General features: G+C 43.9%; 1 protein-coding gene across 4 annotated transcripts; it reads right to left on the bottom strand.

Annotated features, from left to right (window-relative positions):
• Positions 1-15,972: 15,972 nt before the first annotated feature.
• LOC147432258 (TOM1-like protein 3) lies at positions 15,973-67,089 on the bottom strand. 4 transcript variants are annotated; one of them, XM_086492214.1, is made up of 10 exons: positions 66,108-66,387; positions 65,910-66,017; positions 32,464-32,542; positions 32,208-32,306; positions 32,013-32,126; positions 31,560-31,777; positions 31,395-31,476; positions 17,621-17,706; positions 17,351-17,539; positions 15,973-17,283 (listed from the first exon to the last, which is right to left on the bottom strand). In XM_086492214.1, the coding sequence occupies exons 4-10, from the start codon at positions 32,289-32,291 to the stop codon at positions 16,350-16,352; spliced, it is 1,707 nt and encodes a 568-aa protein (XP_086348340.1). In that variant the 5' UTR covers positions 32,292-32,306; positions 32,464-32,542; positions 65,910-66,017; positions 66,108-66,387; the 3' UTR covers positions 15,973-16,349. The 4 variants fall into 4 exon arrangements, with proteins under 4 accessions (XP_086348340.1, XP_086348337.1, XP_086348339.1 ...); XM_086492211.1 differs by lacking the exons at positions 65,910-66,017; positions 66,108-66,387 and adding an exon at positions 66,659-67,087; XM_086492213.1 differs by having other exon boundaries at positions 65,910-66,387.
• Between the last annotated feature and the right edge of the window lie 5,000 nt (positions 67,090-72,089).

Here is a 72,089-nt window from a genome sequence, read left to right as displayed (position 1 = left end):
GAACTATCACTTCTCGGTTTCTCATCCGTGGATGGTTCTTCTAGAGGTTTAACCATCTGTGTAAGAGAAGGTGCCTCCTCTTCCTCATGTTGTTTTATCTTCTCCTCAGCTTCGGTAAGCTTCTCAGCTAGGGATTTTTGCTCTCATTCCCTGCGTGCTTTCATCCTAGTCTTTCTAGCTTTCCAACTATTTCGTTTGCTCTTGGTTTTCTGACTAGGTGCGTCTGTCTTTGGTCCATCATCTGGCTTTGGACTCATGTCACTTTCCGTGTTCTTTGTCTCTGGATTCTCATCAGCTTTCTTTTGAGCTTGTGATCTCGTAACCACTTGAACTGGTACAACATTTTCATTTTCTGAGCTACTAGGTAGCTGAACAATCCCTAATACATTTGTCGTGATTTTCCTGATTTGGTTTGGTTTTTTCGGGCAATCGGGGATCAAGTGAGTGATACCACACTCAAGACAATACGCATTTACTTCAGTGATCTCCGTATGAGGACATTGTTTGACCAAGTGGTTGTCACGACTGGTGTGACAATCTGTCTCTGGTTGAGGAGATTCTTTTGGCATTTCCTCTTGGCTATAAGCAAGCTTTGACCTAGATAAGTCGTTATTTTCAATGAATCGCAACGTCCTTTCGTCCATTTCATACCTTCTTTCTTTCGACTGAAACCCAGGAGGTGGAGGTTGTACCGGCCTCACCACTCCATGTGTTTCTCTCACATTTTGTTGCTCCGAAGGGTAGTACTCACTTTGGTTGCTATACCACATTGTAGCTGGTACTGGCATTGGTTTATTTGATGCTTCCATCATTGGCATGTATCTCATGTCTACCGGCATTCTAGCACCTGGCAGTGGAGGTTGTTGTCCTAAGACCAAGCTGTGGCCTTAAAACTCCTACTGGTCCTGGCGCATTCCCCGTAATGTATCTAGGTGGAGTAGGTGCTTCTGGAACAGGTTGTACATACCTCTCCCTAGCATTTTCCATGCTATAATAGCACTCTTCCCCCGTATGTTTCGTCCATTTTCTCTCAATTTCACACCACTTCGGCTCTCCCGAATCAGACCTTACAAGAGGAATCAACCTCTTGACCAAGTCGTCGATAAGCTTTTCTTGATCAATAGGTGCCGTTGGCTTGGCAATGGACTCACTTATCTGTGAAACACTGTGTTGAGAGGATGTGTCATCTCCTTGACTCTTTAAGTCCTTTTCTTTGTATGCCTCACAGTTATGCACTAGATAAAGAGATTCTTTGATCAACTCGTTTAGCGTCATCCTCCTTATCATATGCAGATCCTTCTAAAGGCCTGCATGTCTCATTCCCTGGATAAAAATCAGCATCAGTCGTGCTTGTGTAGGTAATTCCGCTCTCAGACAGACCTTAACATATCTCTTGAGCCGTAATGATGCTTTGCGTACTGATTCATTCTCTTTCTGTTTGAATCTATGGATTTGCGAGACCGTGTTGTAAGCAATGCCTTTTGGCGAGAATTCTTCAATAAACTCCTCAAACAGCTCATCTAGGGTCTCAAAATCCCATTTTTCCACCGAGTCGAACCATGTAGCTGCATCATCTTCTAGAGTCAATCCAAATCCCGCAAACTATGTCGCAAAATCTGAAACTTCCTCTGCTCTAATCACTCTTCTAAAAGTCGTTACGTGATCTCTCGGATCTTTATCTCCGTAGTATTTTTTGTTTACCCATTTCTGGACTTGGGATGGTCTAACTCGTCAATTGTCTACAAGTCTAACTAGAGACTCTCCCAATCCTTCTCTCGTTATCGCTCTTGAAGGGAATCCTGGTGGCTCTCTTCTTGGAATTCCTATACGAATTCTCGTGTTTGGTGAAGGCATTTGTGGTCCTTCATTGACCAAATATCCACCTCTTTCTAGTACAGTCTGTGGATTTGTGCTTTCTACAACTCTGTATTCTCGTCCATACTTGTCGACAACTATAGATCTCCATTGACAGTCGACTCAGTATGTGTAGACATATAAGAGCTTGTAATCCGTTAGCTCTCCTAGGTATGGATCTGAGCACCTATAAAGATTGACCTCATTGTCGTCAATGTATCTATATAGTCCTTCACTCTCATGACCAATCATCCAAACTCTCTCAACAAGATGGATCTTTATCAATTGCAAGTTTGGAAGATCCATTGTGGGAGGATATTCCTCTATCGTCGGGATCTCCAAGCTTGTGTAAGCTGCGTTTGAATCTAGCGTAGACATGATTTCTAGGCTTAAGATCTTTTTCTTGGTTCAAGTAAACTTAGTCCACTGTGTTCAATTGCTTTGGTTAGGGAAAAGTCGAAACTATGTCCAAAACCGCAATCGTTTCGCGCAAATTGTCGCTTTTAGACACCCCTAACTTGCGGATGTATTTTGAGGCCTCAAACGAATTTTTTTTTTAATTTGAACTAAATGATTGCTTTAGGCATGCATTTAGTTCATTTTTTGCTCTAAGATCTGTAGAGTCGCTCTCAGGCTACATTTTGATATAAAAACTTTTCCGATCCGATACCGTTTGTGAAAGTTATGGCCAAAACAGTGAAATGCAGTTTAGAATGGTCAAAATGAGTCCAAATTCAATTTTAAAAGAAGATTTGGGATCTCTGTGACACTGTGAACACTTCTGTATGGTCAAAAGTACAGTTGGACCCTAAAACTGGCCTAGAGACATCCTACGCGTAGGATATCTATATGCTCAAAATTTAACAAAATTTGGTCCAGAGACTCCCCTTAAGTCCAACAACACAATGGTATGCTCAGAATTTCATTTGGACCTAAAAATGGCCTTGAGATATCTTATGCGTAGGATGTCTTTTTGCTCAGAATGACTTGAAATTTTCACCCCAGCTTCTCATTGATGTGCTGATCACAGTGGTGTGCTCATAGGTTGGTTTGGAGTCCTAAATCAAGCTGGAGACATCCTATGCGTAAAATGTCTAACTGCTCATATTTTGTCCAAACTTGATCCCAAGATTCTCCTAGTGCTCAGCAACCCAATGGTATGCTTAGAATTGAATTTGGATGCCAATAGGTCAAGATTTGGGCTGCATAAGCTTCTAGTGCACTCCAAGAGTAGGATGTCTTACAGTTCTTGTCTTTGCTTGGTGAATAGGCCAAACAAGGTCCAAATTTACTTTTTTTTTTAAAGTTTATGAATCCTTGAGACGTTACTAGGATAAAACCTACCCTCTGAACCCACTGGTGCAGTCAAAATTTTCAAATTTGGTCTCCAGAACCCCCTTGAGACATCCTACGTGTAGGATGTCTATGTTTACAGAATTGTAGGTTTTCTTCACAGAACCCTTGCAAATGCTCTTTTATATGCACAGCATTAGTCAGTCATACAAAAATATCCACAAAAGCTTGTTTAATGCATTTTTACCCTCAAAAGCACACTTTTCCGTGATTTCAAATGCAATCAAGCACTTTAGCAAATAATTCAGTGCTGAATAGCTCTAGATCAGAATCGGAACACTTATCTAAAGCTACTCCTACAAATCATATGGGGTTTTGCATCTATGAGTAGAAAAACGCTTCACTGCCACACACGGACTAGTAAACGCTTTTATCACTTCACAAATCACTCGACCACCAACAACTACTCTAATCCACAAATCCTAACTAAACCTATCTAGTCGCAGACCCTCGGCAAGACACACGCTTCCTGGCTATCCACTTGATCGCGGAATATCCTCTTTCGGATCCACTTAAGAAAAACGCTTTCTTTAGCCGAAACTAAATCAAGCAACCATCACACGAGTGTTAGTAGGAAACCTACTTAGGTCCTTGTGTCCCCGGCAACGGCACCAATGTTGCGGGAGCGACTCACACACCCATGAAGTGCATGCAAACACTACCTAGATCAACATAATGTCAATCGAGGACATAGATGACACTATAGGCACACGGAGGAAATCTCTTTAGCTTGTCAGGCTGAGACCATCCTACACATACAACACTCTGGAAGGCCAACTAAACAACAATCAAGAACCTCACTGCTCTCAACTACACCACCTAGCCACATACACACATACGGAAGGTAACTCACCTAATCATGCCAGATTCGTACGAAACTTAAGGAACACCATCCCCTCACTAGGATACACCTGTCTCTAAGCTTCTACACTCAAAACCCTCACTCTAAACCCATCTGCGGAAAACGCGTAGGATGACAGAGCAAAATTTTGAAAGTGCCCGAAACTAAAATTTATGAGTACCTATGTGTAGCTTATGTCGCCACGATTCTATAGACTACTAGCACGCAGAAAACAAACATCGTTTGATACACTTACGGCCACAAATAGCTCGTAGATGCATCGGCGTGTGCGCTTCGTCTCATGTGGAATGCTTAGCGTTGTCGCGTAGCTCTCCTCGAGCCTACAGCAATGGTGCAGTTGGATCTCCAATGTGTTGAGCGATCCGGGCATAGAGAGAGGATAAAGCTCACGCTCACTCTCTTTCTCTCTCACACACAGTAGAAGGCAGCGCTAAAGTTTTGATTATGATTAAAAGTCTCCTCCTTTACAAAATGACATAGGTACCTTATATACTAAGGCTACCTTAGGTTTAACCAAAAATGGGGTTGAAAGGGCCAAATGGCTTTGTATTTACAATCTGGAAGTGCCATTGCACCCCGGCTTCTGAAACTAGAATAACTACTCATTACAAATGACGTTTATAGCCATAATCCGCAGCATTTCATAACTCGCAAAAGATAAGACTTTGGTACGAAACTTGAGTTATGTTGTGTTGTTGACCCAGCGGTCAACAGCATGTAGCAAGCAGTATCCCTCATCATTCCAAGCGTTAAGCCAGGTGCCATTTTCACTAGGGAAACAAAAGCTGTCGCCTATAATGAGGCTCGGTTCTGTAGAACATAGTAAGCCCTGTTTATTGCTGCCAACTTAACTGCCCACGTTTTTGGTTCTTCCATTATAACCCATTAGGGGTACCATCCCACGATGGATTCTATTCCAATGTATCCCAGAAAATAGGCAACATTTTTAAACCATAGCTTAAGTCGAAATATATAGAAAAAGTGAAAGCAGTACGGGGGGGTGTTTTTATAGAGCAAGGCAATATGTGTGAAAAAAACTAGGGTGTGATTTAGAACATAGTTGTTTTAGGTAATATACAGAGAGATAATTACTAATGTGTGTGTGTGTGTGTACGCGTATGCGTGCACGCGTGCATGTGCATGTGCGTCTGCGTCTGCGTGCATGCATGTGTGTGTATCTCTAGAAATGTCAACCCAAATGGATCTTTGGTTGCATGCTTTCATGAAAATGACATTGGCAAGGGGTGTGTGTAAGATCAGGTGTACCAAGTTTTGGCAGTTAGGTGGAAAGTGTGACACTCAAGGTGTTCAACACATTTGTCTACACCTCGTATGCTAGCATGGCCAACTAAGACTAAGATGCTATAATATACCCTTGGAGAATGAAAAAATGTCAATTTTTTGAACTTTGTTAAAATGTTGACCCTAAGATGTACACTAAGGATAATCCAAAGGTTGCACATAAGTAAAATGGATAACAGAGAAGCTTATAGAGCCTAACTACACACAAAAAAAATTATATGGGCTCCTTGTACCAAAAACTATAAAATATATCAAATCCATGAGAAAATAATAATTAGTTTATTTATTATAATTTTTAGAAGAGTTGAATTTCATTTATTGATATTCTATGTAAATTTTCCGAGGGAGATCTGTCAAAATTCAACCGTTAAAGTATGTTTTTTTTCTCTCACCACATTCCGCATAACTATATCTATCAAATGACCGTAGGATCTTGAGAAATTAACCCTGCATCTATAGATATCTTGTGTAGAAATAGTGATGTAAAAATTACTGAAATTATCACAAAGATAATTACTAATAATTTAAATAAATTAACAAAAAAACTCTAATAATTCCAAATATTCTCTTTAAGCATATCCAAGATTCATGTGCAGTTTATTTCAAAATTAAGTAAGTGATAAGAGACTTATATAAGAATCTATGTTAAGAGCATAATGCTATGAGAGGGCATTATAGGTCAAACCAAGAGATTCCTTTTTTCTTAAGTCCTTACACTGAAACTACATGTTGGAAGTTGATGAATAACCCCTTTTATCTTTAAGTACACTGATGACACATGAGTACATTGTAATAATAATAATAAAAATGTGTTGGTGCATTTGACCACATTCCAAGGACACATTGAAGTGTCAACAACCTTTGTAGATGGGTGGCAAGGATTGTCTTTAAGACTTGTGAGCTTACCTTTTGTCTCCATCAAGAGAGGTAAGGTGTTTTAAAAAGGATCTAAGATGCCTATTATCTTTTGTTCTCACATACTAGCTTGGTTATATCATAGTTCTCATTGAAGCCTTATAACCATTGATATCAATGAGAAGATGTGCTGACTATTGAATTGTATTGATGGACCCATGGAATGGCAAGGTTGTAAGTGTCCTTTTCTCCTCCTACTATTCAACTACAGTCATTCAAAAATTTGTAGCTTAATATAAATTTCTTCCTTGAAATAGAGTTGTCTCAAGGCTTGTGAAAATGTTGGAGCATTTTGACTAGTCCAAATCTCATGGTTTCCATGAGATTTCTAAGAGTGAAGCTATAATTTTTTGGTTTCTTAGAGTCAAGTTACTAATGTTGTGAAGGAATGTGAGCATAATTTCACTTTCCACTTTCTTCTACATCCCCCCCCTCTAGGTATAGTCCTTGTCCTAAGGGTGGAGGGTTGTAACCAATGCAAAATTTTCTAGTTGACTATATCTACAGTAAACCAAATAAGGAGATTTGGATAAGATGTTACCCTTGCTGAAGGGTTGTGTACTAGTCTCTAATGGTACTCATCTGCTTATAATCAAATCACAAGGGACTGTTACACGTGGGTAGCAACAAAATTCCTCATGTTCATCCTTAAGGCAAAAAAGCATTCACAAAGGATAGCTATAAGAAGACCAAAGAGGCATGCACATCAAGGAAAAAGGATGGAGAAAGACACCCAAAGATGAGACCCAAAAAGGAAGAGGGATCCAAAGAAAGAGATAAAGGTAGAGGCAAAGGGGGAGCAAGAGAGGGAAACAAAGGAAGAGAAGAAGAAATGTTGTCACCCCAACAAAGAGTCTAAGAGAGACACAACCAAATTCTAGACGGAACCCTAGGGAACCATAAGAATCCAAGAAAGATCCCTAGGACACCAATAGATGTATTTTTAAATAGTGCCAAGACTAATGACACAAAAACCTTAAAAAATTTGAAACATGTGACTCATAAACCAAAGACTTAAAGAATTGAAAGTCCTACAAAGTACTTCCAAGAAATCATTTTCACCTAAAAACGTAACTTACTTTCATATGAAGAGATTTTGTGAAAGATGCCACTCGTAGAGAGTAGATAGTGGGAAAGAACGTGGATAGATCTAGCTTGGGACCAAACGAGCTTCTTTTCATTTCTTCTAGGGACTTGCAAGACATAAAAGGAGTAAAAAGCTTGAATATAACACAAACCCAAAAAATGAAACACAAATAAGACCATAATTTACACACCTCCTTGCCACATATGTAAAATAAAATATGTAGGCAATTGAACCTCTTTATTTTTTGTAGATCTAGCATCAACTCATGCAATGTGCACATGGTTCTTATCTTCTTAATTTCCAGTACATGTTGATTATGCAACCATACATCAATGTCTTGAATGGGGTTCTCTACAAAATCATATAAACCTTGATCTAGCGGGATCCACCCACATAATACCATCTATTGTGGAAAAAATCGTGATGAAACTTTGGGTATGGATTATGTAATCGCAACCAATGGATCTAAGTTGCACTCTGCAAATGAATCCAATCATTGTTTTTCACCTAATTTTCATCAACAAACTCCAAAACATCTTGTGTGTTTAAAGACTTAACTAAGAGCATGGTTCTTGAGACTTTAACTTATGCCTTGGAGAAAAGGTTCCACTTGTGTTTGAACTTGGAATGACCACTCTCCTCCTAAAACTAGGTATGGAGAGCTTGGGTACAGTTTCCCATTCCTCCCTGGAGGAGCAAGGTGGAACATAGAAATGCTTTTAAAAAAAGACCCATACTCTACAAGAGACCTAGTGGTGCTCCCTTTGTAGAGCTCCTCCTCAATGGAGCCCTGCAAAACATCTAGAATTTCTATCACACATTCCCCAGGCTACCATTCTCCTATGCTTGTGAGATAGAAGTCTATAATTCTTCTATGCTGGTGAGATATAAGTCTATTAAGAGCATTATATTAAAACATTTTCTTACATGCGAAAAAGAAACCAATTACAAGTGCAAGAAATGAGGCATTTGAATTGTGGAGAGGAAGATTGAAGCTCTGTGTTTTTGTACCAAATCAAAATCTATTTTGTGTCACTATACAGGAATATATATATTGTATATTTGTTTTTGTAAATTTTTTAATCCATGTCTACTTTCATCCAAGTATGAAGTTTTGGAATGATAAACAATGTCAAGAACTTCTGAGAAACTCAAATGGACTTGCGTATCTACTGCCCGAGAGAGAGAGAGAGAGAGAGAGAGAGAGAGAGAGAGAGAGAGAGGCTGATTTGGTTCGAAAGCCCTCAAGGGCACCCCTAAACTTTTGAAAACTTCACCTACAAACCTTGTCATGGTGCCATTTTTGACCTACAATATCTCTCTTCTCCCGTGCTCAATGCTCAAGCCATAAAGGCTGGATGGGAGTTCACCCCACTGACTTCAATCTTAGTAAACCTCGCCATTTTTTTTATTTCTCCAAGCCTACTAGCTGAGGCCGTGAAAAAACATGAAAATACATATGCAACCATCCTTAAGAAATTGTTCTCAACTTCATCGGACCCTCACTTGGCAAACGTGGACCCGTTTGGCAAGCCGTCAAATCCTACTGGCTCCACATGGTGTGCACTATCTTTTCGAACCCCGTTGAGCCCAAAAAAATGCCAAGTGGCACACCTTCCAAAGCAGTCAAAGTGAGACATACCCGACCCCCGACAAACTTTAAGTTGGCCATAACTTTGCCTCTGGAGCCCCAATCAGTGAATCGAGAAGACCGGCATGCTCTACAATTTGAGCTCTATAGCCCTATCCACTCGCACTAGCTCTGACCTCCTACCCATACCTGCCCTGCCCGTCGGGGATCTGCAAGACCTTCTAACTTTAGATAGCTCTAATTTCACATCGTGGCTCTGTTTGACGAGCCGTCTGGACGGGCTTTTAGAGCATCTCAAGCACCAGATTCTTGGCACTATCCCTACACTTAAGACACTTAGACCTGCCATTCCAATTGGCCCACTTTGGAGCCTTTCTGATATAAAAGAATGCATATACCATACATTTCCGTTGGCCCTATCTTGCCTAGGTCCTCCATACTTGCTTAAGTCCTTTACCTAGCACTTGTATGCACCCATAGCACGGCTCGATACTATTTCTAGCTTCGAACAACTTTGCATGTACCATCATTGCCCACCCCCTCGTCGAACATTTATATTCGCCCAAAAGAATATTTACAAAAATTTGAAAGCTACGACATTGAATAAACAACCAAAAGCACTCACATAGCCACAACCATATGTATAGGCTATGTACAAATCTCCAACTCCTCCGCACACTACATGCTTTTAGATGTGCAAGCACTGGCAGCATTGCCTCCTTACCATAGACCAACTCGAATGGAGTGAAGTTGATCGCCACTTTGTAAGACATCCTGTACGCTTGCAGACACTTCTCTAGATTGACCTCCCATTCTGTCTCTTGCTTATACAGATACTTTGTCATCATCTTGATGATTTGTCCATTAGCACTCTCCACAAGGTCATTGCATTGGGGACGATAAGGCGAGCAAAACCGTTGCTGAATGTTTAGCTTCTCCACCAATGCTCGCATAAACTTGCTTCTAAATCCTTGGCCTCTACCAAAAATGAGTACCCAGGGCACTCCAGAACGACAACACATGTTATCAAAGACAAATTGGGCTACGACTTGTGCATTTACCTCTTTCACAACTTTGGCCTCGACACACGTGGTGAGGTAGTCGATGGCTACCACAACATACTTCTTACCACTTGTAGACTTAGGGAATGGACCGATGGAATCCAAACCCCATTTTTCAAGATCATTCTGAGCAATGATGGCCCCCTGCGACTCATCTACCAAACGCCTCTCTCCCATAGTCTGGTACTCGTGGCAGGTCTTGCACCAATAGTGCACATCCCTCACTAGTGAAGGCCACTGAAAGCCTACTCTCAACACTCGAAATAGCACCTCATCTCTCCCTTGGTGTGCACTCTCCTCATGGCATTGCTCCAGCACCAAGCTAATCTCCTCCTTGTAAAGCACTCTCCTCAGCACGTCGTCTCTACCATAGGTCATTAGGTCCTTACCTACTAGTGTAAACTTGCGAGCTTTCTGCAATATCCTCCTCCTTTGCTGCTTGGAAAAACCTTCGAGACATTGCCTTGTACTCAAAAAATCGTATATCCCCTTTAATGACTCCCTACGTGTGTAAGTGGTTGGGGCCACATATATACCTGCAACATGTACCTGCACCTTACTGCTTGCTAGTTGGTCTGCCTCTTGGTTTTGCTCTCTCTTCACATGCTTAAACTAGATCTCCTTAAAGAACTTAGCAGTTTCTTGATAGAAAATAACCAATGCTTTAAGAAATCACGCTTTACCTGATATTGGCCCAACAATTGCTTGATAACGTATCACCTTTTACCACCAACCTGGAAATGCCGAACTCGACGCATTGCTTCAAGCCTAGATGGAGGGTGAGATACTCTACTTCATTGTTGGTGTGGACATCCTCCATATCATAGAGCTTTGAGAAGATTACCTTGCCATGCGAGTCTTGTATCACTACACCTCCACCTTCTTTTTGCATCACCCTCCTATACGTGCCATCAAACCACATGGTAAAATCCCCCACCAAGACTCGCTCCTCCTTGGCTTTATATTATACCACCCTTGGGTAAAGTGGTAGATCAACAACCTTACTAACCAAAATGTCCGCCAAATGGGATCGACGAGTGTGGTCGATTTTAAACTTGAATTCGAATCTCTGTAACTCTATCACCTACTTCATGATCCGCTTTCCTTGTTTTAAGTGTAACACCACTTTAGGCAACAAATTGTTAGCCGTCAACACATGAGGTGCACTTTGAACTTCCTGCAAGCAAAATCCAATGCCACGACCCACTACTCCGCTTCGGTGTAGGTCACCTCTCTAGGTGTTATCACCCTTCTTTCAAAGTAGATAGGTTTATAGCTCCTCCTATCTTTTCCAGCAATAGTGCTCCAATATCCACGGTACCTACCATCATAGCCACATAGAAATCGCCCTCTCAGTTGGGAGGACACACCGTCGGCAATTGACACAAGATCTCTTTTACCCTGTTAAAAGCTTCTTGAGCTTCTTCATCCGCTCAAAGTCATGCACCTTCTGAGCCCTCTTTTGATAAGGATACACGTATTGTGACACCATCCAGAAAAAACGTGATAGATACTTTAACTTATGCACAAACGAGGCCAAACCTTGGGCACTAGAGGGAGGCTCCATCAGGACTAGAGCCTTGAACTTTTCTGGATCTGCTTCAATCCCATTTTGTGACACCACATGATCTAGCAACTACACTCAATGTTGTGCTAGCTTGCATTTCTTAGAGTTCAACTGACCTCCTTCTTCGTTTTGAAAACATAGCCGTAGCTTCGACAAATGATCCTCGCTTGAGCTATAACACCCAATGTCATCCATGAAAACCCTAATGAACTTGCCCAAGTAGGGATCAGACACCCTATTCATCCAATCCTGGAAGGTGGCATAGGCATTTACCAAACCAAATGGCATCATGCGGTAGGCAATACATCCCCATGGAGAGATAAATGTCATATTTAGCTGGTCTTCAAATGCAATACCTAAAGTACCTTGAAAATCCATCCATGGTAGAATACCTCTCATGGCCAGCTACGTGATTTAAGATCTCATCTTAAAACGACAGCAGCAGGTAGTGGTTTCTCTTAAGTCGCCGCAATCAATGGCTTGTAGTCGACACACACCCATCATTTCCATTCTTCTTAAGGGTGATAATCACCAAGGAAACCCATTCTGACTCCTTTACAAGATATATGATACCTGCATCCAACAATTGGTTAATTTCTTGCCAAAGGGATTCCTTTTGAATCTCCCCTAACGTCCTTAGCTATTGTGCTTTTGGCTTGTACCCTTCTTTAAGGACTCTGCACCCTTTGCTCCTCGCAGATCCTTATACTTCGTTGCAAACAAATTTGAAAAAGAGGCACACAGCTGGACATAGCCCTCTTTCTCTTGCTTGGTCAAATCCTCACTCAACATATTGGCCACTTCTTCCGCACCTATGCCATGAACCTGTGGTTACATCTCTTCTTTTGCATGAGAGCCTTCTATAGTGACCCCAAACAAATCGACATCTATCTTTAACATTTCATCCTCGCTCTCCTCCTTCTCCGTATCTGTATAACCTTCATCATAGGCCGTCTCGGTCTCGTACTCTTAGCTTGTTGCATCATCTTCATCTCTTGTCGCCATAGGGTGGAAACGGCTCTCTTTGGACTTCAAATCAAGCACCACATGTCTCCCTCTCTCCTTCTCGGGCAAGGTGAACACCCTGCTTTTCCAATCTTGTTAAGCACATATTGCCAATCGCCACAGCCTACCCAAGATGATAGGGTACGCATTATCACCTTCTTTCATCACAAAGAAAAGAATCAGGCACTCAATGTCCATCACCTTCACTTTCACATCTCGAGCCACGGCCAAACACCTAGCTTTGGCATGGTTAACCATCCTCGTGTGCACATTTGATTTAGCCACTGCTTTAATACTTGTTTTCCTATAGCAAGCTCCGTCATGACACAAACATGTGCTCCACCGTGTATATAGGCCTACACCTGCATCCTCTTTTCAATGACTGCATCCACCAGAGGAAGGACATCCGCTAGACTACCCACTCTTAACACTAGGTTGGTAATGTAATACTTTTATGTCCTGCTAAGTGACCAATTTCCTTGGATTATTTGAAGAGTTTGAAACTGAATTTCTAGGTGCTATATATCCACAAAGTTGCTTTATGAGCTGAACAAAACTTGAAAATTTTTTGAAATATTAATCTCACCATTAACCTTACTTTTACACAATACTTTTGAACCTGAACTCTGTGGAAAAACGGGTTTTGTTTTTTGTTTTTTTCTCAAAGTCTTGCAATTAGACCACTCTAAAATTCATGTTTGTGAGGTTTAAATTGCAGAGGATTAGCCTTAGTAGTCCTCAACATGTTTTGATTCTTCTAGAAAGTTTAAGTGTTAAAGTTGAAAGTTATGACCAAATTACAAGAACTGCCTAATCCTGTTTTTTGGCCAAATTTAGCACTTTTATGATTTTTTTGGTGGCTTTCTTGATATCCAAATGCAATTTTGATTGTGTACATGGAATGTGTAACATATAACTAATATTCCTTGAGTTTTGGGGCACCTAATATGCTATATAGCATAGTATATGACAATGGTTGAGTTTTTCAATTGCAAAAGAATATGAGACATTCTAGTGTAGCAAGTATAGCTTTCTAAATATTGCCGACCAACGCCAATAAACTGCTTCTTTTTGTCTAACTGGGACCAATCAACGTGCCCCTCCATGGACGCACCAGAAGATGGAGAAGGGGAATGGGTAACACACCTGAAACACACGTAGTTGTCTCGCTATAGCTCAAGGCATTCACAACACCCCTATCCTCTCAAAAAACACCTTCAAAACATACGATTCACACTCACAGGCCACCGCATGCACACTTTTCAACACACGCACGCCAACAAGATTGCCATTTAACTCACACACACGCCGCCAATGTTCGTTTCAACACACCCGCCGATGCACACCACCGCACAAATTTTCACTCCCTTTGCACCAAGAAATGCGCGACGGGCACACACTTCCGCCGGCGCCGACACACGCAAAGAGCAAGAGAAAAGAGAGGGAAAGGGAGAAACGATGCCAAAAACGGGGGGCAATGGCTTCAAATTGCTTAGCAAAAGAGTAAACCAGCTTCCATACGCCACAAACGACAAGCTTACCAAAAAATCGCCTCCAAGGCTCACACTTGGCTCTTTTGCACTCTACTGTTCAGAGCAAGGGAAAAACGCCCCTCAAAATGATTAAAAAAGGGGAGCCCCTCCCTTTTTTAGTAACTCAGATCCTATTGGACCCCTTAGGCTTCAAATTAAGCATCTCAAACAAGGTTTGAAGCTCCTGGCCGCCTGACTCTTCTTCCCACTTCCTCTCACATCCACGCTTGAGCTCGAGGAGGGGGTGCCTCATTGAATTTACTTTCAAGATTCTAGTTGGGATCAGCGGCCCGTGTGAAACCATCCCTCATCAGGTGCCCTTTGTGCCACATTAGCACCGCAAGTCATCACCGTCAACGGCATTGTTCAACACCTGCCGTCATCGGCTGTTGCGTCGTACTACTGTTTTGGCCAAAACTGCCGCCAACGCCTGGCCACGCACGCAGCGCTCACATGCCACCGCCATGGCTATGAACTCCAAGGAGCACCACTTCCCTTTGAGATACCCAAGAGTGGCGCACGGTATAGCCCATACACCCCGGTACCCAAGCCTTTGCGTCTGCATGTGGATTCACTCCCACAGCCACGTGGCACCCGCTTGTGAATAGCCCTCAAGGGCACCACTATACTTTCGAAAAGTTCATCTACAAACCTTCTCATGGTGCCATTTTTTGCCTGCAACATCTCTTTGCTCCCGTGCTCAATGCTCAAGCCGTAAAGGCCGGATGGAAGTTCACCCCACCGACTTCAATCTTGGTAAGCCTCGCCATTTTTTAAATTTCTCCGAGCCTGCTAACCAAGGCCGCGAAAAAACATGGAATTCAAATGCAACCATCCTTAAGCAATTGTTCTCAACTTCACTCGAGCATAACTTGGCAATCGTGGATCCGTTTGGCAAGCCGTCAAATCCTACTCGCTCCACATGGTGTGCATTGTCTTTCAGAACCGCTTCGAGCCCAAAAAAGCACCAAGTGGCACACCTTCCAAAGCAATTAAAGTGGCACATACCCGACCCCTGACAAACTTTCAATTGCCCATAACTTCCTCCGGAGCTCTAATCAGTGAACCGAGAAGATCGGCATGCTCCACAATTTGGGCTCTACAGCCCTATCCCCAGCTCTGACCACCTACCCATACGTGCCCTATCCGCTGGGGATCTGCAAGACCTTCTAACTTTGGATAGCTCTATCTTTCACACCGTGGCTCCATTTGACGAGCCGTCTGGACGGCCCTTCTAGAGCATCGCCAGCACCACATTCCCGAGCACTATCCTTGCACATCGGACACTCGGACCTTCCATTCCAATTGACCCACTTTGGAGCCTTTCTGATCTTCAAAACCACATATACCATACATTTCCATCAGTCGTGTCCTGCCTAGGTCCTTGATACCTGCTTAAGCCCTTTGCCCAGCACCTGTATACACCCATAGCACGGCTTGGTACCATTTCTAGCTTCGACCAACTTTGCATGTACCACCGGGGCTAATGGTGCTACTCCCAAGTAAGACAGTTTCAAGAGCAACATCCATTCTAGCATGTGTGTGTGTGTGTGTGTGTGTGTGTGTGTGAGAGAGAGAGAGAGAGAGAGAGAGAGAGAGACTTGAGGAGAAAAACATTGAAAAGGAGTCATGAAGCCATTTACAAACTGAAAATTTGGATTCAAAAATTGTACACCTCGCTCTGTAGTCATTAAGGCATGTTTTAACATGCTAAACACCAAGCGAGAGAAGTGATCATCCTTAACCACACAATAAAAAGGCCTGGCAGACAAAAAAGCAGAGAAGTATCAGCTAAGTTAGACGGGAAAAAATCATTAATACACAAATGGTCTTTCACCAAGGAAGCAGAAACTACCAACTAAAATTCAAAAACACCATCACAAATAGCTGGTTCCGCTGTTCCACACAAAATCTAAGTACAAGAAGCAACTATGACACCATTTTGCAGCATAATCTGTAAGCTGGCCAGCCAATACATTGGATTATTCAGAACAAATAAGCACCATCTACAAGGCCAGTCCATCTATGAAAGAGGGGGAAAAAGGGTCCAAAGGGCGGTCATCTATCAGAAATTACATCAATTAGAATCATACAAATATCCTGTGTTATAAGGAAAAGACCTTTCCTTGAGAATCTGTTCTGAGAAAAATATATGACAGGGGCTAGCAAGATCGCAAGCAATATGCGTATGTGGCAGTGACCTAGCATAAACACATGTAGCTAAGTGCCGCTTGCCTTGCTGGTGTTGGGTCTCGTCAAGCTGCTTGTCAAACCCGCCTTCTTGAAGTTCGCACTCACGCTGCTGAAATCCACCAGGTCTCCAAACCATTTATCAGAGTCTTCAGAAGAGCCACTGGCTGCTTTGGAAGGAGTTTGGCTGGTTGGAAGACTGGATGCGTGGGCGAGCTTGCCAATAGACGCATTTTGTGCTTGCCGACTGCTACTCTCTTGAAGGCTCAGATTCATTGTCTGCTGCTCCAACCCTGTACCAGCAGCTAGAGGCCGTTGCCCGGATGGGTTTATTTGCTCTTGGAGAAATCGATTCCTCTCCGTGTATTGCATCAGAGGTGGAGGTATGCTTGAAGAAGTGTTGGTTCCATAAGAGCTCCAAGCTGATGAACCTTGCCCCCCTTCCAATTGCTGCCCTTCTGGCTGCCAGCTGTATGGATTTGGGTTTTTTTGCTGTTGAATAACAGAAGACTTATCTTTCTGTTGCAAGTCGTGTGGCTGTGGACTCGCCGAGGCCCATGGAACGACATAACCACCAGGACTGGATTGCTGTGAGAACGGCGATGAGGACTGATGTTGATTGTGGGGCGAAGCACCTGCTGCCAGAGACTGCATTTGCTGTTGAGCATGCGGTGAAGGGGTCGCAACAAAACTGGGACTATCCGCAAATGGGTTGACAAAATCCTGGGGCTCAGAAAGAGGAGGAGACGTCTGCTGGCTCATCGGGCTTGTTAAGGTACCTGGTGTTACCGGCGACGCATCCTTAATCAGCTCACCACTGAGGAGATCAACTTGCCGACCTTGTGCATCCAAGCGAGAATTGATCTTCCTGATAGGCTGGGGTGGTGGAGGAAGTGCAAACTGCGTCGCATTTGGTGAACGAGTTTCCTGAGTACCAGATGCACGACCAGGCCTTGAACTCTGCCTGCAGATAAACTTAAGTTAGCCATAACTTTCTAGAGAAAGGACATTGCTTCCACTCCAATTCCCACCTGTGCGCCAATTGGGCGAATTCATCCTCCACATCCTCATCTTCATGATCATAAGATGCAAACTTTTTTGGAGAACCCCTGCTGGATTCACGAGGCAGTGGAGATCCAGATGAAATGGCATCATGTTTTGCCAGTGCTCGCTGCAACTCATCATTCAAAGCAAGGCCTAGGCAAAGTAGACCCTCATCCCTACATCAAAGAGAAGAAATTGAGCAACCCAGTGTAGCAGAAAACATATCAGTAGTACGATATCAGCACAAATTGTCTTACGATGTAGTATTCACCAGCTGCAAGATGCTTTTTTGATAGGACCGGCACTGGTCCACAAGCTGGACGATCACATCATCTTTCACAGCCTGCAGAAGGTAAGAGCACAACCTCACATCATCACTCCATGAGGACTTGACAACACAAGATGGTTGATTACACTTAAAAAATCCTACTTTTGAAATCCATGACGTAAAAATGAGCATATTCTAGAGGGTGTGAATTTGTCAAGAGAGACAAGGCCCGTTGAGAAATGCTGCCTTATGAGGTCCAAAAGAAAGCCGAGAGATGAAATGAAATGATATATTAAGGTCTTCAAAAGGCCAAAGTGACCTATGAGACCAAAAAGTTACGAAATGGTGAATCTGATACAATGTCAAAGTACCAAAAAAGACCGGGTACTCAGAGGTACTAAAACTGCTGTAATATCCTAAACTGCAGGGAGAGAAGGACTACACAAACGTGCTTAGACTTAAGTCTTAGTTTTGGCATCCACACCTCAGAGCAGCTGAAACCACAATAATTGCATTGTCAAGGCTCCATGTGACATAGGGGACATGTCATGGCCTCTGCTGGTACTCCGCTGTATCTAACAGTCTGGATCCGAAGCTGGTGTATAGATGTGTGTATCTGGCCAATAGCACATCGTATCCCATGAGATAAGTGGGTGTCCATGTATCTGGGCCTCGTCACAAACCCAATAAGCTGGAGAAGATGCTCTCTATAGAAAGCCATCTTCGTGCCCAACCCCTGTGCCGGCTGTATCCAAGTCCTCCTAGTATCTAGCTGAGTCAGGTCTTGGCAGATCAGCCTGGTGATCTCGGACTGTGTAATAGTCAGAGATGGTGCATCCAGTGAGTACTGGAAGGGGGGCAATCTGTCCATGCTGAACCCATGTACCTGAAACCATGATGTCATCTCCCTATACCAGCATGTTGTCTCCCTGCAAAGCTAACTGTCGAGAGGACTCAAGTGCTAGGCGGGCATATCTGTCTCTAGGGAGGTCCCACAAGCGGTGTAAAAAGGAGACTGATCTGGTAAGCGCCTCAACCACTAGTGGGAAGACAGCTAGCTCTGCTCGAATAATGTCATGTGGTACTGAAAGCCGCGAGATCATAGAGACTAGAGGCTTCTCCATGTCTCCCCATCCATCAGTGCGCGACCGACCTCCCGTGATGGTCCAATGAAGGCCCCCATATCTGAACTCCATAGAGCAATGCGGAAGCCACCATAGTGTCAAAAAGCCAGAGCTTCGTCCGAGGCTCCTGAAACTGAATTTGTGAACACATCCTCTCCAATCCACCCAATGCTGCATGTGCTCTAGTCAATCTAGTGTCTGCTGCTCTCCTCAATGAAAATGCTGGTCCCACCCCACGGTAGGTGTAAGCATCTGTATACTCCACTGTCGCATGGCCGTGTGTGAATCTGGGTGCTGATCTCCTGGCCCACTGTGGGGTGGTGTTAAACACCATAACCTTGGTTTTATCAAGGTTGACAGACAGACCATTGTCGTGAGCAAACCTATGCAAAGCATCGAAGTGACGTTGCATCCCCTCTGGAGAGTCGGAGATCAACACAATATCATCAGCATATAGCAATAGTGGAATCCATGTCCTTGCCAATTGTGCACCTCTATCACCCTCTCTCACAATAGAGTAAGAAACCTCATCCACATACATACCAAATAGAGTATGAGAGAGCGGGCAGCCCTGCTTCACCCCGATATTGGCGTGAACTAACGTAGATAACCCCTCTAGAGTGCGTACATGCCCCACTACTGACCTGTATAATGCCATAATCCCCCAAAAAGCTATGTGGGTACTCCCATCTCCTGTAGTCTGCGCATCAATCTAGCTCTAGGCACTGTGTCAAATGCTTTGCAGAAGTCCACAAAGCTACAATAGATCCGTCTCCCATGTGTTCTGCCCTCCTCAATAAGGGCTCTGAGTGACAGAATGTGGTCAAAAGTAGAAAAACCGCTCCTGAACTCTGCCTGCCCGGCTGCGCGTATACCCTCCCTCTCTGCCCATCTACTCAGTTGTTGCTCAAGAATGGATGTGTACAACCGTGCCAATGTGTGTCCACATGAGAGAGAGAGAGAGAGAGAGAGAGAGGGGGGGGGGGGGGGGACGGGATCACCGAGCGATGCCGATTCTGTACCGGGGGGGACACACACAAGGAAAATCCATGTCCATCCCAGCAATCCCTAAGAGCCGCAAAAGATAGTGGTGGTGTCTTTCATCACAAGGAAGTAGCAGCCCATCAATCAAGACTTTGTACTCTTGAGCTTCTCCTTCATCTTCACATGCATTCATGCAAATGTATGTCACCTTTTGGTTATATATTCACACACATTTTTAATTTTTAAGTGGGCGTGAAGGACTTAAATAAGAGACCTTTGACCAATTTGAGAATTTTGACAAGTGGCAAGTCTAAAACAACTTATAATAGAATTTGAGAGTTTGAGCTTCTACGACATTTTTGGGGACTGGTAACTCCGTTTTTGCAGAATTTTTTTGCATTTTGAAGCTTTCCATAGCCATATCTACCTTGGGGGAGCCTCTTTTCATCATCCTACACCACTAATCTACATGAACGGAGCTATTTTTCATCAAAATAGTCCATTGTATCAATGAATTCTCTGTTTTTCAGCACTGTTCTTGCAATTTTAACCATCCCTCTTCGATGGAGATCATGTGGAAGCTCTTTACGGGCCGGCTTTGTTTCATTCAGCCTTGTCTTTGAAGTATACAAGTGTGTGTCCTCTTAGTGTCCAACCCGGTTACATTAGTATCAGAGCATAGCATTCTTTCACTTATATCGTGAAAGACGCTCTTTGCAAACACTATGGACTCGCTATGAAGACAAGATTCTTATTTGAATGTGAGAGGTAGACATAGTGCGTATAGTACAGGGCATGGAATAATTGAAGCTACAAGTGAAAGGAATCAAGAAAGGGAGCGTATCAAAGGGAAGGGACAAGAAGGAGACGATGAAGCTTCCACTCTCAAAGCTGAAAATTCTTGTATTCAAAAGCTCCTTGAGGCACAAGAGAGAGAATTAAAGCGCTATTGTGAGGATTCACACGTACAAAAGTCTATCGCAGGCTGCAACCGAGAAGGCGGAGTCCTACAAGGATTGTGGTATTGAGAATATGGCGAGGGAGCTATGCATGCAACCCTTGGATCTAGCACGCGCCTATTTGGCTCGTCGCGAAGGTGCAGGTGAGAAAAATGTAATTGAATGCCTACTTTCGTTGGAGGACAATGAGCACTTTACAAAGAGGCAAAGGATGGATGTGCATAGAGAGGAACCCTCTGTCAATTCACATTATGCGAGAAAGCCACAAGCGATGCATGATGTGGAAAATGCCCAATTTTCACTTGAAAATCCTAATGTAACAAACTTGGAAATCCCAAATACTGGCGCCCCTTTCGGTATTTCTTTTTATATTAATATGTGTGCAAAGTACAAAAGAGTCCGCGGGAACTCACACTCAGACTCTGCGTCCAGATGCTCCGATGCTCTGAGTAATGAGGGCCAACAGACTTATTTATTCTTACAAGGGATGCCCAAAAGCAGAGCCCCAAAAGCTTCAACTCAAAAGCATTATGCCCAAAATCAGCCAGCGTAATTTCTGCAAATCGTACGGACTGCCACGTCATCAGCTCAACGCGTTTTGCGGAGAATTGTACGGCACTGCCACATCAGTCTGTCAACGCGTTTTGCGGCGCATTTTTTGAGTCTAGTGCCACGTGGCATGTCTTGCCGCAAGGAGTATATCTGGGGCCTGCCACATCACCAGTTTGTGACATACCCCCCTCTTGAAAGAATTGTAATCGCCCTCAATTACGTTGCAAAACAGACAAAGGCCATAAACTGTCTTAGTAGACAGTAGCTGTTAGTATCGACGCACTAGACACAACACATCTAGTACTTGTACAAAACGACAGTCACATCACCAAACATCACAGGACATCACTTGACATCACATGATAAATCACATACAAATTCATTCCAAATCTCTCAATCGGCAACGTATTTAGTAATCCCATCTAGATCCATTCTGGACCTCACGGATGCCCGATTAACTAATCCTTATTGCTATCATGTCTATAGAGATTTATGAGACCGAAATGCTGCAGTGATTTCGTCTTTCAGTTCCTGCACTCAAACAAGTCAAGTACACATCAATCATTTTCATTTTCGTGAATTCTTGTCATAAAGTCATTCAGCAGAATACTACTCAGCCCATGAATATCCCTGAAACCCAAAGGGGACATCAATGACCTTATTCAAAATCGGGGTAATCCGTTGACAAACAAGCGGAGTGACTCCCCTCTTGAGCAAACCCGCACTACATTCACCCTCGCTGAAGTCGGGGTTCTATCAGAGTAGACTATGCTAAACCGAATGCTTTAAGGTAAAGTTCCAAAATCTGAGGAGTATCTGCTAGGTCCTCCTCCTCCATCCACTTCGCATCCAATGTAGGATAGTTCTTGAATTTAACCAAAAACCGCCTAATCGCTTTACCTTTTATCTTTCTGTCCTTGTGTGCCAATATCTCTTCTAGAACGAGTATCTCCTCGCTTTCCTCCACTTCGGGTTGCTCATCGGGCTCCCCATCATCGGACACATCGCCTTTAAAAGGCTTACAATAGACTCACATGAAATGCATTGTGAATCTTCCAAGTATCGGGCAGCTTCAGTCTAAAGGAGACATCATTTATCTTTTCTTTTATCTAGAAAGGGCCATAATACCCCATGCTAAGCTTTGGGAAAAGCCGCTCCTTTTCCTTTTTCTTTCTTAGGCGTGCCTTCTCAACGAAGTCGATCTGCTACCTTCTTATGTCGTTCTTGAGATTTGTCTAAAGCCTCCCGGACCTTGGCAAAGCAGTGTCCAAGTCCCTCCCTCGTGTACTAGTTGGCTTCAAAAAGCTTAACTTGGGTCTAGGGAATGTTCTGTTCTACGAGCTGATTCTTTTTTTCCTTTCATTTCCTTGTGCCTTGGGACCTGCGGGTAGTGTCTTTCGCTTCCCTGTCCATTGGCACGTCATAGTCAATCATCGAAACCCTAAGACGCACTATCATCTGATTCCTCTTTCTCTGGAATCCTTTGATGAACTTGCATCTGGTTTCCTTAGTTCGTCGGAACCCTCTGACTCTCTAGAATCCTGTGATGAGTTGTCATCTGGTTCCGTTGATTCAATCTCTTCACTTGCAGACTCTTGCCTTTTTGAGGTGGATACTATCTGCCCATCACATAAGTCACTGAGCCGGCATGCATTCCAAATCGTTGCTTAATCATGTCCCATAAGTCTCTGAATGGAGTCAGACTTTTGGTTTAAAGCATAGTCTCGAATCTCTTTAGCAAATCATAGCCAAATCGCTCAATCTGGTCTTTCAAAAGAATCTTTGACAAGTATCCCAAAACCTCTGGGCAATTGTCACAAGACGAGGACCACGCGCCAACAGAAAAGAACAGACTGAACAGACTTTGAGCGCTTCAATAACAACTAAACTGAGAGAGAGAGAGAGAGAGAGAGAGATGACACGCGACACGGAGTGGCGGAATTCACCCCAGAGAGTATTGGCCCCAAACCTTGGCGCCCCTTTCTGTATTTCTTTATATTGCGTCAACTCAGTACAAGCCGGTACTTGCATTTTCTCCAGGAAGCATGCCCGAGAATGAGCCCATGGCCTCATATTTAAAGGCCCTAGGCCCCAAAAGCAGTTTACATGAAAAGCCTTCAAACTCAAAAGCATCTGTTCCAAAAGCAATGCCCAAAAGCTGCCAGCGTAAATCACGGAAATCCGTACAACTATCATGTCAACAGTCAACGCAAAACGCGGAAATCCGTACAGTCTGTCACATCATCAACCAACGAAAAATCTAGAGCGTCCGTACGACTGCCACGTCATCGGTTGCTGCGCAAGCCTTTGGTGTGTGTGTGTGTGTGTGTGTGTGTGTGTGTGTGTGTGTGTCCTGCTTTATTTTAATTCCTTTGTCTCTTGGGCCCCATCGGATGGGGTCCCATAAGTTGGTAGGACTTCTTCTTCTGTTGTTGCTTGCTCTTCTTAGGGTTTAGGCCTCTCGGCCATGATCTAGAGGTTGGCTCTGTTCTTCACTGACTGGACACGTCAGCAGTTTGTGAGTTTGTGACATCCCCCCTCTTGAAAGAAAGTAATCGTCCGCAATTTTATCATATCTGCAAAACAACTCAAGTTAGCTCAAAATTTTCCGAGGGACAATCAGTTCGCTCTTTTTTTTGTTAAGGAGTTGGCTTCTCCTCTCGGCTCTTTTGATCAAGGAGTTGGCTTCTCCTTTCGTCTAGATCCGAACTCTTGATATTCCGGCGTAGTAAAATTAGCCATCACACCCAGACTGCACTGATCTTCCACGGATATCTTAATGCACTAAAATTACATACCCAAGCAATCTCATCCAATTAGGAATATCCAGTGGTTGGCACGTCAGAATGCAACACAAATGCTCACATATGCATGTTACAAGACATAGAAACATAAAGTCGCCGATGAACACTCCTCCCACACAGCGTAACCGCGAAACACGTTTCAACAAGCTTGAAACGCGAACGGGTGAAACGACCGAAACGTTTCACCTACTTCGGCCGTTTCACCTACGAGGTGAAACGCCTAGAGTGACACGCCCACCAAAAAAAAAATCCCTTTAGAGAATTTGGCCATTAAAAAGTTATTTATTTATTATGTATATACTATTTCAAGGTTAACATAGCATGTGTCTCTAGGGTCAAACGTTTCAAGGTGAAACGTTCCTGGGTGAAACGCCATGTTTCGCGGTGAAACGTTTCGGGTCTAAAACTTTTCGCGGTTACGTTGCTCTCGCATAACCTATCAAGGTCCGGGCCGGGAGATATTCAACGACTCCCTCATCTGTCACAACCTAGTGACATGCCATGGTGGACACAGTACACACACGCACTACCCCTACGTTGAAAACAGTCCCGCGGAATTAATTCCCTGCAGAGAAAATGCTGACGTGGCAACCTCCGCGATTTGCGGCGCAATTCACGAACAGTTGATGGCATGGCAACAGATTTGAGGCAGTTGTGCTTTTTGGGCATGCTTTTTGGCTACGCAATTGCAGAGAGGGGAAGAGAGCCTTGTTGCTTTATTTTCCTACACGAGTTAGAGAGAGAGAAAGCTTTTATTTAAAAAGCTTTTGCTTTACTTGCCAAGGCTTGAGAGAGAAAAGATTGAACTGCTTTATTTCCAAAGCTTTTAATTTTCAGCTTTTGGGGCTCTGCTTTTCAAGGTGGAAAGGTATGTAGTGTACGGTACGGTTTAGGTACGTACGGAACGTACTTCCGTACTGAACCAACCTTTAGGTACGTGATAGGTATGTACCATTTGTAAAAAAAGAAAATTACACTAAATTTAAGTTCACAGACCTTTCAAAAGAGAGTCTTTTGTAATCCTGGTCGATTAAAAAAGCATAAGGCTCTCTCCCCTTCACCCTATTATCCCAATCTGAAAGCGCTCCTAGCGCGAGTGGTCCGCGGAGAAAACGCCCAAAAAAAGAAAACCAAAAAAAAAAAAAAAACTTGAAAAAAAAAATTGCCGTACTATATCGTACGGTACGTACTGACTGTAACATACGGAATCGTTAGGTACGTACGTACGGATTCCACCTTGTTGCTTTTGGAATCCCTTGTACTTTTAAATACGTGGGCAAGGCCTCATAACTCAAAGCATCTGGACGCAGAGTCTGAGTGTGAGCGCCTACCCACACTCTTGTACTTTGAACACAGATTAATATAAAAAGAAATAACGAAAGGGGCGCCAGACTTTGGGGCCAATATCTCTAGGCACGGAACTCCGCCGAGCCACTGTCGAATCAATTGTGAACTGTGATCTGTTTTGAAGTGGTTGTTTGTGCTGTTGCGGTAGATTCTCGACCTGGAGTGTCCAAGTCTGTCACATTGGTATCAGAGCACGGCCGATTTCTCTTCTATGGGAAATCCGATCCCTTTTATTCCGCGGCACCGATGGCTTCAGGCAAAGATCAGTCGACTCCCTATGCATCCGGAGACGCAGGAAGGGATCATAACGAAGATTCACGCGAGGAGCACAGCCTGCATCGGCCTACTTAGGCGGAGCGTCAAGAGATGGAGCGTCGACAATTGATCGGCGATGCAACAAAGATGATGCTTAAATTTTGCCAAGGACCCGAAATTGGCAAAATATATGAGCAAGACTTCTTTTGAGGAGGTGCACACACAGTGGCAGAAGACCACAAAACCACCCTGAAAACCCGCTCTCAAGAAACCTCCTACTCCCAAGAAGTATACAAAGAAAGAATTAGAGGAGGTGGTTGATGCACGAATTGCTCAGCTTTTTGACACGCAGAACAAAGCCAAAAAGCACGGCAAAAAGCAGAAGAAAGGCGTTGACTTCCCGGGTTATTTGGGTCGCCAGTCTACATTTGAAAAGGCAAGAAGGCAGAAGAAGCGTGTTCGATTCGAAGGAGTACCCACTTCTTCTTCTTCTTCGTCTTCTGACAGTTCTTCTAGCTCATCTGACTCGAGCGAAGAAGACAGAAAAGGCAAAAAGCGAAGCAAGAAGCAATGCTTCGGAAAGGACAAGAAAAAGGCAAAGAAGTCTAAATCTCGCCCCGTGATTGACAGTTCTACTGAGGACTCGTCTACAAATAGTTCGGACTTTGATGACAACAGCTTTTATGCAAAGAAGAAGAATTTTTACAAAGCCAACCAGTATGACTTTCTGGAAGACAAAAGCAAGAAAGTCCAAGAGTTTAAGGAAGGTGGACAATCAATTAAATTTGACACGTTTTCTGGTTATAGAGATGCTTAGAAGGCTTTGTCTTTTGTACAGCAGTTTGGTATCGCTTTCGCGGGAGGGCGTTACTCAGAGCACTCTAAGATTCAAAGAGTTGCCTCTTATTTTAAGGGGAATGCTCGAACTTGGTGGTCCACGCTTCTATTAAACAAGACTGCGCCAGTTAAATGGCTGAGATTCAAGAGGCTTTTTATTTCTTCTTGGCTGATTCGAGAGTATGAACACGACATACGAACTCCTTGGAACCATCTTCGTATGACCAAGAAGGATACAGTGGAGCTTATTGCGAGAGATTCTGGAGCTCTTTTCTACCCGCCTCTTCATTTAAGAAGATCTCGTTCAAGGAACAGATTGAGCGGTTTACCTTGGGTCTTCTGAAACGGGATTTCGCCATTCACTCAGGCAGTTTGACCTACCCCACCGATGAGATCATGACACAAAGAGCCGAACAGACTTCGACAAATAAAAGTAGAAAGAGAAAGAGCAACCAAGAAAAGAAAGATGCACGACCCAAGCTCACTCCTCAGGAGAGAGCTCGCTACATCAGGGAAGGGAAGTGCTTTGGATGCGGGGAAACTGGACATATCTCCACGAAGTGCCCTAAAAAGGCACAGAAAGAACATATCAAGGACGACGAGAGGCCTGAGAGTTTGAGAGCAACTGAGGAACGTGGAAGAAAAGGCAAGATGAAAATAGGACTGGTTCCAAATTGCGTGGGTACCGATCCCAAAGGGGTGCGCCCGCAGAAAAGAGCAGAACTCAAGTGAAGAGAAGATCCTTCTCTAACACAGATTGCAAGCTCAAGAAGAACCTCAAGACCCCCAAGAACCCAAGTTTCTGGTGAACTTAAGAACCCAAGACTTCAGTGGATGGTCATCACTCGAAGCGGAATGGATACTTCGCTTGGAGGTGATGAGCATGAGAGAGGTAAAGAAGAATTTTCCCCACCAGGAGGTTTTTCCGACCCTCCCCCTTCCCCATATACGACAAGGATTGCACTAACTCCTATGGAGGCTTTCGACAAGAAGATGATGGACAGGGAATTAGCACGCAAAGCAAGAAATGCAGAAAGAATGGCAGCCATAGATCGTGAATCTGCAGAAAGAAGAGCAGCCATCGATCGTGAATACGAAGAAAGAATGGCAGCCATAGAGCATGAGCACAACGAAAGGAAAGCCGCCTTGTTCCGATTCTTTTCTCAAGTGCAGACACAGATGCAAGAGATTCGGGAAAAGGACACTCTCTCAGTCTCTTCTTCTCCAACGCATGACACACATGATAAGCGAGATGATAAGCATGATGATTTGAATGATAATGACAAGCATGATGATTTGCACGATGATCACGATGTAATTTCTCACAAGCATGATGATTTGTATGATCAAGACGTGATTGTCACAAGGATGATGGTTTAGTTGATGCTTTTTCTAGCGAAGCTAACCTCGTTGCAGATTCGATCAATCACGAAGAATCGATCTTGGCTTTCGAGTCGAGGTCCACAACACCCCCTCCCCCCGGCAGATTTGATCAAACACGACGAACCGATCTTGGCTCTCGAGCTTAGGTCCAAAGAACCCATACAGGAAGTACTATGTGTTCGAATGATTAATCAGCACATATTGTACGTTGAACACGTTTCGTTCATGAATGAGCACGGATGTATGCGGATTTTTCATGAAAAGCTGAAAAGTATGCATTCAAGAATGTCACATTCCATGTCTCTCCCTTGGCATGACACAGTTACAGAAAGAGCACAAGAAAGTATGAGCACCAAGCATGGGCATTTCCATTGTGTTTTGCCACAGTTGATTGATTTAGATCAGCACGACAAGATTCGATCTCATTGTTTGCGTGTGTGTGATGAACAGTTTGGCACTCCGTCTCTTTGTTCATCTACATTGCATGAACAGTCTTTGAGGAAGACAAGATTTACATGGAATGGGTATGTTCATGTTTTTGTGTTGGAAGTGGTTTCAGGAATTTTCAACCATGGAGATTCTTGAAGAAGGAAGAAGCATGACTCTAGACGAAGTTGAAGCATTGAAGGAGCCACAACAGACTTTGTGTCGCTTTCGACGCGGCCCAAAGAAGCAAGCATTGCAGACCTTTATGAAGTTCAAGTATCCCACGACCCACGCATCAGAGTGGGCCGGCGAAGAGTCCTTCCCAAGATTCCAGACCCTGTTGGCGATCTCCCTCGACGCCATACAGTTCGGTACCAGTACCTCACTTTGAAAAGGAGGGGATGTCACGTGACACATCCAACCCTATGTGTCTGTGGACAAGCTACAGCATGACCAAGGTTCAATTCAGTCAACTCAGTCTAGAATAGGAAGTGATCTGGCACTTTCGTGAGTCTGTTCGCAAACCGTGCATGACCGATCACTTAGATTAGATGCATATCCTCCGGTTGCACACAGCATGATCATCAACATTCCCATCATAATCCATCAGAATCCATCAAGGGAATTTTCCAGTGCATTAAACCTATTTTCCCTATTTTTGACATTTTTCACTTATTTATTAAGTGACTTTTGTTGGGAACTAGGTAGGGCAATTTTTCTAAGATAATATATAAGAAAACCACAGTTAGCACTTTCTGGCAGAAGAGGCAGCAGGAGCACTCGCTCAACAGGCAACTTCTCAGCAGAACCCCCCAAGAGGCCTATCGTTTTTGCATCACAACAGAAGGCTCGTGTTTTTGGACCAGATCAGCCAGCGTTTTTGCTCTTGCAGATTCCTGGCGATAGCAGACCAAGCAAACTCCCCAGCGTTAGCAGATTCTCCACAGCAAGACCATTTTCAGCCCTAACGTTTTGCATCTGCAAGGCACTTCAGCGTTTTTGCAGATCTTCGCAACGAAATCCCCACAAGCATCAGCGTTTTCAGTTTTCAGCAGTCGGTACCTGCTGAAGAAGTCCCGAACCTCGCAGATCTCACCTTCCCGCAGCAGATCCTCGCCGCACGGTCAGATCCCGCATAGTTTGCACATTCAGCCCAGAAAACGCAGATTTCAGCATGTGCGTTTTCAGCACGTCGTCGTCGCATCGTCGCCATCGTCACCGACATAGAGTCAGAATTCAGCAGATAAAGATTTGCAGATTTCAGCCATTAGCATTTTCAGATTTCAGCCCGTCTCGTCGTCGACATCGTCGGCAAGTCCAAGCATTGTAGAGATTTGTGCAATCAATAGTAGACCGCTCTCTCCATAGAGAGTGGAGCCTTTGGAGGAGGGTTTGACAACATTCTGGTGTCATATTCTTCTCTCTCTATCTCTCAGTCTCAGTACCTTCATTCACAGTGTTCATCACTTTGTTTGTGTCCATTGCACTCTCTCACTAAAGGAACGAAAGGCTCTTCCTTCCGTAAGTAAAAGGAACCCTTAAGCACAATTCGGAGCACTCATCTTAAGCAAAGTTCAACATTCACTTCCGTTGCACCTTACATGGGGCCCCATCGGACGGAGTCCTCATAAGTTGGTAGGACTTCTTCTTCTGTTACTTGTTCTTCTTAGGGTTTAGGCCCCTCGGTCGGCATATGTAAGTTGGCTCCATTCTTTAGGGCTTTGACACGTCAGCGCCATTTGGAAATAGCCAATTCAATGGTTTTGAATTTGTTTAAGTCTTCTTCTTTGGATCAAAAGACTAAATGGGAAAAGTATTTGCCCTTGGTGGAGTTTGCCTACAATGACACACGGGAAAGACGCCATATGAAGTGTTCGAGGGTGCTAAGAAGCTGTCACAAACTCCATCTGTCTACGGGTGGAACGAGGACGAGAACTACAACCACGTGCCAATGTTCTCCCAGATTTCCGTCCAAAACAACTAGTAGATCGGGGATCTTTGTCCGAAACAATGGACTCAGACATGCAACAGTAGCTTCTTACTGAATCTGTTGATGACCGTCGAAAGGCCATCATGCCCACTCTATGTCTTCGGGAGATCAAAGATGAAATCCATTGCAATACCTTCCGAGGGGCGGGTGGGAATGGGTAAAGGCTGTAGTAATCCCTGTGCCTTATGCCTGTCAAACTTGACCTTCTGGCATACTAAACAATTGCGAACAAAGTCGTCCACATCCTTCTTGAGTCTCGGCCAAAAGAAATAACGCTCCACACCTCTCAAGGTGGTGTCGATGCCGCGGTGACCCGTAAAGGTGAACAATGGCACTCAATCAAAACCTTTTCCCTCAACGGCTGTGCAACGCACAACATCGTTTTCTTCATCAAGTAGCCATCCCGTATGGAATATCCCGCTACTACCTCCCCATTCTGTATTCGAGTGAATACATCGGAAAAATCCAGATCTGTGGCATATTGATCAACCATGTCCCCGAAGCTTCTATGATGAATCGTGGAAATAGCCAAGACTGTTGACTGAGAGTTTCATCCGTAGGAGTCAAGGCCAGGCAGCCATGAGATGGTTTGGGCCGATTGGGACTGAAATCTGACTAGTGGAGAAGTGGCTAGAATCCTTTAAGTCTCTTAGACCCCTTGGCAAGACTTTATAAGCTGTAGGGGATTAGAAATTAACCAAATGGAGCAAACTTGACACATGTCAGTAGAAGAGCAACCTGCAGGTCAACACACCATCCAGAAGGTCTCTTCTCAGCTGGGGGCGCCCAAAAATGAGTGTGGAGGTTGATTTCATCTTCTATGAGTGGATTTTCAGGTTTGAAGCTTAAATGGAAAGCTTGCCTTCTTCCCTTGTCTCATGTAGCGCGATGATTGCTCTCGTGCATCTCTCTAAGGACATTAATAGAACCTTTCTTTCTTTTTCTTCTATACATTGCTTGAGTTTCCTTTCTATGATTTTACCTTGGGCAACAACACCTATGATCAACTAACCATAAGCATGCCACAAACATGATCAATTTTTAAAGAAATACAACAGCTGTAACTCTATAACCTTGTAAATCAGCTTGTCTTGTAAATAACCTGTCTATCTTGAGGGTCTATTGCATTGAGCATGTCATTCAAAACCTCCAAACCACTTTGAGCAGCATCCATATCCTTAGAGCTGCAGAAAAATAGGTAAAGAGTTGTGCATACTGTATACTCGGAGAACATGGATATCGCCACATATTAAAACTTCATACTGACCCCCACACAGGAACATCAGTTGCAGCCACTGCATCCAACCGTGCTGATACATATGGCGGCGAACCATAACTTGACGAGGGTGGCGAACCATACGGTGGATAGGGCTGCGGATATGAACCAAAGCTTGGATGCTGATGTGGTGGTGGTGGATGTGTTGGAGGAGGTGTGAAAATGGGCACAGCATCAGCAGTCCGTTCAGGAAACTCAACACCTGCACGCTGCCGCACAACCAAGCCAACAATCTAAAACCTTGTCTTTCCCATTTGCATCCGAACATTAAGTATATATCCAATAAGTCGCTACCCATAAATCAAAAGTACAGTAAAATATGTCCTGACACAAGCACCTTGCAACACGTTGTCCATACTGAACCAAGGCTTAAAACGCAAACAGCTCTCGTACAGTAGTTAAAAGAACCAAAAAATATTCAAAACAAAGTATACGCGATCTTACTCTCAACTCATCATAGGCTATGTAATACTGTGGATATCTGCTGGAAGGCCCTCCAAAAGCTTCTTGCCAAGAGTCCAAGAGAATCAATATTTTATCTCTTACCACCATGTCGGACTGTCAAAAAAACTTTTCTTTAGATGGCTATTTATCTGTAGAATTAGAACGGTGGACTTAGGTGAACCTCTCAATTCCCACCTTTTTCTTTACTATCTTAACCATGTCATTCAACAATTCCTTTTCTGCCACATTTTGATGTACCCCTTCACCACAATTCTTCATTACAGTTTCGAGAACCTGCACAAGACAGATGCATTCCAAATTAAAAAGGGTCCTTGCTTGACGGAGAGGGGTAACAACCTAAGAAGGCACTATCTCATCCTTACGTTGGACGAATACTCATAAGCATCACATAATTCATAAATTATCAGAAAGTTGCAAGAGTGGTAATTACCGTTAAAGCTAGCAACTGCACTCGGCCACTTTTATTCCCCAGACGTTTTTTGATTGCTTTCACGACCTCACGGCCCTGCCTGTATACATGAAAAAAGCTTAAAAGTCACAAGCAAATGATGAGCTTTAAGACTAAAACTGCACTTCACATTTAAGGGCAGGAATAAATATAGCAAATCAATGGCCATGATTATAGTGCAATTTAATTATGCCCCATAGTAATTCCAGTTTTCACACTTTCAATTACACATTTATTTCAAAATTCACTCCCTCTCTTACCACAATAAATTGTCCCGGTTATAATTCGATAAGCAACAGGCCTGAAAATGTTCGGAAGACAGAATTTCTCCTTTGGCATTCATCAGTTTTCAACCATGTTTGTGGCTTCACTATTGGGCAGGTTACATTCAGCTGAAGGATGGATGTGACTTTCCTCCATTTATCTCTTATATACGAAAAGAGAACTTCACATATATTTGGCTCAGGCATTCAAAGATTTCTGGGGAAAAAAAAGTTCATGTCAGCCCACACTTCGCCTGAAATGTTTTCAGACATTTCACCAGAACGCGTTTCACAGTAACGTTCACCGTACTGGTAAGGGTCAGATACAAACCAATCCTCACCGGTCTTGCTACCCTAAATACCACTCAAAACGTCGGACTTCTGAGGTATAATCCAACGTAGACTTGAAAGGTTTGACTAGACCTTCCACAACCCACTAGAAGAGCTTACAAACAGCTTGAGAGGGTGCTATAATATTCAGCAGCATATGCTTTTCAAATTTCTATACACCGTAGCTAACTTCAATACTCCAAGGAGATGTGTCACACAAGATAGTCGGCATGATGATGAGTATCGGCAGAATCGTGAGACTGCAAAAACGTCACTCTTGGAATGCGTACACATAATCTCGCAACATCCATGTGCGAAAGAAGAGTTGCAATTACCTAGCCGAGGCCAAAGAAAGATCAATGAGCTATTATCAAGTCAGTACAATAAGATGGCTTTGAAAAGGTTCCATGGGACAATCACCTACAGCAATCACATCATAAATGTGTGATGTACAACGTCAAGACAGCCCCTCATTCCGCCGTCATCTTTCAAAGACAGACTAGCATCAGTCTCGGTCCACATCTTCAATAGAGCCAACTCTTGTGCAAGTTTTCCAACCAGTCCATTGCAAAAAGGTGAAGATCCCACTATCAGAAATTATCAGACTATCATGATTGGCCATGGTTTGGCGAAAATTTAAGAGCGTTTGAGAAGTTGACTCAAACTAAGATGAAGTGGTTTTATTTTTCTTTATATTAATAATTTAAAAAAACCTAAGTGTGTAACTGATACAAACCAAACACGCATTCATGTATCGGTATTGAACAGCATAGCTAGGTACGATGTTGTGTTGGGGGCTATGCGATGTGAACGTGTCAAATTTGAAGGAGTATCCAATTCTTCTTCTTCTTCTTCTTCTTCTTTTGACAGTTCTTCTAGCTCTTCCGACTCGAGCGAAGAAGACAAGAAAGGGAAAAAGGGAAGCAAAAAGCAAAGCTTCCGAAAGGGCAAGAAAAAGGCAAAGAAGCCTAAGTTTCGCCCAGTTTCTGACAATTCTACAGAGGACTCGTCTTCAGATAGTTCGGACTTTGACGATCACAGATTTTATGCAAAGAAGAAGCATTTTTATAAAGCCAACCAGTATGACTTTCTCGAAGATAAAAGCAAGAAAGTTCGAGAATTTAAAGAAGGTGGACAGTCAATTAAGTTTGACACTTTTTCTGGATTCCGAGATACTTCGAGGGCTTTGGCCTTCATACAGCAGTTTGATATAGCTTTCTCTGGAGGGCATTACTCAGAGCACTCCAAGATTTGGAGGGCTACCTCTTTCTTCAAGGGAAATGCTCAAACATGGTGGTCCACTCTTCTATTGAACAAGAAAGCGCCAGCTCAATGGCTGAAATTTAAAAGGCTTTTTATTTCTTCTTGGCTAACTCGGGAGTACGAACGAGATATACGAACTGCTTGGAATCATCTTCGGATGACCAAGAGAAATTCTTTGGACGCATATTGTGAGAGACTTTGGAGCTCTTTTCTACCCGCTTCTTCATTTAAGAAGATCTCGTTTAAAGAACAGATTGAGCGGTTTTGCTGCAGACTTCCTACGGAGATCCGAGATCACTGCTTAGAACAAAAGTCAGATTCTATTCAAGAATTGATGGGTCATGCGAAATGGGGTTTTGCCATACATTTAGGCAGTCTGACTTACCCCACAGATGAGATCATGACTCAGAAAACTGAACGGACTTCTAATAATGAAAGTAGAGAGAAGAAGAGCCCCCAAGAAAAGAAAGATAAGGATGCACGACCCTGGCTCACTCTTTGGGAGAGAGCCAACTACATCAAAGAGGGGAAGTGTTTTGGATGCGGGGAACATGGGTACATCTCCGCAAAGTGCCCTACAAAGGCACAGAAAGAACAAGATGAAGAAAGGCCAGAGAGTTCGTGAAAGCAGGACTGGCTCCAGATTGCAAGGGTACTGACCCAAGCACGATTGATGAAAGTACAGAACTTTGCCGAGCTTGCGGCAAAATAAGAAGCCCTGATTTTCTTTGATGGAGGAGCCAAGGCCAACTTCATTTCACCTCAATTGGCGGCGCGGCTCGAGATTACACCCGATCGGATGGGACCACAAGCAGAGGCAGTTCTAGCGGCACCCGGCAGGGACGTGGCCATTACACCTGTCATTGGCAAACTTCGGTTGCATTGTCAGGGTATTTGGGGCACGAGGACTTCAACATAATGCCCTTGGAAGGTTGTGATGTTCTCCTAGGAGTCCCTTTGAAACCGGCCCGTAGGGCGGTAGGCGTTGGCTTTCACCCGAAATTCTTTACTTTAGACACACACACAGAGCACTTTGCAAAGAGAACCTGCGACGGGAATTAACACTTGAATACACACACAGCTCGGAAGCTAGAATGCCCCGAGCAAACGCTGACAACCTGTAGGCCCCAAAATTGGCGCCCCTTTCAGTATTTCTTTATTCTTTGAGAAAGTAAATTACAAAATAGAGTCCTGGGAATCCTTTACCTGTATCCCGCTAGATACTACCTGATTTGGCCAAATTTCGGCACCATAACAGCCCCAAAACTTGCGCAAAATCAATTCCCCTGCTGGATCTCACTTGCACTGGCGTAAACCCTCTGATTCCTGCCCAAAAACAGTAAATTCAGTTCGCTGTATTTACTGGTTTTTGCCCTGTTTTCAGCCCCAAACAGTCCCCTAGCTGTCCTCTGCCAGTGGGGCACGATTCCCAAGAGTTCTGACGTCCGTATGGCTGAAAAACAGTCAATTTTCTGCGCATACACAACACTGAATTTGCACCTGCACGGTGAGGTTATGACCCTCACCGGTGCCTGCTTTGGAGTAGCAGCTAGCTACACCTGTTCCTGCTCAAGAAGGCTCTTGCCTCAGCACAAAAGCATGAACCCACACAGCTATACATCAGTCAAATGAAGAGCCCTCTTGTGGGGCATCACATAACTGCACGTAGGGGAGAGAGAGAGAGCAGTGTGTAGCGTGCAGGGCATCACTCCTAGCACCACACTGTACATGGTAGGGAAAGAAAGCACTCCATAGCTCTCAACCTGTGACAAAATGCATAATGAAGCCTCCCCTCTCTTAAATTTCAGCGCCACTTCTTCTGCATGAGGCAAAAGTTCACCAAATTCTGCCACTTGGCGCATTTACAAGCATTTGCCCGTTTCGGGGTTGCCGCCTAAAAATCTCCCGACTGGTCGCCCAATCCAGTTGACTTCGCGGCAGAGTTGTAAAGTGTTCCCCTAGTCATACCGGAGGTAACGACGGGCCCAAAATAGCAATTCACTAAATTTGAGGAAATGATTCCGTTGGGCTCCGAGTGGTCATCTGACCATCTATCCTCATTGGGACCGCATCCAAAAGTGCAATGTGGCCCAACTATCGGATACTTCCAGTTGGTAGTCCCACCTTGACTTTATGCCTTTATTGAGTTCACTTCCTAGTATCCACCAACTTGCTAAGTGCGACGGGGGGACCTACATGATCTTGCTCTGAGCCTAGACATCCTCTTACTATACGAATTCCAATGCCGACCACTTCCCGTCTGCGGGTGAAACTACCGTTCACATTGGCCATACAATGTTTGACCGTTTGCTACTTCAAAAAGAGGGTCTCAAAAATAAAACAAAACCCATTGGAAAGAAACCAACAGCTAAAGTTAGCAGTTGCCACGTCCTCGTGACATAGTTAACAGCTGCCACGTCCTCGTGACATACCCCCCTCTTGAAATCGCAAACATCCTCGATTGCATACCATAAATACACGCCACTGATGATCTTGTGCTATTAACACTCTTTTATCATCGCATGTATCCGCAAGAAAGGTCGTAACACATAGATACAAATGACTTAATGAGACCTTCATACTTTTGTCATTTCCATCTATTACACTGAATTCATATGTACATTTGATGTGCTAGCTCTATCATTACCCGATGGGTTGGGGCATAAGTAGGTTGTAACCCAAAGGCTTCAAGGTAAAGCTGCAATACATTTGGTGACTCTGACAGTTCATGCTCTTCCATCCACTTTGCATCCATAGGCGGATAGTTCTTGAACTTCACCAAATAGCGTCTTGCAACTTGTCCTTTTAACTTTTCTGTCCTTATGTGCCAAAACTTGCTCGGGTACCAGGATCTCATCAAGTTTCTCAACTTCTAGCTGATCCTCATCTGGCATATCTTCTGGCACATCACCCACGAAGGGTCTTAAAAGACTCACGTGAAACGCATTATGAATCTTCCATGCATCACGCAATTTCAGCCTGTAAGCCACATCACTGATCTTGTCAAGCACTTGAAAAGGCCCATAGTAACGCATACTGAGCTTAGGAAAAAGCCGTTCCTTGCCCTTCATTTTCTTTAACCTTGCCTTTTCGAACCTTAACAGAACCCAATCACCAGGTGATAACAGCAATTCACGACGGTGACGATCAGCAGCCTTTTTCTGTTTTGCCTGAGTCTTCTCCAAGGCAACTCTAATTTTCTTGTACATTTCATCCATGTTCTCAACATATAGATCTGCCTCAAAGATCTTGTCCTTTATATGCAAAATGGGAGGAACTTTTTTGCCGCCTTCAACAATCTCAAAAGGTGCTTTGCCAGTAGACGAATGCATCGTAGTATTGTACGCATATTCAAGCATAGGCAAATACTGTTCCCACTTGCCCTTATTATTTGACACATACCATTTAAGCAAATCTAAGACAGTAGAATTAGCCTCTTCTGACTGTCGATCAGTTTGTGGATGAAACGAAGACGAGAACTTGATCGTAGTGCCCATGTTCTCAAACAATCCTCTCCAAAACAAACTGGTCATGCGAGGATCACGATCACTGATAATCGATTGTGGCATACCATGGTACTTAAACACATTGTACATGAACAAGCGTGCCATCTTATCAGATTTTATCTTCTTCCTGACAAGGATAAAATGGGCCTGCTTGCTAAACCTGCAAATAATGCTCCATATACCATCATTCCGTGTTGGCGTTCTTGGAAGATCAAAGATAAAGTCCATAGCAATGCTTTCCCATGGCTTATCCGGAATCGACAGTGGTTGTAACAACCCTGGTGCCTTTTGCCTGTCAAACTTGACCTTTAAGCAAACTATGCATGCTCGCACAAAGTCATCCACATCTCTCCTCAAGCTAGGCCAATAGAAGAATGTCTCTACCGCTTTAACTGTCGCATCAATGCCACGATGCCCTGCATACGGTGGGACATGACTGTCTTCCATGACCTTATGTCGAAGTGGCCTAGTGACACAAAGTCTGCCATGCATCATCATAAAACCATCTCTGAGGATGTAGTGCTCATGATGTTGCCCCTCTTGTAACTGTTCAAAAATCCTTGCAAAATCTTCATCAGCAGTATATTGTCCCTTCATGTCATCTAGCTCATGATGATAAGGAATTGACACAACTGAAATTTGTGGCTTTCTTGATAACGCATCAGCCACAACATTCTTCTTGCCCTCCATATGCATAATCTGGAAGTGGAACATAGAAAGAATGTTCGCCAATCGCATATGCTTTTCGGATAACTTTGACTGTGTCAAGAAGTATCGCAAGGTCTGATGATCTGTTTGGACAACAAAATCAGCACCTAAGAGGTAGTGCTTCCAGCTAGAAAGCGCATGAATCACGGCCAAGAGCTCTTTCTCATAGACTTGCATAGTCTTCTCTGGCCCTTGCAAAATTTGGCTTTCATAAGCTACCACCCGTCCGTCTTGCATTAGCACTGCTCCGATGCTACTGCCACACGCATCACACTGGACCACAAATGACTTCATGAGATCTGGCAAAACAATTACTGGATCTGAAGTCAACTTTTCCTTTAAGAGACTAAAAGCTGAAATCTCTTTTTAGGTCCATCTGAAAGTGACCTCTTTCTTTTGCAAAGCGTGAAGAGGCGATGCTATCTCTGCAAAATTCCTGATAAACCTTCTATAGTAGGAACATAATCCCAAGAAGCTTCTGACATTGTGCACAGTCTTCAAGTCTGGCCATGTCTTAATAGCTTTGACCTTTGCGGGATCCATTCTGACACCATCCTTTGAGACTATGTGGCCAAGAAAGTGGATCTCTTTGAGGAAGAATTCACTTTTCTTAGGATTGTAAGTAACCTGGTGACTGCGCAACTCTTCGAACACAATGGTCAAGCGATGCCTATGCTCCACTTCATTCTTCGAATACACTATCATGTCATCGAAGAACATCCCAACAAACTGTTGATGCGAGCGGAAAATCCGGTCCATCATTTTGTTGAACATGGCAGGAGCATTTGTTAGCCCAAACGGCATCAGTAGAAACTCATAAAGACCAAATGTCGTTCTAAACACAGTCTTGTGCACATCCTCTGGCCTTATACGAATCTGATGGTACCCACTCTTAAGGTCTGTCCTGCTGAAAATTGCAGCACCCTCTAAACGGTCGAGGATATCATCAATTCGAGGAATAGGAAACCTATTTTTGATGGTATTCTTATTCAATGCACGGTAATCAATACACATGCGCCATGAGCCATCCTTCTTCTGCACTAGGAGCACTGGGGAGCAAAAGGGTGAAGAACTAGGCTGAATCAGCCCCTTCTCTAATAACTCCTCAACTTGGCCCATAATCTCTTTCTGCTGCGCCGCACTGACCCTGCAAGGAGGTCTATTTGGTGGGCTACACCTTGGCACCAAATCTATCCAATGGTCCTTAGGTCACTCTGGCGGCAATTGCGACGGTAATGCATCAGAAAAACAGTCACTAAACTTTTGCAAAAATGCTGACCTTTCATTAGCTAACACAAATAAATTTGATTGATCAATATCTGAGACATCACGTGCAAAAATCAAGTACACAGAAAGATGATTCTTTATTACAGAAGTGATAGCAGAAGCAGATACAATAGGGATTGACTCTCTTTTTAGCTTTACATCCAAGATGTGAGTTTTGCCCCTATGCTGTACAGTGATCTTTTTGTTGTAGGCATCCAAGACTCCATGCACTCGGAACATCCACGAGATCCCCAACAAGCGTCACATCCTTCCAGCGGCATGATGTAGAACTCTTCTGTGTCCACATACGACTGAATATTTTTCCAATGATGGGAGTAACACACTCTGAGTGGCCAGGACATGCCAACCCTGCATGTGTTGTGTACCCTATCTGTCACAAAGTGATGACGTGGCGGACAGCAGAAACCCTAATTTCTGCCAAAAACCCTAAAATTCCTGCAAACCCTAATTTTTGCCAAAAACCCTAAATTCCGGAAATCGCGGAGGCGGATTATTAAAAAAAAAAAATTTTATTTTTTTTTTTTTTGGAAAATGATGAGCGACGCGAATTTTGCTTTTGCTTTTTTTTATAAAAAAAAAAGAGAAAAGACTCTCTAAGAGAGAGAGAGAACTGATGCTTTTGATTTTAAAAGCTTTTGGGGCTCTGCTTTTGGGCATCCCTTGTAACCTTTAAATTAGTGGTGAGGGCCTCACTTCTCAGAGCATCTGGACGCAAAGTCTGAGAGTGAAACCCTAACCGCTCTCTTGTACTTTGATGATTGATTAATACAAAAAGAAATACCGAAAGGGGCGCCAGTCTTTGGGGCCAATATCTCTAGGCACGGAACTCCGCCGGGCCAGTGCAAATCTATTGTGATCTGTGAATTGTTTTGAAGTGGTTATTTGGTGCTGTCGCGGTTGATTCTTGACTTGGAGTGTCCAAGTTTGTTACACTATCTCTTCAGCTCTGATGCCCAGCTTCATAGCTAACTCTGGTGAGATAAAGTTGGCTTTGGCACCTGGATCAAAGAAGATGAGTGCCGTCTGATCCCTAACTTTACCCCATGTCCTGCATAACTCACTGGCATCTGTATTGGGCCTGTCACCCACCATGTCTGGCACTAAACCTGCCGTGGGTTTAGGCTTCTTGCCTTTCTGGTCCTCTTTATCATCTATGTCAGCTGGTCTTTTCCTTTGTGGACAATTGGTAGCAAAGTGACCAGGCTGCTCGCATATAAAGCATTTATTTTCAGCCATTAGGACCTTCTTTTCCTCGAGCGACTTGCGCACAAAAGGCTCCCTTTTCTGTTTCTTTGCCTGCGCTCCAAAAGTCCCGGCTGAATCCTTGTCTTTGGTGACCTTTTCTGACCCCTGTGACGCATCAGGAGCCGTTTTCACAAAGGCCTTCTTCGCTGAATTTTTCTTTTGCTGCCCTCCTTTGTCGTTGCTAGGAAACCCACTGTCCTCTCCTTTCAACAAGGCAAGACCAGTGTTCGCAACTTCCATAAGCTGAGTGAGGGTAGCCACTTTGTTCTTTGTACAGTAATCGCGAAGCCCTTTAGGCAGCCCATAACAATACTTCTCTATCTGCTCTGTCAATGGCACAAATCTGTAGGAGGTCACTAAGAGTAACGCTTTACAAAACCTCCTATTGTACTCCAGCAAGCTCTTGCATGAAGCTGAAGTAAGTTGGTGCCAATCTGTCATGACGTCGGCTTCAAATTCATTTGACAGCCAAGCAGATGCAAACATTTGCTTGAAGTAAACCCAAGTGGCGTGTGCCTGTCCTTGCATTAGCAATGTCGTCCACCATGTAAGTGCATTGTCCTTTAAGAAAGTGGCAGCTTTCCTGAGCTTTGAGGCCTCTGTGAAATTCCCTCCTGCATAAGCTGTATCAAACTGCTGGAGAAAAGTGAGAGCCTTTGTCTTATCCTCGAAGCCACTGAAGGTACTGAACTTTACAGCTGCACCACCTTCTTTGTAAGCTTTTGGCTTCTCCAGTGCCCCCAAGTTGTCATAAGGAATGGTCTGCAACATGGGCACTGTAGTAGGCATGATCGGCACATCTTGGCCATTCACATTTTGCGTCAGAGGTGCGATATCTAGCTGCTGTCCAGAAAAACCAGCCATGCCAAAATGACCTTGTGGTACCCCAAACTGGTCGTGGTTTCTCTGAAAACCCTACTGCATGCCGATACTACCATACATGGGGTTTGGCATGATGCCTTGCATACCCCCAAACACTGTTCCTGGCATGTACGGCTGACTTCCAGGCGCATAACCAGGCATACTTTGGAACATTGATCCACCCTCGAAATACCCAGGATGTACCGTGGGTGGTGGAAAAACTGGGTGCATAGCCTGGTATCCAGTTCCCTGTCCATTCAAGACAGCATGCGGGTTCTGAAAGGTGGCGGGCTGAACTGGCATAGCCTGTGGAATAGGCGCGCTCTAGCCACCTCTTCAAGCACAGGAGGAACCTGTTTTGGAGCCCCTGACTCCGCAGCATGCGAGTGTTCCCTTTCCTGCTGAGTCGCATTAAGTACTTGGGCTTAAGCCTCAATAAGCTCCGTACGCGGTGTAGGTTGCCTATTTTGTTGTTGCACTGGTGGCGCTTGCAAGAACTCCATAAACCTTGGATTTTGCACCAGCTGCGAAATGACATTCACCGCGGCAACTAACTGAGTCCTGAACGCATCATCCTCAAGTTGCCCAGTCATAAAGCCCTGTACTACTGGAGGGACATTCACATTAACAGGAGGTACAGTCTGACGTGGCCGTGAACTCTCGCCAATCTCAAAGACCATAGGAATCTCCTACATGTCATTATGGAAGAGGAACCCTCTTCCATAATGCCCATCCCTTTTTTGGCCATAGTGTAATCCCACGTTCGTGTACTCTGTGTCTTTACCCAAAACAACCGAGGCTCACTCTTTGAGGAAAAAGTGATTGATGTCCCGGCAACAGAACCTTGAAACCGGCCCGTAGGGCGATAGGCGTTGGCTTTCACCCGAAATTCTTTACTTTAGACACACACAGAGCACTTTGCAAAGAGAACCTGCGACGGGAATTAACACTTGAATACACACACGGCTCGGAAGCTAGAATGCCACGAGCAGACGCCCACAACCTGTAGGCCCCAAAATTGGCGCCCCTTTCGGTATTTCTTTATTCTTTGAGAGAGTAAATTACAAAATAGAGTCCGGGGAATCCTTTACCTGTATCCCCCTAGATACTACCTGATTTTGCCAAATTTCGGCAACATAACAGCCCCAAAACTTGCGCGAAATCAATTCCCCTTCTAGATCTCACTTGCACTGGCGTAAACCCTCTGATTCCTGCCCAAAAATAGTAAATTCAGCTCGCTGTATTTACTGGTTTTTGCCTTGTTTTCAGGCCCAAACAGTCCCCTAGCTGTCCTCTGCCAGTGGGGCACGATTCCCAAGAGTTATGGCGTCCGTATGGCTGAAAAACAGTCAATTTTCTGCGCATACACAGCGCTGAATTTGCACTACGGTGAGGTTATGACCCTCACCGGTGCCTGCTTTGGAGTAGCAGCTAGCTACCCCTGTTCCTGCTCAAGGAGGCTCTTGCCTCAGCACATAAGCATGAACCCACACAGTTGTACATCAGTCAAATGAAGAGCCCTCTTGTGGGGCATCACATAACTGCACGTAGGGGAGAGAGAGAGAGCAGTGTGTAACGTGCAGGGCACACTGTACATGGGAGGGAAAGAAAGTACTCCATAGCTCTCAACCTGTGACAAAATGCATAATGAAGCCTCCCCTCTCTTAAATTTCAGCGCCACTTATTCTCCATGAGGCAAGTTCACGAAATTCTGCCACTTGGCACATTTACAAGCATTTGCCCGTTTCGGGGTTTCCGCCTGAAAACTGGTCGCCCAGTTGACTTCGCGGCAGAGTTGTAAAGTGTTCTCCTAGTCATACCGGAGATAATGACACGATCACATTTCGCGGCCCAAAATAGCAGTTCCCTAAATTTTAGGAAATGATTCCGTTGGGCTCCCAGTGGTCATCTGACCATCTATCCTCATTGGGACCGCATCCAAAAGCGCAATGTGGCCCAACTATCAGATACTTCCAGTTGATAGTCCCACCTTGACTTTATGCCTTTATTGAGTTCACTTCCTAGTATCCACCAACTTGCTAAGTGCGACGGGGGGACCTACATGATCTTGCTCTTAGCCTAGAATCCTCTTACTATACGAATTCAAGTGCCGACCACTTCCGTCTGCGGGTGAAACTACCGTTCACATTGGCCATACAATGTCCGACCGTTTGCTACTTCAAAAAGAGGGTCTCAAAATTAAAACAAAACCCATTGGAAAGAAACCAACAACTAAAGTTAGCAGTTACCACGTCCTCGTGACATAGTTAACAGCTGCCACGTCCTCGTGACAGCCTTGGTACCATAAGAACGACGCCGTGGTCGAAATTCGGGCGAAGAAAGCGACATTGACTACTGAAAAGGGCCAAACCATTGTACTTGATGTGAAACTTAAGGGCAAGTCTGTCCCTATTGTATCGACTTCGGCCGTTTCGAAATTAATGAAATCCAGTCTATTTGTTTACTCGATCTTTTTGAAAGAGTTGAATGATGATCATAGGACAAGACCGACTACAGGGATCCTCTTGTTTCAGCAGGATCAATTTGAAGAGCGGATATCATCAGATCCGAATCGCGGCGGGAGATGTCTACAAGACAGCTTTTCTGACGACCTTCAGTTTATTTGAATTTTTGGTGATGCCTTTTGGCCTTACCAATGCTCCAACGACCTTTGACCGAATGATGGACAAGATTTTCAGAGAGTACAAATCTTTTGTTGGCACTTTCTTTGATGACATTATTGTCTTGTCCAAGGATGAGGCAAGACATGGAGAACATCTGCTACAGGTCTTTCAGGCATTGCGAGATCACAAGTTGGTGATTAATGCAAAGAAGAGTGAATTTTTCCTACCAGAGATACACTTTTTGGGACACATTGTCTTAGTAGCAGGAGTGCAGATGGACCCAGCCAAGATTGAGACTATACGTGATTGGCCCGATTTGAAGAATGTCCATGAAGTTAGAAGCTTCTTGGGCTTATGTTCTTACTACCGGCGGTCCATTAGAAAGTGTGCAGAGGTTGCTTCCCCTTTGCATATGTTGACACAAAAAGGAGTCCCTTTCTCGTGGGGACCCATCAAGGTGACTTCCTTTCAGACATTGAAAGAGAAATTGACTACGGGACCAGTTTTGACTTTGCCAGATTTGCAGAAGTCATTCGAAGTATATTGTGATGCTTGTGGTCGTAGTCTGGGTGCGGTCTTAATACAAGAAGGCCATGTCATTGCCTATGAGAGCCGATTGTTTTCAAGGCAGGAATTGACAGCTCATATATATGAGAAAGAGCTTTTGGCGGTTATCCATGCTCTTACTCAGTGGCGACATTACCTACTCGGAGCCAATTTTACGGTCTTCACAGATCACCAAAGTTTACGCTACTTCTTGTCACAGAAGTAGCTATCGGAAAAGCAGATGCGGTGGGCAAACATCTTGTCACAGTTTCACTTCCAGATTGTCCATGTGCAGGGACAGAAGAACTTAGTGGTAGATGCTTTGTTCCGCAAGCCGTTGGTTCTGGCTATTTCCCCGATACACCGTAGAAGCTTCGAGGATATGGTCGATCAGTATGCAACAGATACAGATTTTGCAGATATATTCAGTCGAATACAGAATGGGGAGATAGTAGCGGGATATTCCATTCGGGATGGCTACTTGATGAAGAAAACGATGTTTCTGCGTTACACAGCCGTTGAGGGAAAAAGGTTCTAATTGAATGCCACTGTCCACCATTTACGGGTCACCGCGACATTGATTACACCTTGAAAGGTGTGGAAAAATACTTCTTTTGGCCGAGACTCAAGAAGGATGTGGACAATTTTGCACGCAGCTGCTTGGTATGCCATAAGGTCAAGTTTGACAGCATAAAGCACAGGGATTGTTACAGCCTTTACCCATTACCACCCACCCCTGCGAAAGTATTGCAATGGATTTCATTTTTGATCTCCTAAAGACACAGAGTGGGCACGATGGTATCTGGACTGTTATTGACAGATTTAGCAAGCAAGCATTTCATTCCAGTGAAGAAAACAGTCAAGCCGAATCACTTAGCGAGACTATTCATTGCCCAGATATTCAAATTACATGGCATGCCTGAGACAATTGTCTTTGACAGAGATCCCCGATTCACGAGTTTGTTTTGGAAGGCTATTTGGGAGAACATTGGCACACGGTTGCAGTTCTCGTCATCTTTCCACCCGCAGACAGATGGGCAATCTAAGACTACAAATTTAGTCGTACTGTATTTATTGAAGTCTTACATTTTGGATCAAAAGACTAAATGGGAAAAATATTTGCCCTTGGTGGAATTTGCCTACAATAACACGATTCACTCTTCGACGGGGAAGACGCCATTTGAGATTATTGAAGGTGCTACGAAGGTGCCACCCTTCCTAAGCACAAGAGATAAGATTTTTGAAGACGACTAGTACACGAGGGACTTGGACACTGCTTTTGCCAAGGTCCGGGAGCCTTTCCAGAAATCTCAGGAAAGACACAAAAAGGCTTCAGATTGACATCGTTGCAATTTGAAATTAAAGGAGAACGATTGGATGATGTTGCTAAATTGGCTTTATTTGACATAAAATTTATTCTAAATGATTTATTGGATTTATAAGTGAGAGGATTTTCTCGCTTTGAAACACCGAGGAAAAATAAATCTAAATGAATTGTTGGAATTTTAAGTGAGAGGGTTTCTCTCACTGGAGACATTCGAGTACAAAGAATTCCTAGTGCGTCATTCAGAGTAATGACGGGAGCACTGTGAAAGGGAATATCTATAAGGCCACCAAGAACGGGTACTTCTGATGCGTCACATCGGATGGGTGACAGGGAGCATTGGGAAGAAGTATCCGACCATCCGGGAACGGACATCTCTGATGCGTCATAGGATGGGTGACATAGAGCGTCGTGAAGGAGATTGTACCGTAAGTTCGGTAGGAAAGGACTAGGTGATGGGTATTCCTGATGCGTCACAAGGTGGATGACGGGTGCATCAGAAAGGGGATATCCATATTCGAGAGGAAATTCCGAACTGTGTTAGAATTGTGCACAAGGAAAAGCAAGCACTTGAGTGAAGGTGGGTTCAGAGGAAACTTTGAGGAAAAAACAGATGCTTTCTAAGAAAGCGGAATTACTTTTCGAAAAAGCAGATGCTTTCCCGCGAGGAAGTCTATGTCTGCATTGCATTTGTGCATGTGATTGCATCCAGGGACGCCTGGGAAGTGCTGTGAAAGCATTGTTTTTAAACTTATAAGGTTTTATTGAGTTTTTGGGCAGATTCATACTATTTTTAAAATACGCCGGCCGCCCATTTAATAACTGGGCAGCCATCTGATAAATAAGGCAACAGATCAGCCATCGTTTTTCTCTCTCTCTTTTTTTGGCAGAACAACGATTTTTTTTATTTTTTTTAAAAAACAAAAAAAAACGGCTGCAATATCTATGTGAGCAGCTATTCGTGCCTGTGGCCAGGAGCTATAAAAGCATCACATGCCCTCACTCAGAGGGGAGGATCAGTTTTTGCAAGAAGGAGATGCTGCTGCAAAGTTCACCCGCAAAGAAGACGTTTGCCGGTGATGCCCATGACTGTCCCAAGTGTACCCGATGTCGCCAAAACCCAGTGCGCGAGTTCACTCGCGAAGAAGTGCCTACGGAGCGTGTTTCCATCGCGACAAGCTGCTGTTTTTCTCTGTTTTCAGCCCATAATACGACGTCGTAGACGTCGTAGACGGGGCTGATTTACGAGAAGGAACCCGAGAACACACCTCTTTGTGTGTAGGATTGGAAGATCTCTTCCGGGGAATTGCTTTTCGAGAACCGAGTTGCGTTTCGAGCGTCGAGACTTTGAAGGTAACGATTTTCATGTTATGATCTCTGAGTATTTGATTGCAGGTGTACTTCCTCTTCGTGAGGGAGTAGGAGCAGAGGAAGGCATGAGTCTCTGCAGGAGAAAAGCACTCTGAGGAACTAGAGCCAGATCAGCCCAAGGGTTTCGTACCCGAGTTTGGGAAGTAGATCCACGGATTGGAGAGAGGTAGTCTCTCAAGTTTGTGATCCGGACGTTGGGATTCCCAAGTAAGGGGTTCGTGTTCGGGAAAGCAGAGTTGTTCTTCAGGAAGAGGACTCTGAAAACAGAGTTGGAAAAGATAGTTGCAGGGAAGTCTGGAAGGTGAGATCCAGAGGCGAGAACTTTGGTTCTCAAGGATTTGGAATAAGGAACGGAAGTTCCTTGGAATAGGGTTTTTGCCCTAGGAATCGGAAGCTGAGGCTTTTGGGAACCATCAAGTCTTATTCTAGAACGAACGTGGTAATACGTTCAGTTCAAGTGCTTGTATAGACTTCTCCTCGATAATAAAGATACTACTACGGGGGGGACCAGCCCATCTTTTGGTCCCCAGTAATGTGTCAATCTTCTCACTCTCTAGCTCTCTCTCTATCTATTTCTCTCTATATCCTCTGGCTTCAGTAATAAGTGATAAATCCTATTTATCTGAATGTATTTTATATTGCTATGCTCTCCCATTTGTGATAGTGGTATCAGAGCATGGTCTCCTCTCTTTCTCTGTAAAGGAGGACGACTGTGGAAAGATACGGGAAGAAGCCATAACAAGCCAAGAGAGAAGTAAGCAAGCGGAACCCTAAGTCTTGCAAGGAAAAGCTCGCAGAGTTGGGAAATTTTCTCTCTGCAAGAAGTCGACACAAGACTTGGGATTCTCTGAGAGGGCCGCGATCTCTACGTGAGCAGCTATTCGTACCCGTGGCCAGGAGCTATAAAAGTGTCACATGCCCTCACTCAGAGGTGAGGATCAATTTTTGCAAGAAGGAGATGTTGCTGCAAAGTTCACCCACAAACGTCTTGATCAATTTTTGCAAGAAGGAGATGTTGCTGCAAAGTTCACCCACAAAAAAGACGTTTGTGGGTGATGCCCACGACTGTCCCAAGTGTACCTGATGTCGCCAAAACCCAGTGCGCGAATTTCCTCGCGAAGAAGTTCCTACGGAGCGTGTTTCCATCGTGACAAGCAGCTGTTTTTCTCTGTTTTCAGCCCATAAACGTCGTAGACGGGGCTGATTTGCGAGAAGGAACCCGAGAATACACCTCTTTTGTGTGTAGGATTGGAAGAGAGGATTTTCTATTTAGCGATCTCTTTCGGGGAATTGCTTTTGGAGAACCGAGTTGCGTTTCGAGGGTCGAGACTTTGAAGGTAACGATTTTCATGTTATGATCTCTGAGTATTTGATTGCAGGTGTACTTCCTCTTCGTGAGGGAGTAGGAGCAGAGGAAGGCATGAGCCTCTACAGGAGAAAAGCGCTCTGAGGAACTAGAGCCAGATCAGCCCAAGGGTTTCGTACCCGAGTTTGGGAAGTAGATCCACGGATCAGAGAGAGGTAGTCTCTCAAGTTTGTGATCCGGAAGTTGGGATTTCCAAGTAAGGACTTCGTGTCCGGGAAAGCAGAGTTGTTCTGCAGGAAGAGGACTAAGAAAACAGAGTTGGAAAAGAGAGTTGCAGGGGTGTCATGCCCTGAGTTTGGAAGGTGAGATCCAGAGGCGAGAACCTTGGTTCTCAAGGATTTGGAGTAAGGAACGGAAGTTCCTTGGAATAGGGTTTTACCCCTAGGAATCCAAAGCTGAGGCTTTCGGGAACCATCAAGTCTTATTCTAGAACGGACGCGGTAATACGTTCAATTCAAGTGCTTGTATAGACTTCTCCTCAGTAATAAAGATACTATTACGGGGGGGACCAACCCATCTTCTGATCCCAGTACTGTGTCGATCTTCTCACTCTCTAGCTCTCTCTCTCTGTCTATTTCTTTCTATATCCTATGGCTTCAGTATAAGTGATAAATCCTATTTATCCGAATGTATTTTATATTGCTATGCGCTCCTGTTTGTGACAGATGCTCTTACGTTTTGATAAGGCACGCTTGAGAAAGAAAAAGGGAAAGGAGCGGCTTTTTCCAAAGCTTAGCCTGAGATACTATGGACCTTTCCAGATAACCGAAAAGATAAATGATGTCTCCTTTAGACTGAAGTTGCCCGATACTTGAAGAATTCACAATGCTTTTCATGTGAGTCTCCTGAAGTTTTTTAAAGGCGATGTGCCCGATGATGGGGAGTGTCACGGGGACGTGGCAGCTGTTAACTATGTCACGAGGACGTGGCAACTGCTAACCTTAGTTGTTGGTTTCTTTCCAATGTTTTTTGCTTTATTTTTGAGACCCTCTTTTTGAAGTAGCAAACGGTCGGACATTGTATGGCCAATGTGAACGATAGTTTCACCCGCAGACGGGAAGTGGTCGGCACTGGAATTCGTATAGTAAGAGGATGTCTAGGCTCATAGCAAGATCATGTAGGTCCCCTTATCGCACTTAGCAAGTTGGTGGATACTAGGAAGTGAACTCAATAAAGGCATAAAGTCAAGGTGGGACTACCAACAGAAAGTATCCGACAGTTCGGCCACATTGCACTTTTGGATGCGGTCCCAATGAGGATAGATGGTCAGATGACCAGTGGGAGCCCAACGGAGTCATTTCCTAAAATTTAGGGAACTACTATTTTGGGCCGTGAAATGTGTTCGCGTCATTACCTTGGCTATGACTAGGGGAACATTTTACAACTCTGCCGCGAAGTCAACTGAGCAACCAATCAGGAGATTTTTAGGCGGCAAACCCGAACGGAAAATGCTTGTAAATGCGCCAAGTGGCACATTTCTGTGCACTTGCCTCATGCATCAAGAAGTGGCGTTGAATTTATAGCTGGGAGGCTCATTTTTGAGTTCCTCTCACAGGTTAAGAGCTATGGAGTGCTTCCTTTCCCTCTATGTACAACGTGGTGCCAGGAGTCATGCCCTGCCGCTACACACTGCTCTCTCTCCCCCTTACGTGCAGTTATGTGATGCCCCACAAGAGGGCTTTTCATTTGATTGATGTACAGTTGTGTGGGTTCATGCGCGATTGCCGAGGCAAGAGCCTCTTGCACAGGTACTGGGTTAGCTAGTGGCTAATCCCCCGCAGATACAGGTGAATTCGGAGAGGTTTCACGTGAGAAATCTCGTCAGATTCAAAGGGCAAGTAGCCCTATAGGTGCGGGAGCTCGAGGACTTGCTACAAATGCGACCGACACATGAAACGGAGCCCAAAACAGGGAATTACATCCTGCTGTGTATTTTTGCAGGTTTAGGGTTTCGGCCCTAAACGGTCCCTAATACCCCCAGGAGGTTCGGGGACGCGAGGGGACTGCTTGGAGGTGATCTGGCGCATTTTCGGGGCAGAAAACAGAGAATTCAGCATGCTGCAGATTCTCGCCAGGTTTTGCAAAGTGTCCGTATGCGTCGGGAAAGTCATCTATTGCATGGGAATACTGACTGTGAAGCGTCCTAGTACAGTTATGCTGCCAAAATCTAATCAGAACAGGTGTATTTCAGCCCGGATTATGCGGGACAGCTCGTAGGAAATCACAGGTTATATTCCCTCTGTTAAAGAATAAAGATATACCGAAAGGGGCGCCAATTTTGGGGCCTACAGGTTGTCGGCATCTGCTCGGGGCATTCTAGCTTCCGAGCCGTGTGTGTACTTAAGTGTTAATTCCCGTCGCAGGTTTCCTTTGCACGTTTTCTCTGTGTGTGTCTAAAGTAAAGAATTTCGAGTGAAAGCCAACGCCTACCACCCTACGGGTCGGTTTCAAGGTTCCGTTGCCAGGACATCAATCACTTTTTCCTCAAGAAGTGAGCCTCGGTTGTTTTGGGTAACGACAGAGTGCAGGAACGCGGGATTACACTATGGCCGACAAAGGGAAGGGCATTTATGGAAGAGGGTCCCTCTTCGAAGTACAGGCAAGAAATCCCTATGGTTTTCGAGATTGGCGAGAGCTCACGGCCACGTCAGTCTGTACCTCCTGTTAATGTGAATGTCCCTCTAGTAGGACAGGGCTTTATGACTAGGCAACTTGAGGATGATGCGTTCAGGACTCAGTTAGTTGCCACAGTGAATGTCTTTTCGCAGCTGGTGCAGATTCCTAGGTTTATGGAGTTCTTGAAGGCGCCACCAGTGCAATAGAAAAATAGGCAACCTACACCGCGTACGGAGCTTGTTGAGGCTCAAGCCCAAGGAACTTGATGCTTTATTTTAGAAGGCTTTTAAGCTTACTGCTTTTGGGGCTCTCCTTTTGGCATCCCTTGTAACTTATAAATAAGTGGGCAGGGCCCTCACAACTCGGGGCATCTGGACGCAGAGTCTGAGAGTGAGAACCCTTCCACTCTTGTACTTTGAACTCAGATTAATGCAAAAAGAAATACCGAAAGGGGCGCAAGTCTTTGGGGCCAATATCTCTAGGCACGGAACTCCGTCGGGCCGTGTCGAATCAATTGTGAACTGTGAACTGTTTTGAAGTGAATCTCTAGTGTGTCTGAAGTGATATCTCACCTCAATGTGCTTTGTCCTTGAGTGAAAGACCGAGTTCTTCGCAAGATGGATATCGCTTTGACTATCATTGTACAAGACACAATTGTCTTGTTTGAATCCAAGCTCTTCTAAGAATCTGTGAAGCCATAAAATTTCTTTGCTTGCCTCTGTCATTGCTACATACTCTGCTTCCATGGTAGAAAGTGAGACCACTTTCTGCAGCTTTGAAGCCCAACTTACTGCTGTGGCTCTAACCGTGAAGACATAGCCAGTAGTGCTCCTTCGAGTATCTTTGTCACCTGCCATATCTGCATCAGCATACCCTTGCCGAAAAATATCAGTTTCTTCAAAATGGAAAGCATTTGTTGTTGTCCCTTTCAGATACCTAAGTATCCACTTCACAGCTTGCCAGTGCTCTTTACGTGGGTCGTCCGTGAACCTACTCAACTCCCACTGCATGTGCAATATCTGGCCTTGTCTAGACCATAGCATACATTAGAGAACCTACCGCTGCAACATATGTAACAGACTTAGATACTCCAAGTCGAGAATCTACCGCGACAGCACAAATAAACACCTCAAAATAGTTCACAGTTCACAATTGATTCGACACTGGCCTGGCAGAGTTCCGTGCCTAGAGATATTGGCCCCAAAGACTGGTGTCCCTTTCGGTATTTCTTTTTGTATTAATCTTTGTTCAAAGTAGAAGAGTGCGGGCAGGTGCTCACACTCAGACTCTGCGTCCAGATGCTCTGAGTTATGAGGTATCTAAGTCGCACGTGTATTCATCCACTTCAAAAATCTTATCTTTCGTGCTTAGGAAGGGTGGAACCTTCACAGCACCTTCAATAATCTCAAATGGCACCTTACCCGTCGAAGAGTGTATCGTGTTGTTGTAGGCAAATTCCACCAAAGGTAGATACTTTTCCCATTGAGTCTTCTGATCCGAGATATAAGGCTTCAATAAATCTAAACCCACTGAATTGGCAATCTTAGATTGCCCGTCAGTCTGCGGGTGGAAAGATGACGAGAACTGCAATTGCCTACCAATGTTCTCCCAAATTGCCTTCCAAAACAAACTCGTAAATCTGGGGTCCCTATCGAAGACAATCGTCTTAGGCATGCCATGTAATCTAAAATCTGGGCCACAAACAGTCTCGCTAAGTGATCCAGCTTGACTATTTTCTTCACTGGAATGAAATGAGCCTACTTGCTAAATCTGTCAATAACAGTCCAAATACCATCGTGACCACTGTGTGTTCTCGGGAGATCAAAAATGAAATCCATTGCAATACTTTTCAATGGGCGGGTGGGTATGGGCAAAGGTTGTAACAATCCTTGTGCTTTATGCCTGTCAAACTTGACCTTTTGGCATACCAAGCACCTACGCACAAACTCATCCACATCATTCTTGAGTCTCGGCCAAAAGAAGTATCTTTCTACCCCTTTCATGGTGGTAGCAATGCCGCGGTGACCCGTAAAAGGCAGACAATGGCATTCGGTCATAACCTTTTCCCTCAACGGCTGTGTAACGCACAACATGGTTTTCCTCATCAAGTAGCCATCCCGAATGGAATATCTCGCTACTGTCTCCCCATCCCGTATCCGTGTGAAAACGTCTACAAAATTTGTATCTGTGGCACATACTGATCAACCATATCCTCGAAGCTCCTATGATGTATCGCGAAAATAGCCAGAACTGGCTTCCGAGACAAAGCGTTTGCCACCAAATTCTTCTGTCCCTGAACATGGACAATCTAGAAGTGAAACTGTGACAACATGTTCGCCCACCGCATCTGCTTTTCCGATAGCTGCTTCTGTGACAAGAAGTGGCGTAAACTCTGATGGTCTATAAAGACAGTAAAGTCCGCTCCGAGTAGGTAGTGCCGCCACTGAGTAAGAGCATGGATAACCGTCAAAAGCTCTTTCTCATAAACCTGTGCTGTCAATTCCGGCCTTGAGAAGAATTGGCTCTCATAAGCAATGACATGGCCTTCTTGCATTAAGACCGCACCTAGACTACGACCACAAGCATCACAATATACTTCAAATGACTTCTGCAAGTCCGGCAAAGTCAAAACTGGTCCCATAGTCAATTTCTCTTTCAAAGTTTAAAAGGCAATCACCTCTGTAGATCCCCACGAGAAAGGGACTCCTTTCTGTGTCAAGATATGCAAAGGAGAAGCAACCTCTGCAAACTTTCGAATCAACTGCCTGTAGTACGAACACAATTCCAAGAAGCTTCCAACTTCATGGACATTCTTCAAATCAGGCCAATCTTGGATAGTCTCTATCTTGGCCGGATCCATCTGCACTCCTGCTGCTGACACAATGTGTCCCAAAAAGTGTATCTCTGGTAGGAAAAGTTCACTTTTCTTTGCATTAATCACTAACTTGTGATCTCGTAATGCCTGAAAGACTTGAAGCAGATAATCTCTATGTTCTGCCTCATCCTTGGAGAAAACAATGATATTGTCAAAGAAAGTGCCAACAAACAGCCTGTACTCTCGAAAAATCGTGTCCATCATCCGGCTAAATGTCGTAGGAGCATTGGTTAGGTCAAAAAGGCATCACCAAAAACTCAAATAACCCAAAAGTCATCCGAAAGGCTCTCTTGTAGACGTCTCCCAGCGCGATTCGGATCTGATGATATCCACTCTTCAAATTAATCCTGCTAAAACACGAGGATCCCTGTAAATCTGCCGAGTATATCATCGATCTTAGGAATCGAAAATATGTTCTTGATGGTGATTTTGTTGAGAGCTCTATAATCGATGCACATTCTCCAAGATCTGTCTTTTTCAAAACCAACAACACTGGAGAGCAATACGGTGAAGTACTAGGCTGGACAAGACCCTTTTCCAAGAGGTCTTTCACTTGGTTCATAATCTCTTCGTTCTGGGCTCGGCTCACACGGTAAGGTGGCCGGTTCAGTGGTGTGCTTCCAAGTATCAAATCAATGGTATGATCTTCAGGACGGGCAGGTGGTAACTCGCCTAGCAGGCCTCTGAGAAGCAATCGGCATGAGAGTGGAGAAAATCTTGGCGTTCTTTATCAAGTTCAGACATATTGTCCTATCCTAGTCACTCAAATCCTTCAAAAAGATCGAGTAAACAAACAGACTGGATTTCATTAATTTAGAAATGGCCGAAGCCAATACAATAGGGACAGACTCGCCCTTCAGTTTTATATCGAGAACAATGGTTCTGCCCTTCTCTGTGGTCAATGTTGCTTTCCTCGCCTGATAGTCGACCACGGTGTTGTTCTTGTGGGACTAGGGAGTTCCCAAGAGGACATCACAACCTTCCACAGGCATTATGTAAAAGTCCTCATGCCCCAAATACCCCTGACAATGCAACCGAAGTTTTCCAATGACAGGTGTAATAGCTATGTCCCTGCTGGTGCCGCTAGAACTGCCTCCACAAGTGGTCCCATCTGATCGGGAGTGATCTCGAGTCGCGCCGCCAATTCCGGTGAAATGAAGTTGGCCTTGGCTCCTCCATCAAAGAAGATCAAGGCTTCTTGGTCTTTCACTTTGCCCCAAGCTCGGCAAAGTTCTGTACTCTCGGTACCCACCCAATCTGGAACCATAACTGTTTTCATCTTGCCTTTTCTTCCACGTTTCTCAACTGCTCTCGAACTCTCAAGCCTCTCGTCTCCCTTGTTGTTCTGTTCTTTCTGTGCCTTTACAGGACACTTCGCGGAGATATATGCAGTTTCTCCACATCCAAAGCACTTCCCTTCCCTAATGTAGCGAGCTCTCTCATGAGGAGTGAGTTTGGGTCGTGCATCTTTCTTTTTTGGGTTGCTCTTCCTCTTTCTACTTTCATTTGTCGAAGTTTGGTTGGCGCATGTGTCATGATCTCATCTGTGGGGTAGATCAAATTGCCTGAGTGAATGGCAAAACCCCGTTTCGCATGACTCATCAACTCTTGAATGGAAGGTGACTTTGGTTCCAAGCAGTGATCTCGTATCTCTGTAGGAAGACCCAAGGTAAACCGCTCAATCTGTTCCTTGAACGAGATCTTCTCTGTAGAAAAGAGCTCCAGAATCTCTCGCAATAAGCGTCCACTGTATCCTTCTTGGTCATTCGAAGATGGTTCCAAGGAGTTCGTATGTCGCGTTCATACTCTCGAGTCAGCCAATAAGAAATAAAAAGCCTCTTGAATTTCAGCCATTTAACCGGCGCAGTCTTGTTTAATAGAAGCGTGGACCACCAAGTTCGAGCATTCCCCTTAAAGTAAGAGGCAGCTCTCCGAATCTTACAATGCTCTGAGTAACGCCCTCCCGCGAAAGCGATGTCAAACTGCTATACAAAAGACGAAGCCTTCGAAGCATCTCTATAACCAGAAAACGTGTCAAATTTAATTGACTGTCTACCTTCCTTAAACTCTCGGACTTTCTTGCTTTTGTCTTCTAGAAAGTCATACTGGTTGGCTTTGTTAAAATTCTTCTTCTTTGCATAAAAGTTGCTGTCATCGGAGTCCGAACTGTCTGAAGACGAGTCCTCTGTAGAACTGTCACTCACGGGGCGAGATTAGACTTCTTTGCCTTTTTCTTGCCCTTTCCGAAGCGTTGCTTCTTGCTTCGCTTTTTGCCTTTTTTGTCTTCTTCGCTTGAGTCAAATGAGCTAGAAGAACTGCCAGAAGAAGAAGAAGAAGAAGAACTGGGTACTTCTTCAAATCAAACACGCTTCTTCTGTTTCTTTGCCTTTTCAAATGTAGACTGATGACCCAAATAATCTGGGAAGTCAGTGCCTTTCTTCTGCTTTTTATCGTGCTTTTTAGCTTTGTTTTGCGCGTCTTGAAGCTAAGCAATTCGTGCATCAACCACCTCTTCTAATTCTTTCTTTGTATACTTCTTGGGAGTAGGAGGTTTCTTGAGAGCAGGTTTTCGAGGTGGTTTTGTGGTCTTTTGCCACTGCATGTGCACCTCCTCGAAAGAAGCCTTGCTCATATATTTTGCCAATTTCGGGTCCTTGGCAAAATTAAGCATCATCTTTGTTGCATTGCCGATTAATTGTCGACGCTCCATCTCTTGACGCTCCGCTTGAGTAGGCCGAGGCGGATCTGTTGGAAGCTTTATGGCAATCCATGAAGCCATCCTAGCTATGATACATGCAAATTAATGGCTGAATTGCCTGAAGCCATTAGTGCCGTGGGAAAAAAATAAATAGGGATTTGATTTCCCGTAGAAGAGAAATCTGTCGGGCTCTGATACCACTGTAACAGACTTGGACACTCCAAGTCGAGAATCTACCACGACAGCACAAATAAACACTTCAAAACAGTTTACAGTTCACAATTGATTCGACACTGGCCCGATAGAGTTCCGTGCCTAGAGATATTGGCCCCAAAGACTGGCGCCCCTTTCGGTATTTATTTTTGTATTAATCTGTGTTCAAAGTACAAGAGTGCGGGCAGGCGCTCACACTCGGACTCTGCGTCCAGATGCTCTAAGTTATGAGGCCTTGCCCACGAATTTAAAGAGTACAAGGGATGCTAAAAGCAGAGCCCCAAAAGCTGCCCATAAAAAGCTGCCCCAAAAATAGGCTTACAATTTTAAAGCATCTTTAAAAATTAAAGCTCTTTCTCTCTCTCAAGCTTGCATAGAAAATAAAGCAAAAAGACTCTCATTCTCTCTCTGCAATTGCGTAGCCAAAAAGCCGTACGCTGCCCCTGCTTCTCCACTGCCGCAAGTCCCGCCGCAAAATGCGGGCGTCCGTACAGGGCATGCCACGTCAGCGTGCAACCCGTAATTTCTGCATCAGCCAGCCGAGGGTGTTTGCATGTGTGTACACCACGTCACCAGTTTGTGACAGCATATGGAACTTTAGACATATAGGTTATTTCCTCGTGTCTTTGGACGCATATCCTTGGTTAGTTTAAAGTGAGTAGCCAAAGGTGTAGAAATAGATTTTGCATCTTGCATTGCAAACCTTTCTGGCCACCGTTGATGCCAAGCTTAGGCGGATTGTTCTTAATGCCTAATGGTCAAGGACAATCCATGCTTCATTTACCATTGTTGCGGGCTTCTTTGCAAGACCGCCTAGTGGCAAAGCAAGGTCCTTCTGGTAGAGAGTCTTCAATTTGCATCTTCCAATGTTGGTAGTTTTTGCCGTTGAACTTCTCAATCTTGAGCTTCCCTTCCTCCACCATTACTCCCACTCAATTCAAGGAATCCTTTCCTCGAGATACTTTAGCTACGAGAAAACCTTGTTCTGATACCAATTGTTAGGAAATAGGATGTAGCTAAATGGATAGTAGAGTAGCTTACTTAATGGAGAGACAAATCTTCACACACGAGACCACGTCAGTAGTCAGGGCGAATTGCGGACCTGCCAGCCAGAGTTTAAGCTTTTGGATTTTTAGGGCTAGGCCACTCGGCCGGTGCAATTTAAGTTGGGTGGTTTTAAGTTTAGGCCCATTGGCCATTCTTTTAGGATTCATAACTTCCTCTATTCTTTGAGTTCAGTTTCTCTTGTACTCTCGGCCATTTATTTCCAATTGGGCACGCCACATCATCACTTTGTGACAGTCTGTACGAACGAGTGTGAAACGTGGAAACCATGCTGATGTGGCATCCTATACAGCCAACCCGTAATTCGCGGAAGGTGATGACGTGGCACTACTCATGTTTTACGGAAGTGCAAATCTGACGCTAGCCTTTGGCTCTAGTGCTTTTGGGACACACAGCTTTTCATGTTGAATGCTTATAGGCCAAGGACCTTCAAGTATGAAAAGGGGGGTCTCCTTCCGGCATTCCAGTGTGCAGGAAGCAAAGGAACACCTGACTGCTGTACCTTGTTGAAGCAATACAAAGAAATACCGAAAGGGGCGCCAGGGTTTTGGGGCTAGTGCTCTTTGGGAGTGGTAGTTTGCCACTGTGTCTCTTGCGTGGATTCTCTCTCTCTCTCTCTCTCTCTCTCTCTCTCTCTCTCTCTCTCTCTCTCTCTCTCTCTCTTCAAGTTTTTTGGAAGTGCTAAAGTTCTCTCTTTTCAGTTGGCATGTGGTGCCATCTTGTTACAATGGCATTAGAGCGTCAATCGTTTGTTGTTTTGACAAGCAAACCGGTCCTACGTGAACCACAACGGCAAGCTATGGAGTTGGATGAAGAAGAAACGACAACAAAAGGAGAGGATTAAGAAATAGGAGTTTGTTTTTGCCCTAAAAAGCTCTACAGCATGCTTTTTGATGCTTTTCAGTTTGCAGAGGCCTCTAAAATGGATAAGAATCTAGATATGTGATAGGAGACAAAGTTGATCCTCTTGACGAGCCCTACGCATTGATGCGAATGGATTTTGATTTAGACAATTTTGAAAACTTAGGGTTTCAACAGCAAATTAGGGTTTCTACAGCATGTGTCAAAATTATGTTTTGGGTGCTTTTTGCAGACAAGAGTTAGAAGGACGGAGGAACATGGAGTTACAAGCATGCGAGATGGAGTACCAATGAGAAGAACCTCTTGACTGAGAATATTGTTTGAGAATAGATTATATTTGTTTTGAACTTGTCTTGGTGTTGATTGAAATTGTTCGAGTCTGTTTTGATGCCTGCAAGAGGTTATGTGCACTTGTGACACTTTTAGCGACTGAAATACATTGGTTTCAATGTTGCTTGAAAACCTCTGGATGATGCAGGTTGTCGTATGAGGAGCGTCTAGTTGTATTTGGTTCTCTAAACGATGCAGACTGTCGTATGGGGAGCCCTTAATTGTAACTGGAAACCTCCGAGCAACGCAGGTTGCGGTCCAGGGAGTGTTTGGTTGTATATGGCCTCTCAACAGCGCAGACTTCAGTCTTGGGAGTGTTTAGTTGTACTTGGAACCTCTAAACAACGTAGATTTCGGAGTGGGGAGCAATTGGTTGAATCTGGATGTTTTATGTTATATGTTTGCTCATGTGAACTCTGTGTATCTGTAAACCATTTTGTGAAGCACATAAATTTGGTGCATCAATAATTCCAAATTGGATGAGATTGCCTTGGTATGTGATCTTATTGCATCGAGACAACCCTTTAAAGATCAGCCAGTCTGGTGTGATGGCTAACATTGTTATGTTGGAATATCAAGAGCTTCGAAGATGACTGGATGAAAATCTGATTGAGAATAAAGGTCTCACACATCAATCCAATGATGGTTTGTGCCAGAAGTGCCCAAGTGTATTGCGTTGACGAATCAATCTACTGTTGGTTCAAAAGTGCCCAAAGTGTACCACATCGACATCTCATTTAGTGTTGGTTTGTGACAAGGTATTGCTTCGTTCCATAGTATGCCCAACGAAGCATACCTTGCACAGCCATGGCATGGCTAATCACGAAGTTAAAATTTCGTGCATCAATTCTTGCCGAGGCAAAAGTAGATTGACGACCCAAATAACCGGGGAAGTTAGTTCCTTTCTTCTGCTTTTTGTCGTGCGTTTTGGCTTTGTTGTTCGCGTCAAAAAACTGAGTAATCCGTGTATCAACCACCTCTTCCAATTCTTGCTCTGTAAACATCCTCGAAGTAGAAGGTTTCTTGAGTGTTGGTTTGAGGGGTGGCTCTGTGGCCTTCTGCCACTGAGCATGCACCTCGTCGCAGGACGTCTGAGTCAAAAAAATTGCAAATTTTGGATCCTTCGCAAGTTTGATCATCATCTTTGTCGCATCGTCAACCAATTGTTGACATTCCATCTCTTCGATCTCCGCCTGAGTAGGCCGAGGCGGGCCGTACTCTTCATGAGAATCTTCTTCGTGATCTCTTCCCACATCCCCAGATGCAAAGGAAGTCGATTGTTCGTTGTTGGAATCCATAAGTGCCGCGAGAAAAGGATCGGATTTCCCGGTAGAAGAGAAATCGGCCACGCTCTGAACCCACTGTAACAAACTTGGACACTCCAAGTAAAGATTCTACCGCGACATAGCAGAGATTCACTTCAAAACAGTTCTCAGTTCACAATTGATTCGACACGACTCGGCGGAGTTCCGTGCCTAGAGATATTGGCCCCAAAGACTCGCGCCCCTTTCGGTATTTCTTTTTGTATTAATCCGAGTTCAAAGTACAAGAGAGTAAGAGGGTCCTCACTCTCAGACTCTACGTCCAGATGCTTTGAGTTGTGAGGGACCTACCCACTTATTTATAAGTTACAAGGGATGCCCAAAAGCAGTAATCTTAAAAGCCTTCTAAAATAAAGCATCAAGTTCCAAAAGCTTCAAAAGCTGCCAAATTCAGTATGCGTAAAATTCAGCCAGCTTTTCCGTACGCACTGCCACGTCAGCAGCTCAGCGCAAAAAGTGAAATTTCCGTACAGCACTGCCACGTCAACACCTTCAACGTGAAACCCAGAAATCTGCCACGTCAACCTGCTGCCGCATTTTACGGGTGTGTAGCCGAGATCTGTTGCAACATGTCCAGGGCCATGCCACTTCACCAGTTTGTGACAATTGTCCACCTTTTACGGGTCACCGCGGCATCGACACCACCTTGAAAGGTGTGGAGCGTTACTTCTTTTGGCCGAGACTCAAGAAGGATATGGACGATTTTGTACGCAGTTGCTTGGTATGCCAAAAGGTCAAGTTTGGCAGGCATAAAGCATAGGGATTGTTACAGCCTTTACCCATTCCCACCCACCCCCAGGAAAGTATTGCTATGGATTTCATTTTGAGCTCCCGAAGACACACAGGGGCTTGATGACATTTGGACTGTCATCGACAGATTTAGCAAGCAAGCTCACTTCATTCCAGTGAAAAAAATAGTGAAGCCGGATCATTTAGCGGGACTCTTCATTGCACAGATTTTCAGATTACATGGCATGCCTGAGACAATAGTCTCTAACAAAGATCCCCGTTTTACGAGTTTATTTTGGAAGGCAATTTGAGAGAACATTGGCAGACGGTTGCAGTTCTCATCATCTTTCCACCCGCAGACAGATGGGCAATCTGAGATTGCAAATCCAATCGTACTAGATTTATTGAAGTCTTACATTTCTAATCAGAAGACTCAATGGGAAAAAAAATTTCCCTTGGTGGAATTTGCCTACAATAACACAATCCAGTCTTCGATGGGAAAGACGCCATTTGAGATCATTGAAGGTGCTCCGAAGGTTCCACCCTTCCTTAGCACAAAAGATAAGCTTTTTGAAGCCGACCAGTACACGAGGGACTTGGACACTGCTTTTGCCAAGGTCCGGGAGGCTTTAGCAAAATCTCAGGAAAGACACAAGAAGGCAGCATATCGACACCGTCGCGATTTGAAATTAAAGGAAGACAATTGGGTGCTCTTACGTTTTGAGAAGGCATGCCTAAGAAAGAAAAGAGAAAGGAGCAGCTTTTTCCAAAGCTTAGCATGAGATACTATGGCCCTTTCCAAATAAAAGAAAAGATAAATGATGTCTCCTTTAGACTGAAGCTGCCCGATACTTGGAAGATTCACAAATTTTTCAAAACAGTTCACAAAGACGACATGACCCGGCATAGTTCCGTGCCTAGAGGTATTGGCCCCAAAGACTAGCGCCACTTTCGGTATTTTTTTTTATATTAATATGTGTGCTAAGTACAAAGAGGGCCCGCGGGTGCTCACTCTCAGACTCTGCGTCCAGATGCTCTGAGAAGTGAGCCCCTAAGGCCACTTATAAAGATTACATGGGGTTGCTATAAGCAGAGCCCCCAAAAGCTTCAAACTCAAAAGCAATCATCTCCAAAAGCTGCCAATGAAAATACAACCAACGTAATTCGCAGAATTCCGTACTGACAGGCCACGTCAGCAGCCAACGCGTTTTGCGGCCATTTGTGCAGTCAGTGGGATTTACGAAAATATCGTACGTCAGCCACGTCAACATATCCGGCGCTTTATTTTAATGTGTCCCCGGGGTCCCCTCGTCACTTGGCCTAAGTTGGGACAACTTATAGGGTTGCCACGTCACCAGTTTATGACATACCCCCCTCTTGAAAGAATTGTAATCACCCTCGATTACGCCTGCAAAACAGACAGAGGCCATAAACTGTCTTAGTAGACACTGACTATTAGTACCGACGCACTAGATGCAACATAACTAGCACTTGTACAAATGGACAGTCATATCACAAGACATCACTTGGCATCACAGGACATCACATAACAAATTACATACAAATTCATTCCAAATCTCAAACCATGATTAATCAGCAACGTATTTAGTAATCGCATCTAGATCCAGTCGAGACCTCACAGATGCCCAATCAACTAATCCTTATTGCAATCATGTCTATAGAGATTTATGAGACCGAAATGCTACAGTCATTTTGTCTTTCGGATCCGACACTCAAACAAGTCAAGTACAAATCAATCAGTTTCATTTTCGGGAATTCCAGTTCATAAAGTCATTCAGCAGAATACTGTCAACCCATCAGTATCCTTGAAACCCAGAGGGACATCAGTGACTATTCAAAATCGGGGTAATCTGTTGACAAAGGAGCGGAGTGACTCCCCTCTTGTGCAAGCCCGCTGCACTAGATTCACCCATGCTGAAATCTGGGCTCTATCGGAGTAGACTATGCTAAACCAAATGCTTCAAGGTAAAGTTCCAAAATCTGAGGAGTATCTGCTAGGTCCTCCTCCTCCATCCACTTCGCATCAAATGCAAGATAGTTCTTGAATTTAACCAAGAACCGCCTAATCACTTTACCTTTAATCTTTCTATCCTTGTGTGCCAATATCTGTTCTGGACAGGTATCTCCTCGCTTTCCTCCACTTCGGGTTGCTCATCTGGCTCCCCATCATCGGGCACATCGCCAAGTAAATCTCTGTTGTGTCGCGGTAGAATCTTGACTTGGAAAGTCCAAGTTTGTTACAACTACCTCGTCACTCCCCCAACAAATAACCTCAAGAGGTCCGAGCCATGAGATCAGAGGACTAATACAACCAAACGCTCCCCAAACTGCAACCTACGTCGCTTAGAGGTTCAAGCATACAACCAAACGCTCCCCAGACATCCCGTCTGCGTCGTTCGGAAGTTTTCCACATACAACGAAACGCTCCCCAGACATCTCGTCTGCGCCATTCCGAGGTTCAGACAATACCAAAACAGCATTTCTCACTACTCCACCCGGGAGTGAATCACCAATCATTAAACCAATATTAAAACCAAAGTCAAACAATTCAAATCGTCACGTGCACATCTAACCCTACGTGCATGTGGATAAGCTACTTCAGGTCTAGGGTTCAGGTCAGCTTAGGAAGTGTTCTAGCACCTTTGTGAGTATGTTCGCACCTCAAAGACTGCCATCCCATACATTTAATGCACACCCTAGCTTGAGTGTCAAGCTACGCACTACCACAAGCCTATGGTCTAATGCCGTGATCACACAAGATAATTCACAAATGAGCATGGGAGACCTTTTATAGAACTTCAAAACCACCCCAACCTAAGGGTCTAGTTCGCAGTAGATGAACAAACTCGCGTGCCCAATCTAGGGACATAACTCTTGCCCTTTGCAAATCAACACAGTTATCGAATGGTGGGCCACCTGAACCTCTTTCATTGACATCTATCTCCACCTCCCCGAAACCAATTCTATGTTCTCCACCATATCCATGGTATCCTAGCGGATATTCTCTATACTATCTGCCTTCTCAACTGCAAATTTCTTATGTTTCACCAAAGAGTCCAAGCCAGCCTTGCAATTTCCGCAACAATGTGACGTATTATTCCCAACGATCCTAATGACTTGGCAAGAGTCCAAAGCTGCTTCTACCAAAATTTCCTTCGTTATTGCATAAGCATGGATTGTATGATAACACTAGATACTTCAGGACTACAATACCTCAAAACTACAAGTTAATTTTTTACAAGAACCTAGTGGCATAGGCAATTCTTCTAATGCTTCCCTCAAACACTTTAGAGACCTGATGCTTCCGTCAGACACTCTAGAGACTAACAAACACAAGTTTTGGCCCTTGGAACACTTTCTTGCCTATATCCACTTTCATAATTCTTTCCTACCCTTTTCAATTTTATTACTACTGTATGGCAAGATTGTTGCTAATATGAGATAACCTATGTTCATGCTCAGATTGGCTGCCACATGACAATGTAATAACTTGTTTTTTCCTCGATTGCTCGATAGAAGTCAAGAAATTCATTTCAAATCTCTTCAGAAACTGACAGCAAGTGTTCTAACTGTGGAAACATAGGCCATCCTTTCCAGATGTGTATCAGCAACAACAATCCAAAACTAAGAAACCCATGTGGAATAGTTATTTAGTTACTGATATGATTGACAATCTTGTCGCCCGTGTTGGTGAACCTTGCAACGTGCGGTCAAAGTTGAGAATCGACAAGCACTCATCTTCTTTGATCCTGGTTCCACACACCATATAGCAAAGGAGACTACTCATCAAATAAGCGAAGCTTTTCCTCTTCAATGCCTACAATATGCTCAACAAGTTTGAGCAGCTTGTTTGGACAAGTCAAAATAGGCATCCCTACCTCTCATGTTCAATCTCTCCTACAATAAAGTGCAAAGGAGATAAAAACCAAAGTATACCTAGATGAATCTTGAAAAACCCAGATTTACCTATAAAAATTCACGGGAGTCATCTGTAAGACCAGTACCTGAAGTCAAAGATAAAGATGCCCCGACCTACTATGTTCAGAATTCTATATGCCACTCGGCCCTTCAATAATGCCACCAAACGCTCATATCATCCATGAGATTGGTTGCTACAGGGAAACCTTAAGTTGTGAGTCCCACAAATTGATGCCATGATGAATTTTCTGATTGTATTTGGTGAAATTGAATGAGTTGCTAACCAAGGGCAAAATTGCCGCACTACCCTCGAAGTATTGGATTGATTTACTGCCAGCACCAGCTTTTTGTGAGTATTCCCATAGCTTTCTCAAGGATTTGATGCATGGGATTCGCTTCCACTATTTTAAGATGGGAATTAATTCATTCCATCCTCCAGATATTGAGTAGGAGTCAACCTGTCCTCCACAGACCATTTTCATAGAAAGCATTATGCTTATGGTGCTACGGTCTCCTTAGCATTGAAGCTTCAATATTCCAATCTGACCTTGTAAATCTGTTTTTCTGGTTAACAACTAAGCACCAAAGCTTTCAATACTTTTCTCACATAGACTAACTTATCAAAGAAACAGAAGACTTTTCACACAGCTAGCAAAAAGAATACGGAAACCAATGCGTGTACAATAGGACAATTGTGAAACAATCAAAAAAATGAAACCCTTGTTATGTGCAAAACATGTATAGATTGTGAAGACCAGAAACCAACAGTCAAGGAGATCCAATTGTATAATCACGATCATCACAGATTGAAGGCACTTGATGTGAACACACTTACCCCGGATCGTAGTTGATGGCATCACAAATTTCCAGATTCATGGCCCAATCAGGCCCAATGAGCAGGTCACTGGTCGCCTTGTCGACAAGGGTAGAAGCGTTGGCTGCCATGTATTACTGCTGTTTTTTATCGTACTTAAAGGGGAAGATTGTCAAACAGGTGGGATGACCTGATGATCATCAAAAGGATTCCTGAGGCAGCCTCAAGCTCCCTGGGCTGTATTAATTTGGACCTTCTGTTAAGAATCCACCTCGGAAACGGAACTGTCGAAGCTTCAAACACCTGAGATGAGTGCGCTGTCTCTCGCGCGCGCTCGCGCACAGAGGAAAGGGGTAAAGAGGATGACGAAATTCAGAAGAATTGTTTGACCCAAATTAAGAACAGCTGTGGATGTACACTTGAGCACACACAAAGGAGGCCCTTGTGTTCCGTGGTTTCTTTTCCCCTTCAAGCAACGTTTTATTTTTGGTTGTTAGCGTGAGTAAGTGGGTGTTTGTATGCAGGACGAGGAACCACCTCAAAACCTTTAGACATTCAATCTTACTCAAGAACAATTGACTTTCTCTCTCTCTCTCTCTCTCTCTCTCTCTCTATATATATATATATATATATATATATATATATATATATATATATATATATATATATATATATATTCAAAATTGAGAGTCTTAAGAGCAATTGACTTTGTGTCTCCCTCGAGGAAGCCCTTCGGCTTCTTCATCTTCTCCAAGTTGTGTGTGTGTACATTAAGCCCAAAACAGTCTCTTGGATCAACGACACACATAGGCATGTGCCACCCAAGCATTGCATATTCACTTTCAAGGACAAAGATGAACGGATGAAGCTACTACGCCAATCACGACTTCTCAAGGGAAAATAGTTATGGATCGTTGAGAAGCTTATGACAAATCAACTCAAGAGTAAAGCAAATGAGCTCAAGAAGATACATGAAGCACGCAAGCAAGGTAAATGGGCAGTCTACTGAGGTGGCAAATCCATTATTCAGGAGTTTTGAACACCCAAACCGACTCTCCCATCAATTGACCAATCTTAGGTTTTGTTCTTTTCTTTACTCTATCCTCTTGATGGACCCTCAATCCTTAATTAATATGTATTGATCACCCTCACCTGTAATGTATTGTTTTGGTCTCATGGGTCATATATGACCTCCGTGGATGATAATTCAATCTCTCTCTCTCTCTCTCTCTCTCTCTCTCTCTCTCTCTCTCTCTCTCTCTCTCTCTCTCTCTCTCTCTCACACACACACACACACACACACACACACACACACAAAGTCGCAAACCCTAACAGTCCGCCGCACTCCTCCCTCCCTCGTCGTCGACCTCCCCCTGGGCAAGGGGTAGCCCTGCAAGGGAGCTCAGAGCCTCACTTGGCCCCAAATCTCAAATTCAAGACTTGCTCGTAACTTGGCTTGGTAGCCCCGTCCCTGTTGCTCAACAACCTCTAATGCTCAACCTACCATGCTCGATGGCCCCTACTACTCGACCTACCCTACTCGGTTGCTCGACTGCTTCTCTTGGGTTCACAGCTCTCCCTATTCTCTAAGGGTAGTTCACCCGATTCTGCCTAAGATCCCCATTACCAAGCTTGATTTTCATTTCAGTAAAGCCTTGCCTCAAACATACGGGTCTTTTTTGCGCAAGAGAGGGCTTCATCCACCTACGAGATGCAGCGGGGGGGACCTTTCACCCCGATCAAACGAACACGGCTATTCATTCCCACGCCACATGGACCCAATGAACCGTCTCCAAGCACAAATCCAAGAGTTGCAAGATGAGAACTTAGAGCTCAAGGTGCGTCTTGCCACCTTTGAGATGCGTTTCTCTTCTTTAGAATCGCAAAAGCTGACCGACAACAATCACCTTCTTGCCAAAACAAAGAAAGTTGAGCAAATCCTCAACACAAGCGTGGCTAAAGTCGCCACACAAGTCAATGAAGTAAGTATCGCCGTCTACTCGAAGGTAGAGGAATGCATGAAAGAACCATGTCTCGACAGAAAGGGGTTGGCACTATTTGTTCGCATTGGTGGCTTGCCCTCTACTTGGTGGGGGTGGACAACGACTACACCTCAACATTGACCAAGCTCATATATATATATATATATATATATATATATATATATATATATATATATATATATATATATATATATATATATATATATATATATATATATATATATATATGGTATGCAATTGAGTTGTTGGACGTGTGTGCACATGCACACATGCAAGGATGGAAGTTCATATTGTGATGTTTCATTGACGGTTTGTTGAGTGAATGTGTTTTGCCAGGTGGGGATGTTGAGGGTGCCATTAAGATGCAGGTTTCAACCCCTTGGGTGGTCGATTAGTGGTTGACCTACACCCCCTTTAGGGGTAAGGACACTCACGATACTATTATTATGATTTGAAGGCCCAATTGGGACTTAGATATGTGGCAAGTTGAGGCTTATGCCATAAGGACTTTGGATCCTAAATCCAAAGAGGTCATCTTTTGTGGTTATGGGATCCTTCCTTAAAAGATAATTTTCTTTGCCATGATGCTTGGTTTGATGAGGCTAGATTTGGTCTTGAATTGATTGGAGCTTCTACATCTCATGTCAAAGTTGCCCCATTCACGCCTCATTCCCAAATTTTCAGATGGCTCAAACCTCCACCATGTCACCACCACTACTTCTCATATGCCAAAGTTGGTTTTTCTTCACTCCATAAAACCTCACTTATTATCCATTCTCTTTCTATTCCTACACCCTCTACTCAGTTGATATTGGTGGTGCTTCTACTTATGTAGCCTCTATCACATTTGTGAAGCCCAAGGTGATGAGTTTGTACTCTACTTTGATATTTTGGTCTCCAGCTTCTTTAGAGGATGTCTCATTGGAGACAGGCTATGATAGATGGAATGGCTTCTTTTGAGAGGACAATGGTACTTGGAAACTTGTTCATTTAATTTGTGTGAAGTGGGTATTTAAGATGAAGTGGCACTCTATACAAATTGCAAGGCTCATATTGTTGCTAAAGGGTATTCTCTAAAGGAAGACATCAACTTTGATGAAGCTTTTGCTCCAGTACCATACGTCTTGTGATTGCACTTGTTGTCTGTCTATCAGATGGATGCCAGGGCTCCTCTTTTGAATGATGATCTAGAGAAGGAAGTTTATGTGGAACAACCCAATGGTTTTGTCATTGATGATTGTGATGATCATGTCTCTTGTTAAAGATAAACACTTTATGGTGTCAAATATGCACCCAGTGCTTGGTATCAAAAGGATAACTTTCTCATTTATTTGGGGTTAAAGAGGGAAGATCAAAAAGTCCCTTACTACTTAAAGTATACGGAAGATCTTCGCTGCTCATGAATACAGCCGAGATTTACAAGAATCTTTTCCAAAGATTGAAAATGTTATATCCATCTCACAGCAAAGGCAAAAAGGGCTGCTGCTAATAAGCACAGAAGAGCCTTAGCCTTTAAGAAAAATGATTGGGTCTTGCTAAAGTTTCTCAAGGGTCATCTAAGGCATACTATGGGCAAGAATCCTACGAGCCACCAAGAGTATTATGCTAACTAGCAAAAAGATACTCTGGTCCTTTCTTTTAAAATTCTTAAGCCAATCAATGAGATGGCTTATAAACTAAAGTTGCCCAACCATTGGCTCATTCACAATGCTAACCATGTGAGCCTACTCAAGCCTTACAAAGGAGAGCCACCAAAAGAACCAATAATGGAGCACCTGCCAGAGATCAAAGATCAAAATGAGGTGTTGCAGCCCGAATCGATTCTTCGACACGAAAACAAGGTACTAAGAAACGGTAATGTTATCCAATGTTTTCTTGTTAAGTTTAAAAACTATCATTTTGAAGATGCTAGATGGATGCAAGGAATACAGCTTAAGGATAGTATGAACCTTGTCAATGCTTACAATGTTGCACTAGAGTAAGCGAATGTAAATGCTTTCTAAATTAACAATGTTTTTGTCTTATAAGACTAGTCCTTTTTTGTGCACCAATCTAAATAGTATGCATGCTTAGCATCATGTTTGTGATGACGACGTCACTCAAACACCAAGTAGAATTTGTCACTCTACTTTGGGAGTATGATATGGACTAAAGAGCAGACATGCTTGCGGCAGCTTTGTTCGATACTACGGATGTTAGCAAGCCATGATACTTGAAAATTTGAGATCTAAATAGGGTTGCCGTTTGATGTGCCTTAATAGTCTTTTTGATAAGCATAGAGTGTGTTTTCTTGCTAAGCCTGTCGAATGAAACAATGCAAGTTGCTTCCCTCGATCAAATTTGGTATCCCATGCATTTTGAAACATACTCTTGTATGTTTACTTTTCATGGTAGACCAACAGAAATAAATTTCTACTCCTCGAAGAGTAGATTATGGAATCCCTCTTTGCTCCACATAAGGAGAAGCATAGGATTCATACATGACTTTCTTATTGTATTGGTGAGTAACACATAGCCTATTGCCGTTTGGAAGATAACCATCCTTCAAGGTGAATGGTTCTTTTCTTCCTTCTATAATGCAAAGGTTGTAATTACCTACTTAAAGTCTTGGTCAGTAGCATACTCATCTATCATAACAGGTAGATTATAGTGAGTTGCTATAGACACCACACTTACCCTTGGCCATTGTGAAAGTGCATCGATCACTTGATTGTGCTTGCCAGCAATGTAAGCATGAAATTTAAATTGCAAAAGAAAATTTTCCCACCTCATTTGTTTGTCGGAGAGCTTGGTTTGCGTCGAATTTCTTGATGCTTTGTGATCCATTTGTAGGATGAATGGAGCCCCCAAGAGATAGTGCTTTTATGTGTCTAGGGCATGTAGAACAGCTAAAAGCTCTTTTTCATATATGCCCAGGACCCGTTCATTGGCATTGAGCCTTCGGCTCTCATATGTTATGGCATGCCCTTCTTGAATCAAAACTGCTCTCATATATTATGGCATGCCCTTCTTGAATCAAAACTGCCTTCTTGAATCAAAATTGCTCCAAGGCAATCACCACAAGCATCACATTGGACTTCAATGGCTTTGAGAGATCCGAAAGCATAAGGACTAGTAAGCTTCTCTTTGAGCTTGTCAAAATCATTTTGTCCTTTAGCAGTCCATGAGCACTAATGTTCGTCCTTGTTAAGTCAAGCAATGGTCCTGCTATTTGAGAGAATTTTTCCATGAAGCGTCTATAGTATGCATACATACCAATAAAGCTTCGTAGATCATGTAGATTCCTTGGATTAGGCCATGCTTTTATTACCTCCAACTTTGATGGATTCATATATATACCATCTTGAGAGATAATGTGACCTAAATATTGAATCTCTTGTAGGAAAATTTCACTTTTCTTTTGATTAATGAAAAGCTTTTTCTCTCTCGCAACTTGTAAGCTTACCTAG

Source organism: Adiantum capillus-veneris, chromosome 20 (assembly GCF_014529385.1).
Source record: "Adiantum capillus-veneris isolate H3 chromosome 20, ASM1452938v2, whole genome shotgun sequence".
NCBI lineage: Eukaryota > Viridiplantae > Streptophyta > Polypodiopsida > Polypodiales > Pteridaceae > Adiantum > Adiantum capillus-veneris.
Note: the sequence above shows the minus strand (reverse complement) of the source record. Positions and strands in the feature narration are given on the sequence as shown.

What these genes read in the sequence shown, in the direction of transcription:
- LOC147432258 (XM_086492211.1), bottom strand. Translation starts at nt 66,768, where the DNA reads ATGGCAGCCAACGCTTCTACCCTTGTCGACAAGGCGACCAGTGACCTG. An exon ending in TTAAGATAGTAAAGAAAAAG is followed by an intron (nt 32,127 to 32,207) that starts GTGGGAATTGAG and finishes TTTTTTTGACAG; the next exon opens with TCCGACATGGTGGTAAGAGA. An exon ending in CAGCTGGTGAATACTACATC is followed by an intron (nt 17,540 to 17,620) that starts GTAAGACAATTT and finishes TCTTTGATGTAG; the next exon opens with GGATGAGGGTCTACTTTGCC.